Genomic DNA, 60,948 nt, shown 5'->3' on the forward strand with positions numbered 1-60,948 from the left:
TAGAATTTTCATTTTCAACCTCTACAACTTATATTTTCAACCCTTTGACTTCTATGATACTTTTTATTTGTATCTTATACTTTAAATATTTATGTTTACTCTAATTATATGTTATCATAAATATAGATAAATTTATGTGTTATTTCTACCATATTACCGGTAAAAAAAATTCATTAATATATTTCAATTGATATCAATATCTAAGCATATATTAAAGTGGTGTCAATATATTACTTTTTCTTCAATCTTTTTAAAACTGTTCGTTCCATTTAGTTCACATCGTTCCATTTATTGTATGCTTTTGAATTTGTGTAAAACATTATTTTTTTTATGTTAAAACTTTTAAATTGTTAATATTTTTTTGTTAATCTAAACATGAAAAGTTAAATTCAAAAGCATAAAATAAAATTCTTAAAATAAACAATAATATATCCAAAGACTATTTTTATATATGGTTAAAAATATAAATATAAAACCAAAACTGAAATGCCAAATTAAATAAAATATGACAAAACATATTTTTTATCCGATACAAAGAGTATTTTTATATATGGTTAAAAATATAAATTCACCCTAGTTTTGTTAAATAAAAGTTTTGCTAAATAAAAATAAAAAAAAAAAAAGTCACAAAACCCCCCATTACGAAAAATTTATCATATCTAATGCTAATACAGAACTATAGGAAGTGATTAAATATTAATAATTACCTAAGTGAGGGATTTTCCATGGGTTTATGAACAAATACGAATGGATGAGATATTTGGTACTTCTTGACATAGGTGCTTATTGTCCTCCACCTATTTCAAGAGAACCATGAAATAAGGGAGTCCTAGAGGAACATGATTTCTTCCTGATTTTTCTCCAAACCTTGGAAGAACCCTGCAACAAGGAAAAAGATATAAATAAATAAACGAATAACTCTGAAATTTAATAATTGTATTCAAAAGGTAATAAGATAAAATAACAAGAGAGTGACAATATAGCTAACCTATCACCAAGGTGGAGATTTCTTGAGCTTTTAGAGTCACAAGGTGGAAGGTTGCAAAACAAGGGAGTCTTACATTCTGGGATCTTAAAGGTTGTGAACGCGTTGATATCTGGTTCGGATTGTGGGGGAATTATTTGAAGTTGGGGAGGAGAGATAAGGATGAAGATGATAGAGAGAATTGTTTCATAGAAATAGAATGGTTTGAGTGGGGTGGCATTAATGCCAAACTTTGACGAAAGTACCCTGGAATGGTATTTTGATGTGGGATACATTTCATCTACAAAGTTAGTTGGTGTTTGGGATTGTGGTTTAAAAGTGTTTATTTACTTATTGGTTTTTTGAAAAGCTAATAAGCTAAAAAAAAGTGTTTGGCAAACTCAAAAGCACTTTTCAGAATGGTTTTTCCATAAACTTTAATAAACATTTTTTAATAAGCATGGAAAACGTGGCTTTTTGAAACTGTTTATGGCTTTTCTGCCAAAATAACTTCAAAAAACATTTTTTAAACCAAACATTTTTTAAACCAAACACTTTTTAACTTATTGATTTATTGGCTTTTTCACTATAAAAACTTATCCAAACACTTTTTAAAAAACTCTTTTTACCACTACTATAAGTAAATAAGCAATTTTGTGTTTGGGAGTGATTTTTTAACTAGAAAAGTGCTTTTAGATAAAAGTGCTTATTTGCTTATAGTGGTGGTAAAAAGAGTTTTTTAAAAAGTGTTTGGATAAGCTTTTACAGTGAAAAAGCCAATAAGTAAATAAGTTAAAAAGTGTTTGGCTTAAAAAGTGCTTTTTGAAATTATTTTGGCAGAAAAGTCATAAGCAATTTCAAAAAGCCACGTTTTCCATACTTATTAAAAAGTGCTTTTTGAAGCTTATGGAAAAGCCATTCTGAAAAGTGTTTTTGAGTTTGCCAAACACTTTTTTTGGTTTATTAGTTTTTCAAAAAACCGTTAAGCAAATAAGCACTTTTAAACCACAATCTCAAACACCCCCTAAAAACACTTTTCTAGTTAAAAAAGCACTCCCAAACACCCTCTTAATCTACAGCTGCGACTCATATGGCTCTTATTCGTTTTTGTTATTTTAGTGTGTTTTTTTTTTTAGTTTTGCCTTTTGTTACATCTACTCTATTTTAGTTTGTTTTTTCCATTTTCTTGTATACTTTTATTGGTCCAGCTTCCACTGATTCCTTTTTAATATGGTGGCAATTTGACCTTTCACCAAATGAGAGAGACAGAGGTGAACGTGAATTACGAAATGTTCTTAACTTCTTATCTTTCATTTTTTTTTTACTAAAATGGTATAGGTGTAGTTTTAAACGTATTTAGGTAGTTTCAATAATGTAGTGATAGTTTTCAAAAAAAATGTTTTTTCTTTTTATTGTTTCTAACATACTCTTTTGACTTTTTTTTGAACTTTTTGTTATTATTTTTTTTTTATTAATGTTTATCAAAAAAAAATTACAAACACAAATATAACCAACAATCTTTTAAGTACAAAAACCATAGATTCTTATAAAATATTAGTTTAAATCAAAATAAAGGAAGGCATATTAAAAAAATAGTTTGATTTATTAGTATTCCATAGATTCACCCAATATTGAAAATAAAAACTATTCCTAATCAATTAATTGTTCCATAGATTCACTCAATATTGAAAATAAAAACTAACAACACATAATAATAATAACAATAAAAATGATAGAAATTATACTAATACCGATTACGAAATGAAAACAGTAAAGCTCCTTGAAATCGTCACTTCTTGTTGCTTAAAAAAAACTTCATTCATAATCCAAGTATTAATACAAAAATCAACCTAACCTAATCTAATTATAAAAATAAATCATCACAATAATAATATCATGAAAGATATATTAAAGTTCAAAAAAAATGAAGCAGCAAAAGAAAAGAGACACCACGGGGCGCCGTCCCTTCTTTTTCTTTCCTGCTGGCGAAATTTTTTTAAAATGGAGATGCCATAGTGCTGTTTTTCTTTCTGCGCAATTCATAGCACAAGACAAATGGGCTAATAAATTGGGCTTTTGAAATATTAAGTATTGGGTTGCTATATGGGCCGGTAAATTATGCACTATTGGGCTTTTTGATGCTGACAGCTTTGTGTCCTGATGTTCACAAGGCCAAAAACTATATCAAAACTAGTTCGCATCAATTTCTTTTTGGTGAGGACGAAGATTAATGAGTTATGAAGACTCCTGTAAATTTCCAGCTCAATCGGACATCGTTTGCCCATCCGTCTAATCGCTTGAAGAAAGTCGTGCAAAGCTGTCAAAATTCAAAAAATTAATTTATATCGCTTTGTTTTTCTTTTCGCTTCTGGATTTTACTACGATACTTCAATCGTGGTTGCAAGGAATTTGATGTGCCTTTAAAGATGCTCCAAAATATCATTTTGCTCAAACAAATTTACACAAAATTAGCTTAAACGAGTAGAAATATTCAAAACAATAAATCTAATGATTTAATGCAAAAAGAATATTAAAAATGCTAAAAGTAAAAGAAAACGATTGTTAAATATATACAAATAATGTAACACCGTTAAATTTCAAACAATTTTTTATTTAATTTTAATAAAAACATTTCATTTCCAAATCATTCCAAAATCATATATCCAATAGTTTTCATCAAAAACAAAACAAATCCAAATTCCAAGGTCTCGAAACATGTCATCTACAAGTGTGTACGGATCATGTCGGCGCTTTCCCGCGATCATCACTGGTACCTGAAACACATAACACACAAATGGTAAGCATAAATGCTTTGTGAGTTCTCCAAAATACAACGTACAACACATACGCCTTTCCAGGCCATAACTCCATAGGATCTTCCGATCCAAGTGTCTTAGGGGATTTCCATCCCATAACTCTATTAACCTTCCGGCCCATACTCTGTTGACCTTCCGATCCATATCATCATACTCATATCATAACATGTGACATCCCCATTTTTCACGGCCAGAAAAGACCAATTTGTTTATGCTTGTTTTTAAAATCAGAGTAATATTTTAAAGAAAACGGTTGTGGAATTTGTTCCCAAAAAAAATATGATAAAATTTATCAAAACGTTTCTTAAAGAGAATGTATTTTCATTAAATAATAAAACCTCGGGATATCATGTTCCGATACAGACCATAAGCATAAACAATATAAAATAGACCTTACAACATTTATTTATAACTACTGATCTATAATCCAAAATCTCTCGTCAAGTCCACCAACTTATTCTCTTGTGCCATTACCTGTAATGCAAAGAAAACTGAGTGGGTCAGGCTTGGGAGCCTGGTGAGCAAATAGGGTTTTCAACCCACAATAATATAATTATTATATTCAATCATCAAACAATCAACCCAATTACCCATTCCCATTATCTTCTTTTAATTTTCCCTAAAGATATTATCCTAAGGGTCATCTCCTATATCATATTTACCGCTCATCTCCTTACATCTTATATCCTTATATGCTTGTTCCTAAGAACTTTTCCTAAGAATCATCGCCTACATTGCATAGACAATACTAATTCGGGGATCACTCCCTCAATATATGTCTAGTAAGGGTTAGGGTATCATCGCATGATTACGCAGCCACAACATCGCCTGGACTCGTAAATCATAATAAGGGTTAGACTATCATCGCATGAATACGTAGCCACAACATCACCTGGACTCGTAAATCATAATAAGGGTTAGACTATCATCGCATGAATACGTAGCCACAACATCGCCTGGACTCGTAATTCATAGTAAGGGTTAGACTATCATCGCATGAATACATAGCCACAACATCGCCTGGACTCGTGATTCATAGTAAGGGTTAGAGTATCATCGCATGAATTCGTAGCCACAACATCTCCTGGACTCGTAATTCATCACCTACAGGTTATGAGCTTGTTGGTGTTTCCACGGGGTCATCTAGAATAGTCTGTGGTCGCCATCTATACTCTGGTAGATGACTACATCGCCAAATTGCCACATCGCCGGTCAAGGTTATGGTATCTCCTCTCATCTCACATCACCTATTTATCATCACCTATCTATCATCACCTTTCTATCATCACCTACTTCTCATCACCTAATTATCATCACCTATTTCTCATCACCTAATTATCATCACCTATTTCATTTAATTCATCTACCCATGTTCTACCCAACATATTTGTAGATATAAAATACATATACATATTAACTCATTTAACACCTATATAAAACATCCATTCCACACTCATCTCAAATAAACAAAATATATAAACACATAGCACGTATTTCATAGTAAAGACTTAATATTTATGTGTTAAAAGAAAGTGATCACACACTCACACGTATAAACAACAATATATATACACATAGCACGTATTTTATAAAATACTTCATATCTATGTGTAAGATGAAAGTGACTACACACTCACTTGATTAGAAGATGATCGGACAGCACTACGGCTCTTCAAGTAGATATTCTTCGGTAAAACCGGGAGCACTTCACACACCGGGTTTCTCGCGGGCAGAGCTTCGGCTCGGAAACTCTTTTCTTCTCGGGATCTTCGGGCTTCGAGACTTGCTTCGGGTCTCGGGGTTGATACCGGGACTTCGGGGGTACTTCTTTGCACGTAAATCGATGTAATATGGGAGAGAGATGAGAGAATGAGCAACCAAACTCGGATGACCCTTCAAATCTATTTATAGGGCAAAACTGGCCCTTGCCACGTCGTGGAACCTTTTACCACATCGTGGGCTTGGTCGTCACTGCATGCATCATCCCAAGTTGCATCTGGGGGACTCCTGGAGGTGTCAGGAGACTTGCCACATCGTGGCACTGCTTGCCACGTCGTGGTCTCTAACAGTTTTGGGGTTTCGCGCCCCGAACTTCAGAAATTCATAACTTTCGCATACGAACTTCGTTTTCGACGTTCTTTATATCGATGCGAAGGTGAGATTATGATCTACAACTCTCGTTTAGACTCTATTGGCTAATTTTGACTTTATTTTTAATATATTATAAGTATATTACTTATATATTATCTTTAGTAGGCCGGGACAGGAAAACTCCGTTCGAAATGCATAACTCCTTCATCTGAACTCCGTTTTCGTCTGTCTTTTTATCGTTGGACTACTATCGAAGAAATATTTGACTCTCGTTTAGATCACTAAGGATAGATATCTATCTACCTTAAATTCACTATTTACGTCGCGTTGGGTCGCGCTGGGTCATGCCGGTTCTGTCGCGAAACTTCGACAGGTCATAACTTCTTCGTTATAACTCGGATTTTGGCGTTCTTTATATGCACGGAAACCTTGTGACATATAATACAACTTGGTTAAGATTAATCCTTCTAAATAATCTTCCATCAAAAAGTCATTTTTGATGCTTATCGTCTCTAAGTTGACTAGCTCGGATCTACGGGCGTTACATAACATATCACATATATAACATGCATCACATAAACATCATACACATAAGACCTTCTGGTCACACCTAGCTACCCCATCGGGTATGGAATAGTGAGAAGACTCACCTCGCTAATGTCGGATAATTACTCGAGCTCGATTCCCCGATGTATCGCCTCCTATAACATAAGTACATCTCTAATTAATACCTTCCTGACTTAGTTTGACTAACACTATTAAGTCAAATCTAGTCAACCCTGGTCAACGGTCAACCTTTGACCAGACTCATCGAGTCTTGCATAGACTCGTCGAGTCCATACGTAAACTCGAGTCCTTTGAATCCCTTCTGACTCACCGAGTCACTCACCCAACTCGGCGAGTCATCCACTGATCTGAATCACGGGACAACCCGCTCCAACTCGTCGAGTCTGATCATGGACTCGGCGAGTTCGTTTCATGCACAACCTCAAACAACCTTCTGAGGTCAGATCTATTCCTCTAATCCTTAGATCTAACCTTTCCAAGCTCAATAATCACGTAAAGTCTCTATCTTGATGTACATGCAACAACTATATGACCATATATGATGATTTAGCCCCAAATACCACAACCCATGGTCATAACCTCCATTGCTCTCCATAAAGCTTGATGAGTGAGGCTCTCTGGACCTCTATGGATACCGATCCAAAGCCTCATCACCATAAAGGGACTATTGGACATCAAATCAACCTAACAAAGGGCACAAGAAACCCATAATCCATATATACTTCATAAATAGAAGATGAGATGAATTTGATACCTCAAATGCGATGATCTTAGCTTCAAATCCACAGAAGAACAACCTCCTTTGCTTCTTCTTGGCTAGGACCTCCTTCTTCTTTCTAAACAACACCACAAAGGTCAAGAATGGCTTCCTTTCTCTCTCAAAACGCTCAAGCATTCTAAGGTTTCTCTCTATGGACTGGTAGCCGCAAATGAAGGCCATAAGGGCATTTAAATAGGTCTCAAACCTGAGAAATTAGGGTTTATTTCGTCAACTCTGACTTGGCGAGTCACTCCCCTGACTCGTCGAGTCCCCTCATTAACCACATCATCCAGTCGCGACCAAACTCAACGAGTCTAAGCACCAACTCGTCGAGTCACCCTACATAAATAAAGAATTGCAACATAAATCAATATAACTGGAAAACTGGGTATTACAATTCTCCCCCACTTGAATCAGACTTCGCCCTCGAAGTCTTGCTCAACAAATAACTCTGGATATTGTTCTCACATCTCTAACTCTGGCTCCCAAGTCAGCTCGGACCCCTTCCGATGTTGCCACTGGACCTGAACTAATGACACCTCCTTGTTTCTCAAAACCTTGATCCTCCTATCCCGAATCGCGATTGGCCTTTCAACATAGTTCAGGCTCGCATCCACCTGAATGTCCTCTAATGGAACCACTGCCGACTCATCGGCGATACACTTCCTCAACTGAGATACGTGGAACGTATCATGAATCTGACTCAACTCCGCAGGTAGCTCCAAACGATACGCTACCTTGCCCACCCTGGCGGTCACCCTGAAAGGACCAATATACCGAGGCCCCAACTTGCCTCTCTTCCTGAATCGAATCACACCTTTCCAAGGTAAGACTTTCATGAGAATAAAATTACCCACCTGAAACTCGAGCTATGACCGTTGTCTATCTGCATAACTCCTCTGATGGCTCTGGGCTGTCATCAACCTCTGTCTAACCTACTGAATCTGCTCAGTGTTCTATAGTACTATCTCTATGCTACCCATCACCCGCTACCCTACTTCTCCCCAACAAATGGGAGTATGATACCTCCTCCCATATAACAACTCAAAAGGAGGCATATCGATGCTCGAATGATGGCTGTTGTTATAGGAGAACTCAGCCAAAGGCAGGTACGTTTCCCAACTCCCTCCAAAATCTAATACACATGCACGAAGCATATCCTCAAGAGTCTGAATAGTCCGCTCACTCTAACCATCGGTCTAAGGGTGATAGGCAGTGTTGAAATGCAATCTCGTACCCAACTCCTCATGAAACTTCTTCCATAACCTGGAAGTAAAACGTACATCCCGATCCGACACAATCGAAATCGATACCCCATGCCGAGACACTATCTCCCTCACATACATCTCTGCCAACTTCTCTGCAGAAGATCTCTCACTGATAGAAAGAAAGTGGGCACTCTTTGTCAGTCGATCCACTATCACCCAAATCGCATCGACACCCCTTGGAGTTCTGGGTAACTTGGTGATGAAATCCATAGAGATCTGTTCCCACTTCCACTGGGGAACCTCGAGTGGCTGCAATTTAAAATGCGAACGCTGGTGCTCAGCCTTAACCTGACGACAGGTCAAGCACCTATCTACAACCCACGTTACATCCCTTTTCATGCATGGCCACCAATAATCTTTCTTCGGATCCAAGTACATCTTGGTAGCCCCCGGATGGATCGAGAACCTTGATCGATGCACCTCCTCCATCAAGATGCTACGTGCCCCACCAATAAACGGCACCCAAATACAACCCTGAAATGTCATAAGCCCTCGGCTATCAGTCACAAACTCAGATACTTGTCCAATCACCCGCTCTTTCTTACGGTTCTCTGGCCTTACAACCTCAGTTTGAGCCTCTCGGATGGCATCCAACAATGGAGTCATCACAGTCATCCTCATACACATACCTCGGATCGGGGCACTCACTTCCCTCCGACTCAAGGCATCAGCTACCACATTCGCCTTGCCCGGGTGATACAAGATCTCACAATCATAATCCTTTACCACATCCAACCATCTCCTCTGTCGCATGTTCAAGTTGGGTGGATCCATCAAATACTTCAAACTCTTGTGGTCCGTGAATACGGTACACCGAACCCCATACAGATAGTGGTGCCAAATCTAAAGGGCGAACAATATTGCCCCCAACTCCAGATCATGAGTGGGATACCTCACCTCATGAGGCTTCAGCTGCCTCGATGCATACGCTATCACATGCCCCCTCTACATAAGCACTACGCCTAACCCAGATATTGATGCGTCGCAGTAAACCACAAAATCATCAACTCCCTCTGGAAGGGATAACACCGGGGCTTCGCAAAACTTCTGGCAAAGAGTCTCAAACGAGGTCTGCTGCTCTGGACCCCATGTTGGGTCAAAATATGGTTTATACTTTACTTTTCTGGGCAATTGTATTTTTCTGTAATAATTATGAGTTTGTGGTCATGTTTACGGCTGAGTTTACGGCCATAAACTCATTTACGACCCATTTGTTTCCGGACCATGTTCCTCTAGTATAAATATAGGTATTAGGGTGTAAGGAATTGATTGATGAACCCTAAGGAGTTTACGGCCATAGAGAAGAGAGTTTACGGCCAAAGAGCATTTTGTGTGAATCTTTTGTATTGGAACTTTAATTCATATCAATTGATACGAAGATTCATATTATTCTTCTTCTCCTTCTCTACTATTTTATCTGACATCATCCGTTTGATCGGGATTCCGTACCATCAAACGGAGTTGATTGATACACATGCAAATTAGGGACTTACAATTGGTATCAGAGCGGAACCAGTGTCAAAGACGTCCTATAGTTGCGATTTTGCTCAAAACGATATTCACAGCGAAAGAAGGGTTTTATTCCAGTTGAATCTCGTGTGTTCAGAAGTTCACGGTACTAGTTTACGGCCGTAAACACCAAGTTCACGGCCGCAAGCTATTCAAGGCTCAAACACTGCAAACGTTTTTCTTCTCCAGTAAATTGAGTTCCTGATTTAAGACTTTAATAATAATATTTCACTGAAATTTAATTCTTAAAACTGAAATAAACTTTTAACAGGAAATCATTGGTCGTAAATCGATTATCTGAAAATCGATTTTAGATAAATTGCGACTTTAATTTTCAGTTTCAGAATTAAATATAAATATATATATATATATATATATATATATATATATATATATATATATATATATATATATATATATATATTCACGGACCGTAAACTCGGAGTTTACGGCCGTAAACATCTCTCGACAGTAAAAAAAAAATTAAATAGAAAATTAAGTTTTATTTAATAATTAATTAACTTTTAAAAAAAATGGAATCACAAAATAACAACCAATATCAAGAACTCGATGTTGTGATGGGTACAACCACGCGCATTCCAAGGCTTATGTCCGCTGATGGTTTCCCTGAGTGGAAATATAGAATTGAGAAGTATATAAAGATGAAAGATTTTAATATTTGGAAATGCGTCATAAAGGATCCGATCAGAATCACCACCACAGTTGGGGGCAAGTGGTTGAAAAGAAAATCGAAAATTATACCGATGAAGATTTCGAGTCCATCGAGGAACAAGAGAAGGTATTGGCTATTTTAACTATAGCTCTCTCACCGGACATTGCACAAGGTTTTAGAGAATACACTTCTGCTAAAGCATTCTGGGAGGCACTGATTGAGGTATATGAAGGAAACGAGGATATGCGAGAAAGTCGCCAAGACATGTTAAGGCAACGGTTTAACATGTTCAACTATGTGCCCGGAGAGACTCTTGAAGCCCAGCTGCAACGATTTACAAATCTCAACACAGAAATGACAGTGGCAGGGATCTTCTATACAAAGTCTGAGATTAACAAGAAGCTACTGAATGCCCTCCCAAAATCTTGGGACATGAATGTAGCAGTCATCAAAAAGAATAAGGATCTCAATCGCCTTTCTCTAGCTGAAGTGATGGCAGTCATCAAAGCATGTGATATTGATGACAAGCAACGAGAAATGAATCATGTCAACTCATACTCAGCTGCAAATCTTGGCATTTCATCTAACAACGCTCTTTCTTCCTTCTCTTATTCATCTGCAGGTTTATCCTTCACTGCTTCTCCTCAAGCTCAGATGATTTCTCATCCATCAGCTCCCTCTGCATCAGTCAAATCCCAGCCACAAAATCAATCACTCATGGCTGTTTCATCTTCAAATGTGGTTTCCTCTTCAAAGGGAAAGGAGTGTGAAGAAAACCTTGTCTTTGCTACAGGCTTAGTAAATTGCTACAATGAATTTGTAGCTGGGGAGCTTCCACCTTAATTGTCCTTTGCAGATCTTGATCAAATTCATCCTGAGGACGTTGAGGAAATGGACATCACATGGCAGATTTCCATGGCAGTATTTAGGGCAAAACAATTTGCCAAAAAGACAAGGAAGAGTAATTGGGGAATGAGCGCTGATAAGAAGGTTGGATTCAATAAGGGAAAGCTTCGGTGCTTCAATTGCCACAAGTCAGGGCACTTTGCTCGTGATTGCCCACATCCCAATAGGAGAGTTAATAATGACAGAATGATGGTTGCAGTTGGGAACAACCGAAGCAGTGGTCAAGTAAACAATGAAAAGGCTATGGTTGTGCAATCTTTCGACTGGGATGATCAAATACAAGCTCTCAACTTATCTGGACCAGAAAATGCTCATTTGGAACAGGTAAGGGATGATGCTCCAACAGGAGTTGTAGCAGCTGAAGACAATATGATGGATCTACAGTTTGCATTGATGCTATCCTCTTCCCATCAACCTACTTCGTCCAAGGTAAGTCTCCCATCATTCTCTAAGGCTTGTATAGACTATGTAAAAACTCTACATGACAAAATTGAAACATTAGGTAATGAAGTAGAAAGTCTTAGGATTCTTCGTGAACTTAATGATAAGTTAATAAGAGACGTAGAAGACCTTAGATATGAAGGGTATCAACTTCGAAAAGGACAAAAACCACTTACAGCTCAGTTGGAATCGAAAATTAAGGACTTCAGGAGACTTCAGGAAGACTATAGTAACAAATGTGAAAACTATGATTATGTAGTCAAACAAAATGCTGAGCTAGTGGCTGAAGTTGAATCTTTGAAAGGAAAGTTTGAAACCGCCAAACTTGATGTTAGAAAATATAATTTTTCAAGTGAGGTGGTTGCAAATATGATAGACCAAAGCATGCAGTTTAAAAGGAATCAATCAAAAGGTCTAGGGTATAATAATGTACCCCCTCCCTTCAATCATTCATATGTGTCCAAGCCTTTGTCCAAAGAAGAAATTGCCAATGAATCATTTATGGTTTATGGCAAGCCTCCAGTTTTATTTAGGGATGATTTATTAATGTTGAAAGTACTAACATTTCTACTTCTCTTGCAGATCAATCCTTAAATCAGTCAAAGAACGAAATTGAAGGATGTGTTTCTGATAATAAAACTGAGTCCAAACCTGAAGTTTTCATTTTAAATAAAGACAATTCTTTTTCAAATGTTTTAAGTGACAATAGTTCTTGTGGTGTTTTTGATTCTTATGATACTATTTCTGTTTCTCATGATACTGTGGTTGTTACTTCTGATACTGTCATAAATGGTTGTCAAATGTCTGATACAGATTTGAACAATTTGGTTGACAATTTGAATGTTTGTGATAAAGATGTTAAAACACCGCTAGTCTCACAATCCTCCCCATCTAACACGCCCTCTCTTTCTTCACAACCTAATAATGTTGCTTGTTGTTGTGGGAAAAGCAAGGGTGTTGGTTGGGAAACCAAATCTGATCAATGCAGTACAAGTTCCAAAAATAACAAGTAGATTTGTTTTAATTGTGGAACTAGTGGCCATATTGCTAGAAATTGTGTTAATCGAATGTTTGTGATTCATAATCTTCCAAGAGGGGAGAACGAGTTCAGAGGAAGGTCTTTAAATATAAATTCCTCTAGAAGTCGCTCTCGAAATGATGATTGGGCAGATGAACAAAATAGAAAAAGGGATATTTTTCACAGACATAAAAAGGTTTTTAATCACCATGTCCCAAGCAGTCTGCCAAAAAAGAGCATAGCCACGCCAAGGTCAAGCTCATCCCAAAGTAGTAGTGGATCTTCAACCAACTCTGGTAGAAGTCACACATGCTTTGAGCAGACTATCAAGCATAAAATGACAAAGTTAACTGAGACATTCAGAAAACCTAATTACAAATGGAGGCCCAAACCTGCTCCCAATACATCATTTGTGTCCTCAGAGAAGTTTAAGTGCAATAAATCTGGAAAGGCACCGGGATCACCCAGTAAGAGCATGACCTGGGTGCCCAAATCTAATTAAACCCGCACATTTTGCAGGGACAGTTGCGGGGAAATGTCGTCAGACCCTGGTTCGTCGATGGTGGCTGTTCCCGGCATATGACGGGAGATATCACCCAACTGCACATCATTCAATCATTTAATGGGGGTATGTCTCTTTTGCGGGTGGAGATGGAGGGAAAATCACTCAAAGAGGAACCGTTTCAAATGGAGTTCTAAGTTTTGAAAACATGAACTTCGCTCCCGAGTTGAAACACAGTTTGTTAAGCGTTTCTCTGATTTGTGACAAGGGCTATTCTACGCATTTCACTGACAAGGAATGCATGATCTTAAAGCCAGGCTTTGTCATCCCAGAAGAATGGATTCTCGTAAAATCAAAAAGGGATGGGAAGGCCTATATCATTGATATGAATAGCAATCTCCCAGAACAAGTTACTTGTTTATTCTCCAAGATCTCCGAGCAAACTGCAATGTTGTGGCACCGAAGATTAGGTCATGCTAATGCCAAGAATCTAAATCGTCTTGCGAAGAATGAGATGGTTCGTGGATTTCCTGTCAAAGACTTTATTATGTTTGAAAAATGTGTTTCGTGTGCTCAAGTAAAGCATCATCGAAAGCCGCACTTGCCAAAACAGGTTAACTCAATCAGTCAAGTTCTTCAATTACTTCACATGGATTTGTTTAGTCCAGTGAACATGCTAAGCATCAATAGAAGCTCTTACTGTTTAGTTGTGATTGATGATTTCTCTCGATTTACGTGGGTTTTCTTTCTATCCAACAAAGTTGGCGTCACTGAATTGATCAAGAAGTTCATTGTACTTGTTGAGAATCAGACCAATCATAGGGTGAAGGTGCTTCGTACCGATAATGGAACAGAGTTTAAGAATTCTGTTCTCAATCACTTCTGCGTTGAAAAGGGTATCCTGGGTCAATTTAGTTCAGCTCATACACCTCAACAAAATAGTGTTGCTGAAAGGCGGAACAGAACACTCAAAGACGCTGCAAGAACGATGCTGTGTGACTCAAAGCTACCAGTTTTCTTTTGGGCTGAGGCAATAAACATTGCCTGTTATGTTCAGAACCGGGTGGTTATCAACAAAGCTCAAATGAAAGCCGTCATTCAGTCATTTTCGAGTATTTGGCTGTCCTTGCACCCTTCTTCACCTAGATGCCAACCCGAAGTTCAATGCCAAAGTCGATGACTGTTATTTTGTAGGGTATGCTGCTCGCACCGCTTATAGAGTCTATAATAAGAAAACCAAACAGATTATGGAATCCTATGATGTGCGTTGGTTGGAAGAAAATGAGACAGATGCAAGAGTGGGTCCGGATTGGCTGTTTGATTATACGTCACTTTTCAAATCCTTAAACATGTATTCGAATGATGTATCTAGAACTGGTTCGCATTGGAAGAGCATCTCTGAAGATGAAGACGAAGAAGTTGTGTACAAGCCTGTATCTAAATCCTCTGCTTCATCAAAAGGGAAAGCTAAAGCTTCACTTGAGGGAGAGACCTCTGGTTCGCGTAAGAAAGAGCCAGCTACTTTTTAGGGGGAACTTGTTGGGTCATTTAAGAAAAGAAAGCTATAAACCAAGGGGTAGATTGTAGGGTCAAAATATGGTTTATACTTTACTTTTTTGGGCAATTGTATTTTTCTATAATAATTATGAGTTAGTGGTCATGTTTACGGCTGAGTTTACGGCCATAAACACCTTATGGCCATAAACTCATTTACGGCCCATTTGTTTCCGGCCCATGTTCCCCTAGTATAAATATAGGTATTAGGGTGTGAGGAATTGATTGATGAACCCTAAGGAGTTTACGGCCAAAGAGAAGAGAGTTTACGGCCAGAGAGCATTTTGTGTGAATCTTTTGTATCTGGAACTTTAATTCATATCAATTGATATGAAGATTCATATTCTTCTTCTTCTCCTTCTCTTCTATTTTATCTGACATCATCCGTATAATCGGGATTCCGCACCATCAAACGGATTTGATTGATACACAAGCAGATTAGGGACTTACACCCCATGAGAATGAAACACCTTTTCTGGTCAACCTAGTGAGTGGCACTGCAATCTTGGAGAAATCCTGAATGAATCTCCGATAATAACCGGCCAACCCCAGAAAACTCCTGATCTCGGTAGCGGACTTTGGCACTTCCCAACTCATCACTGCCTCAATCTTGGCTGGATCAACCAATATCCCATTCTGATTAACGAGATGCCCCAGGAACTAGACCTCCCGTAGCCAGAAATCACACTTGGAGAATTTGGCATAAAGCCTCTCCGATCTCAACACCTCAAGAACCTCTCTCAAGTGCTCCTCATGCTGCTCCTAGGATCTAGAATACACCAGAATGTCTTCAATGAACACGATCACCGATCGATCCAACATCGACCTACATACTGTGTTCATGAGATCCATGAATGTTGATGGTGCATTGGTGAGCCCGAAAAGCATCACCACGAACTCATAGTGCCCATAACACATCCTGAACACCATCTTCTGGATATCCTCATCACGCACCCTCATCTGATGATATCCGAACCTCAGATCAATCTTGGAGAACCAAGATGCCCCCTGCAGCTGATCAAATAAGTCATTAATCCTCGGCAACGGATAACGGTTCTTAACCGTTAACTTGTTCAACTCCCAGTAATCAATACACATCCGGTGTGAACCGTCCTTCTTCTTAATGAACAGGATCGGTGCTCCCCAAGACGAGTTGCTTGGATGAATAAACCCCTTCCCCAACAGCTCCTGCAGCTGTGAGGATAACTCCTGCATCTCCGGCGGTGCTAAACTATAAGGCACCTTAGCGATAGGGGCGGCCCCGAGAATCAAATCGATGCGAAACTCCACCTACCTCTCGGGAGGCACACCCAACAACTCCTCGGGAAATACGTCCGGGAACTCTCGCACTATCAGGACATCATCAAGCAAACTTGGCCTCCCAGAGGCCTCCCATGCATCCATCACATAGGCTACGAACCCCTTACAGCCCCGGTGCAAACTCTGCCTCGCCCTGGCAGTCGAACAGAATGCTAACCCACTACGAGTCCCCTCACCATAAACTGTCAGCACTCCCCTACTAGTATCTCGGATCATCACCAGTTGGTGCTCGCAGTCTATTACTGCCACAAATCGGCTCAACCAATCCATACCCACGATAACACATACGTCCCCCATTGCAATCGGGACCAGATCTATCGGAAACCCAACGCCGAAGATCTCAAGTACACACCCTCGAATCACATCTGTGGCATACAATGCTCGCTCGTTAGCCATAGAAACACGCAAAGGTCTACTCATCTCCTCTCGTTAGATATTGATGTGCTTACTGAATGCTAATGACACAAAATACCAACTCGCACCCGAGTCAAATAACACCAAGGTAGGTACAGAATTCAAAAGAAAAGTACATATGCATAACATAATATAAACACAAGATCTTATTACAGCATAAATAAATATGAACATAATACATACCAGCCACGACGTCGGGTGCTGCGCGTACCTCCTCCGCTGTCATCCGGAACGCTCTCCCTCATGCCTTTGGCGCCTCGGCCTTCACCGGCCAACCCTCAATATCTCGCGTAACAGTAGGGGCAGATCCCTGCGGTGTCCCCTGTGATGTCACCCTCAACTGTGGACACTCAGCTTGCCATTGTCCGGTCTGATTGCAATGAAAGCAAACTATGAACCCCTTGGGGCAATCCTTGGCGATATGTCCCTCCTTGCCACACTTGTAGCAAGCACCAGACCTACAAACCCCCTCATAACCCTTGCCGCACTTCTCGCAAGTGTGGCCCTTATGTCCCCCAGATCTCAAATCAGTGGGCTTTCCCCGCTTAGCCAGCGGCTGAGACTGTGCCGGTCGGCGATCCCTGCTCTGAGACTCGGCCTCCTCCCTGGCCTGAGTCTCTAGCTTAATCTCCCTCTTCTGGGCATTTTTATGGAGCTCAGTAAATGTCCGGTATGATGAGTTCACCGCAAACTCATGAATGTCTCTCCTCAGAACACTCAGATATCGCATCATGCGTGCCTGCTCGATCGACACGAGCTCAGGGGAGAACATCGCCCTCTTATGAAACATCGTGGTAATCACAGTAACTGACTCGGTACCCTGCTTGAGGGTCAAGAACTCCTGAGCCAAGCATTCCCTTTCCACCGGGGGAACGTACTCGTCTCTGAACATGGTGGTGAACCTCTCGCAGGTCACCGCTGAAATCTCCGCAGAACTAAGATGCGCAGTCACAAACTTCCACCAGTCATTCGCTCCCAAGCGAAGCTGGTTCAGCGCAAACCGAACCCTCAGATGATCTGGACACGAACAGGTGTAGAAGCATCCCTTAATGTCAAATATCCATCTCATCGCAGCAATCAGGTCCTGCGTCCCGTCAAACTCTGGTGGCTTCCTGTTGCTGAACTCCCGGTACAGCAACGAGTCACCCCCCTGTGGCTTGGCGGCAGCAACAGCTACAGTGGCCGCAGTAACAACAGCCTCAGTAAGAGCAGCGTACCGCTCATCAAAGGTCTTAATCAGTGTGGTCTTAATAGACCCGAACATATCTGGCACCTCAGCTCGGACGGCAGCAACCACCTCCTCATAAATCATCTGGCGGAGCTCCTCATCGCTCACACCTCCCTCGCTGGTCTCTGGTCTGTGGTGTGTCCCAACCATTATGTTCTGAAATACAACATAAAAATATCAGGGACTCGCTCGAGTATACTCGCACTCGATAACCCAACCCTTCTTGATTCCTAGTACCCTAAGGATTCCCACTTAGGTTGCACACTGATCCGGTGTTTCCAGTAGTACGAGCCCAATACTACCTTCCACACCACACCAGTATTCATCCCAAGTCATCCTCCAAGGATCCCAAGTCACAAGTACTCTATCTCTTTCCACACATAAACTACCCTTCGGTAGACTCTCATAGCACCTCACTGCTACTTACTCCTTCTAAAACATCCCATGGCAGCGGAAATCTTCCTAGGCTAAGGCATCACAAATCAGGCCACTCTAGTCCTAATATGAATACCTAGCCTAGTCTAGCATGCATAATACATTTCAATATATATATATATATATATATATATATATATATATATATATCATAACACATAATGTAAGGGTAATTTAGGAAATCACCGTTCGGGCGTTGGCTGATCGTACACACTGTTTCCTTGCGCATCTTCCAAATTCTTTTACTCTTTATAAAAATTGTTTTTTTTATGAAAATCTTTCTCAAATCCTCAGTTTGAGTTCAAATAAACTCAAATGTGAATCAGAATCCCTCAAACCAAGGATCTGATACCAATTTGTAACACTGTTAAATTTCAAACAAATTTTCATTTAATTTTAATAAAAACATTTCATTTCCAAATTATCCCAAAATCATATATCCAATAGTTTTCATCAAAAACAAAACAAATCCAAATTCCAAGGTCTCAAAACATGCCATCTGGAAGTGTGTACGGATCATGTCGGCGCCTTCCCGCGACCATCACTGGTACCTGAAACACGTAACACACAAACGGTAAGCATAAATGCTTAGTGAGTTCCCCAAAATACCACGTACAACACATATGCCTTTCCAGGCCATAACTCCATAGGATCTTCCGATCCAAGTGTCTCGAGGGATTTCCATCCCATAAGTCTGTTGACCTTCCGGCCCATACTCTGTTGACCTTCCGATCCATATCATCATAATCATATCATAACATATCACATATATAACATGCATCACATAAACATCATACACATAAGACCTTCCGGTCACACCTAGCTACCCCATCGGGTATGGCATAGTGAGAAGACTCACCTTGCTGATGTCGGATAATCACTCGAGCTCGATTCCCCTATGTATCGCCTCCTATAACATAAGTACATCTCTAATTAGTACCTTCCTGACTTCGTTTGACTAAAACTATTAAGTCAACTCTAGTCAACGATGGTCAACGGTTAACCTTTGACCCGACTCGTCGAGTCCATACGTGAACTCGAGTCCTTTCAATCCCTTCTAACTCACCAAGTCACTCACCCAACTCGGTGAGTCATCCACTGATCTGAATCACGGGACAACCCACTCCAACTCATCAAGTCTGCTCATGGACTCGGCGAGTTCGTTTCATGCACAAGCTCAAGGTTAATTCAAGGGGTATGAACTCACCTGCAGTGAGCGGATCGGAAGGAAGTGTTGGACAAGTGCTTGGTGTCAAGTGAAGACTTAGACACACACAATGATCCTAATTACATATAAAGACATATGTATATAAACAATTAGTGATTTTAACACTAATTACACATGTATAAACATCCTATTGCGAGGAAAACACTTTGGTCAAGTGCTAGGAGGCTATCGGGTTGCAACAAAGGAGTGCAAAGCCTCATACAGGAGTTTATGGTCCAATGACCATGTTTGTTGGAGTTTACGGCCTAGGGGAGTTTACTCCTAGTCGTAAACTCTCAATTGGTCACCAAAAGGGGCTTAAAACTCTAAGGGTTTAAGTGGTTAAGTGCTCCCAAGCTTTAAACATGTGTTTGGGTAGGTTTAAGGTCCTAAAATGACCTTGTTTGGTGTTCATGGCCCTGGGACCACTCCCCCATGAGTTTACGGCCGTAAACTCATGGTAAGGAGTACCATTTCGTGAAATGAAGTCCTTAACTCCAAGGGGTAAGGTTCTATGCTAATATCCAACGGTCACTAAAGTGTTAGTGTGTCATTTGCACCCTTAAAAGGGGTTTACGGCCCAAGAACATGCCTTGGCCGTAAACTCCTTAAATCCCTTGATTTCTTATGTTTTCTAAGCTCTAAATATGATAAACTTATTGTACAACAAGTTGGATCAAGAGTACTTACAATCTACGAGCTCGAATGGTCGGTTTTGGCTAAGAACACTAGTGTGTGTTCTTGGTGAAACTTGAAGATCTACAAAATGGAACGATTTCACGGATGAAATAATGTAAGATTACTAGTTCATGCAAGATATCAACTAGTTAAGACAATAAGCTTACAAGTTTTGAAGATCGGGGACGAAGATCAGGATGATACTTGAGAGGATTTGGGCCAAATGGAAGGAAGAAATGGCCACCTCTTCACCATGTAAGTAAGAGTTTACGGCCTACATGGAGTTTACGGCCATAAACTCCCATGTGTTGGCCTTGAACTCCTTGCATGAGTGTTTGAGGTCATATCTTTGAGCTAAAACTTCAGCCGATTAACCCCGACACTTATTCCTTAAGTGTACACGGCTCAGAATGCTTAAATAAACTTCTAATTGTGCTAAAGGATAACAACAATGAGTTTGACTTTCAAAGAAGTGTTAGACTGAACTGGATGGAAATTTCAAGTTGTCACACAATATCATTTAACAAGTTTTGTTCTGCGTGAAGTTGCTGAGTTTGGAAACAATGCAACCATTGTTGTGTGAAGATGCTCTGATTAGGGCTACGTAAATAAAGGAGGAGGGACGAAAGTCATTGGGATTCCCTTTTTATAAAGGTATTTCTTTAACAGGTTGGATGTCACCGGATGACCGGCTCCAAACCTGCTAAATGGTGTTTTTGACAAAAAGAGCCCAAATGTTCGACATTAACGCACCAAAATTCGTCGCGGGGACTAAGCTAAACAAATTTTGAAAACTTATGGACTTTTAAGTCAAAAGCCCTTATTTTCATTTTTAATAGAATAAATACACAAAAATCATAAAAACAAGTTAAGTTGTTCAAAAACCAGTTTTTATATTTTTCCCAGTTTTTATACATCAAGTAACAGTTGTACAAAATTTTTATAGTTGACACTCGTATACATGCTTTTTCTGGAATCATCTAGCAAGTGGAAAATAGTGACACATCACTTGTAGGAGCATTCTCATTTGTGTTTTTTTACATGTTTTAATTACTTTTAAAAATTTCTCAAACTTATTGTTAATTATAAAGCTTTTAATACTATGGTTGGTGTTGCATTTTATCTTCTACAATGAAACCCTTTCTACTATCGTGTCCTGTGTTTCCGCTTTTTCGGGATGTGACACGGGGCATACTCCTTGTGTACGCAGAGCATACTTCGTAGTTAACCGATGATCGAGGAGTTGACATCGTACGCGCAACGTATCCCTCGGTACGCCCAGGGTATGCGGCTGTTCACCGCCCCTCTTATTAAGTGCTTAGTTCCTTAATCATTCACGTCTAAATTTCAGATCTAAGCAACAAAAGATGTTCTTAACCATAAAGTTTCCAACTTTATGGTTTAGCATGGCTATTAAGACCTTAACTCCAAAAACCCTACTCTCTTAACCCATTAAGATAAAGTAGCACTTGCATGGAGAGAAACTAATGACCAAAAACCCAACTTTATGACTTAACACCCCTCAAAACCTTTTAAAGGACAACTCAAATGCCTTAGAGTACCTTCTACTCACAAAGACCAAGTTTGGTACAAAAAGGGGAACAAATTTTAGCTAAGACTAGATCCATAAGATTTCTACACCAAGGTTGAAGCTTTTTACCTTCACAAAGTCCACAAGGGGAGCAAGATATTGGATCCAAAGCCTTGAGTGAAACACGACCACCTTAATATGTAACACCGTAAATTTTCAAAATAATTTTCTCATTTTATAAAGAACGTATTTCATTTATTATTCATAAAAACATCATTGTTTGAAACTCATTTCAAAACATATATTAATCCAAAGATCTCATAGCAGATAAATCTCGTGTGTGTACTGATCAAGCCGGCGCCTTCCCGCGATCATCACTGGTACCTGAAACACATAACACATAACACCGTAAGCATAAATACTTAGTGAGTTCCCCAAGATACTACTTACGCACATACGCCTTTCCAGGCCCTGACCTTCCGGTCCACGTGTCTCAGGGGACTTCCGTCCCGACCCGGTAAACCTTCCGGTCCTACCCGCATCAACCTTACGGTCCACATCGCAACGCCTTCCGGCCCATATCAAGCATAGCATACATAGCACATACAAACGATTAACTTATCATATCTAATGCATACAACTCATAACATATCCGACCTTCCAGTCACACAATAAAAACCCTTCCGGGTACAGTATAGTGAGAAAACTCACCTGCCAAACACCAACCTCTAACTCTGTGTCAAATCCCACAATTAACCCAATCAAGAACTAAGTCCAAATTCTACATTACCAGGTCTAAAGATAGACCAGCTACCAGACCATTACGGTCCTAACCCTTTGGGCCCACCAAGGCCCAATAATAATTGAGTTTTCCCCAAGGCCCAACCTCATCCTACATGACAAGCCCAACATGAGGCCCAAGACATTAATTTAATTCTATGATCACAGGCTCCACTCATCAGGCCCAAGGATTCCGGCCCAACACTTAAAGCCCAAAAAAGATCACCTCGCCCAAAAGCCCACAGAGGGGTTACGCGAGGCGTACCTCTCTTGGTATGCTCAGCGTACTCAACATGCACAAATCTGATCGGGGACCTCAGCCTAGTACGCGGGGCGTACTAGGATTACGCTGGGTGTACTCTCAGTTTTGCTTAAATACATTTCTGGGTCTTAACCCGTTAAGACTTGACTTATCTCTTAGATTTGGATTTCCTAACATCTCTTACTCCATAAAGTTATCGACTTTAAGCCTTTGCATGGCTGATGAGGTCACAACACATAAAAACTCTTACTTTCTTACTCCAAAATGCTCATAACTCATGCATGGGTAGATTCACACGATCAAGATCTCATTTTTATGGTTCTTCATCATTCGATACACTTAAAAGGATAGGTTATTAAGCTTTGGAGTGCATCAACTCATAAAGTCTCAAGCTTGGGACCCAAAACCCTAAAATAGACCCTAAAATGCACAAAATAAAAAGAGAGGGAAAGTTTGGAGCTTTATACCTTCAAATGGTGATCTAACCCCAAGGAAGATCAGATCCACAACTTGCTCTTCAACTTCACACCCTTTCATGCTTCTTCTTGACTCTCCAAAGTCCACAAGAACACAACAAGCTCATCATGGCCACCACAAACTTCAAGAACGGATATTAGGGTTTGAGAGGGTCTAACAAACTGAGGAAGGTGGCCAAAAATGAGACTATCTCTATCTTTATATAGTGATACTTCGCTAAATTAGGGTTTTCTTCTGTGCCTAGTACGCCCAGCGTACTAGGTGGCTCAGCTTAAGAAAAATGTGCGTCTGTACGCTAAGCGTACACATATGTACGCCCAGCGTACTTGGTTGCCAACTTCTTGACTTTAAGGACTTAACTTGTCAACCCTCCAAACTTTCATAGCTTCAAAGATAAAACTTTACTTCCACCATCCTCATACGTATCGAAAGGTAATGAGATCCCTTACCTTCCAAGCAACTCGCCTCAATCCGAAACCTTCTCGCGCCCGACTCGTGGCCCACCAACACAAATCACGAACAATCTGAAACAGGATGTTACAATTCTCCCTCACTTGAATTAGATTTCGCCCTCGAAATCGCCCCTTAGCCATATATAAATTTATACTGCCTCGAAACGGTACCACTGAATGAATCTCATACCATACCGAAATCTTCTCCCATGGAAAACTGAACCCACACAGAACCCCCAAAAATCAAAACTAAACCAACCACTCCGACGCTGACATGCTCAAACCCAAAATCTGGAAACGCTAGTGGCCTGACCCGCTGCCAGACTGCCTACTCAAACGATCATCATGATATTCGCCCTCGAATGCCAAACCCCGATAACTCACTGATCCTCTGATCCACCATCACGATTGGTCTTTCGACACAATTTAGACTCGCATCCACTTGGATATCCTCCAGTGGAACCATTGCTGACTCATCGGCTATACACTTCCTCAGATGATACGTGGAAGGTATCATGAATCGGATCCAACTCCGCAGGTAGCTCCAACCGATATGCTACCCTGTCTACCCTCGCGATCACTCTAAATAGCCCGATATATCGGGGCCCCTAATTGCCCCTCTTCCTGAATCGAATCACTCCTTTCCAAGGAGATACCTTTAGGAGTGAAAAAACACCAACCTGGAATTCGAGCTCAGATTGTCTCCTATCCGCATAACTCTTCTGGCGACTATGAACGGTCAACAACCTTTGTCTGACCTGTTGAATCTGCTCTGTTGTCTGAAGCACTATCTCTGTACTACCCATCAACAATTACCCTACCTCTCCCCAACGAAAGGGGGGTCCGACACTTCCTTCTGCACAACAGCTCAAAGGGTGGCATACCGATGCTCGAGTGATGGCTGTTGTTGTAAGAGAACTCATTCAAGGGAAAAATCGTGTCCCAACTCCTCATTGAATCTCTTCCAAAACCTGGAAGAGAAGCGCACATCTCGATCTGAAGCAATCGGATCCGGCACTCCATGCCACGATACCACCTCTCTCTCGAACAATTCCGCCAGTCTTTCAGCAGAAAAAAAACTCTCCCTGACTTCACTCTCGTATCAGCTCTCTTTGCCCAGTGATACATAATTCACAAGGTTCTCTTTACTCCAACCGAATATTATACCCCCGATAAAATCGTCTCATGTTCCCCATGGCGTTTCCCGTATCCGCGGACCGACCCTACCCAAGTCTAAGATATCGGGTGATAGCAATAATCCTTCCTCTTAGCACGGGATTCATCTCAGAATTCTAGAATATTACTTCATGTACCCACACACCATTAATGCCAACTCAACTCAAGAGTTCGATTCGTACCAACGTTGGAACCTCATGTCCCAATGAAAACGTTTATCCCATGACTCAATCCTTCGCCCAGCGCAAATACCACCTTTCCAATTCCCTTATGATGCGACAATCACCACTCAACTCAAATATAGTGATTCCCGTCAAGGACAGAGACCCTAGTCTCACCCCTGTTTCAACCACCAGACTCCCAAAAACTCAATACTAGAGCTACTCAAGCCCAACATCCTCATGTATCGTGCTCTAATAAAATAGTATTCCCTCATAACCACCTCTTGCTGACTAGAGAATAATATGGCTCCTCGTAGAATCACAACATCCTCTGGCTAGTGAGTACCACGACCCCCCGTAGCATCACCACACCCTCCTCTAAATAATGAGTACTACGGCTCCCCGTAGCATCATAACATCCTCTGGCAAGTGAGCACCACGGCCCCCCGTAGCATCACCACACCCTCCTCTGAATAATGAGTACTACGGCTCCCTGTAGCATCATAACACCCTCTCTTCTAAATAATCCCTCTTGATGACACCACCCGAAGGCTCTCACTGGAGTCATAGATACTCGATACACCACCTGCCGTCACAACTCAAGACTTCTTAAAATTAATTCGGAAAACAAGGCATTATACTCAGATCCTTTGAACCACCATTACAGTACATTCCAAAGTCCTGCCTCAATCACTGACTTCGATTTTCAGCATCCTGCAGGTATAACAATACATTCTTTCCGAATCTCGTAAATAATCCTTCATTTTACCCAACGCGCAACCTCGGTGTATTCAAACACTCCATAAGAACACGAAGAAATCGCTAGCATTTCAGAACGCGTTGATGACCATCCGAAGTTCTTTCCTTTACTACTCAAAACCCATACAAGAGTACACATACCGACCCGGGAGTTGGCCGCCCGATTATCTCCCAAATACCTTAAAAGGGCATATAACAATCCATACACCGAACCATAAGTCCTCGGTTGCCAATACCCTCCCTACGAGCTTACCACCTTTAACATCCCTAACCACCACCAGATTCCTGACCAATGGCCACCTGCCGTGGAGACACACATCCGTACTCATAACGTACCTCATGCCTAATCTCACTCTGTACTTCGCCTTGTCCAATAATAACCCTGGTCTCATGATTCCGATCCGTAGTCCAGATTTCTAACCACCCTTGAGCAAATCTTTGGTACCCTCCATAAAGTCCGGTTCTCCCCCACTTAGGGTTCGAACCATCACCAATTGACGCACTAACAACTATCCCACAAACAGTTTCTACCAGAACATCGCACCTACTCTTGGAAGGCGCTACACGACGCCCCATGATCTCCCTACACAGGGATCAAGCAACTCCAAAATTCCATAAATCTCTGATGAAGTCCCCAAGAACTTCTCGTCACGACTGTCTCTAGTCCCTCCAAAATCTCATACCATCCACTACCGAACATCTCAATTGTCCAATAATAATCCGGACTATCAGACTAGAAATTCTGAATCATCATACTCCTCATCCTCGTATTCCCAACCAACGCGTGAATCATCACAAGAGCAGGGACTCCACTCCCATACTCAATTCCCAACATAGACATAAGGGTCACTGCCCCAATATACTCTTCTGGATCACCCATTTCTACGGTTAGCATACGTCCTACTATACTTAAGTAGGGTGCATCCTGGTCCCTGCCCATCTCAGTCCCAACTAACAACCTGCTCATGGTATATCATTTCTCGCGGCAGTCACGCTGCCAAAAACTCTGGTGGAAGATCGCCATCAATGTCAACCTGCAGGGTTTACTCCTAACCCCAAAACCGAAGTCTCATACCTCTTATGCTTCCCTACAGGAAGCAAAAATAGCACCACTCAGTTCACATAAAGTGTCCCCTTTCTCTCGGCTGATTGCTCTTCTCAAGCCGTAATCCTCCATAAAAACCATCTCTACTCATCCTTTAGTCTTGCGACTACATCTGACATCTTACCAAAAATATTTGAAATGCCCTCGGCCTCCCTCTCAAGGGATACCTCTTCTCTGGCTCAATCATGGCCCTCAGACCTTAAACCTCATCGCGCCTAATCTCCGCATATTCAACCATGTCCGGATAACCGGAGAACCACAAGCATCATTCACTACAAACAATGGTACCCAGACCATGACGTCTATTCTCAATCTGCTACGACGCATGGTATTCGAACCATGACACTACTCCTTGATCTCTCGTCCCCACTTGTCTCCCTAGTACCCTAAGGATTCTTACTTGGACTGCTCACTGATCCGGTGTCTTCGGTAGTACGGGCCCTATACTACCGCTCACACCGCATCAGTATTCACCCCAAGTCCTCCTCCTAGGATCCCAGATCGCAAGCACTTTGATCTCGCTATGCATAGTCTAATCTCCCGTAGACCTCTTGTAAGCTCCTCACTACTACCTACTCACTCTCAAGTATCTCATAGTAGTAGAAATCTCCTAGGCTAAGACATCACAAATCAGGCCACTCTAGTCCTAATATGATTACCTAGCCTACTCTATCATGCATCTTATATCATATCATAACTCATAACACATAATGTAAGAGTATTTTGGGGATTCACCGTTCGGGCGTTGGCTGATCGTACACACCTTCCACTCTGTTTGCTTCCAAAACCTCTTTTTCTTTTTTAGAAAATTTTACTTTTATTTGAAAATTTCTCAAATCCCTCGGTTTGAGTTCAAATACACCCGAAGGTGCATCCGAATCCCTCAAACCAAGGCTCTGATACCAACTTGTAACACCGTAAATTTTCAAAATAATTTTCTCATTTTATAAAGAACGTAATTCATTTATTATTCATAAAAACATCATTGTTTGAAACTCATCTCAAAACATATATCAATCCCAAGATCTCATAGCAGATAAATCCCGTGTGTGTACTGATCAAACCGGCGCCTTCCCGCGATCATCACTGGTACCTGAAACACATAACACATAACACTGTAAGCATAAATGCTTAGTGAGTTCCCCAAGATACTACTTACGCACATACGCCTTTCCAGGCCCTGACCTTCCGGTCCACGTGTCTCAGGGGACTTCCGTCCCGACCCGGTAAACCTTCCGGTCCTACTCGCGTCAACCTTACGGTCCACATCGCAACGCCTTCCGGCCCATAAAATATATGCCTTCCGGCCCATAACATAATGCCTTCCGGCCCATATCAAGCATATCATACATAGCACATACAAACGATTAACTTATCATATCTAATGCGTACAACTCATAACATATCCGACCTTCCGGTCACACAATAAAAACCCTTCCGGGTACAGTATAGTGAGAAAACTCACCTGGCACAGAATCAACCTCCAATCATGCTGCTTGCCAAACACCGACCTCTAACTCTGTGTCAAATCCCACAATTAACCACATCAGGAACTAAGTCCAAATTCTACATTATCAGGTCTAAAGATAGACCAGCTATCAGACCATTACGGTCCTAACCCTTTGGGCCCACCAAGGCCCAATAATAATTGAGTTTTCCCCAAGGCCCAACCTCATCCTACATGACAAGCCCAACATGAGGCCCAAGACATTAATTTAATTCTATGATCACAGGCTCCACTCAGCAGGCCCAAGGATTCCGGCCCAACACTTAAAGCCCAAAAAAGATCACCTCGCCCAAAAGCCCACAGAGGGGTTACGCGAGGCGTACCTCTCTTGGTATGCTCAGCGTACTCAACATGCACAAATCTGATCGGGGACCTCAGCCTAGTACGCGGGGCGTACTAGGATTACGCTGGGCGTACTCTCAGTTTTGCTTAAATACATTTCTGGGTCTTAACCCGTTAAGACTTGACTTATCTCTTAGATTTGGACTTCCTAACATCTCTTACTCCATAAAGTTATCGACTTTAAGCCTTTGCATGGCTGATGAGGTCACAACACATAAAAACTCTTACTTTCTTACTCCAAAATGCTCATAACTCATGCATGGGTAGATTCACACGATCAAGATCTCATTTTTATGGTTCTTCATCATTAGATACACTTAAAAGGACAGTTTATTAAGCTTTGGAGTGCATCAACTCATAAAGTCTCAAGCTTGGGACCCAAAACCCTAAAATGCACAAAACAGAAAGAGAGGGAAAGTTTGGAGCTTTATACCTTAAAATGGTGCTCTAGCCCCAAGGAAGCTCAGATCCATAACTTGCTCTTCGACTTCACACCCTTTCATGCTTCTTCTTGACTCTCCAAAGTCCATCGTACTAGGTGGCTCAGCTTAAGAAAAACGCCTCGTCTGTACGCTAAGCGTACGCATATGTACGCCCAGCGTACTTGGTTGCCAACTTCTTGACTTTAAGGACTTAACTTGTCAACCCTCCAAACTTTCATAGCTTCAAAGATAAAACTTTGCTTCCACCATCCTCATACATATCGAAAGGTAATGAGATCCCTTACCTTCCAAGCAACTCGCCTCAATCCGAAACCTTCTCGCGCCCGACTCGTGGCCCACCAACACAAATCACGAACAATCTGAAACAGGATGTTACATAATACTCTTCCTTCTACTCCAAAAGCTCCAAATGGCACCAAAAATGGCTCTACAAGATTCACAATGCACTAACACTCTTTAGGGTTTTGAAATAAGGAAGGTACCTGAAGATAAGAAGGTGCATGTGGCCATACATGTGTTTAAATTGGGTCGAAATCCTAAATTTTAGGGTTTGCACCCTGGCTACATACGCCCTGCATACCAGCATACACACAACTACTAATGTGAACCCGGGTACGCCCTGCGTACGAAGGTGTAAGCCTCGTGTACTCCAGCTGACTTCAAAATTACGAAATTGCCATTGGGGTTAAACTTACAAATAAAGAACAACTCAAGGGTTAAATGAATACCTAAATAATTAGATGTTATAAAACCTAACACCACTTGCTTTAACAATCTACTTTGTAGCAATATTATAAGACTTTATAAAAGTTATAAACTTTTATATAAAACTTACAAAACCATGAGAATCTCCAAGATCTTCAAAAATAACATTCATCTTCATCTTGTTACATTTCATATAAAATAAATGTAGTCTAAAACCAATCTATTACATAAAATATCAAATATGAAAAAACTAGCTACTTATTATTACATATTTTATAAATAAAAGAATATTACAACCCATTTTTAAGTCCACATAAAATAAAAACACAAATGGACCATGGCTTGTTTTCACTCTAAAATACATATAAACATAAAACAACCTTTGTTTTTCGAAGACAAATTTAAGTGAAAAAAAAATACATGTAAATGTTTGTCACGTAAAATAACTATTATAAAGTTGTCATAGAAAATATGTATGAACTCATTTTTATACAATAACAAGCTATCCATAATTTCCAAAAACTGAGATTATCCACATAATCATAAATCTAACAAAACTTGCGAGGAGGCTCTGATACTAATTATTGGGTTTTTATTCAAAAATAGTTTCAAAAACTCAAAATAATAGCAAACGGAAGACTTAGATTTTTGAAATAACATAAGCTAGTTTATAACCTACTAAAGATCATCTTGCAACAAATGGAAAGAAAACACCAACCATAGAAGAGTAAAAGAAATAACAACCTTTGTTGTCTATGAATCCTCAAGGGGAGGCTAGTAAGTTCATGGAGAATGTGGATGAACCTTTCCTCTAAAGACATCAACAATGATCCAACTTGAGATGATGCTATTCACAACTCTTAAGATTGAAAGTAAAACCCAAGTTTTACTTCAAAATAGAAAGTAACGTCTTTTAACACTTTAGAAGAGCAAAAATGAGAGTATAAAGAGCTACGATTATGCATGAACAAGAAGATTCAAGAATGAAAGCCTCATCTATTATGCATAAAGTGAAGTTCTTAACCACAAGTTCTTATCACTTTTGAGGAACCATGTCCCTAGTTCATGAACATGTCCAAGCATGCTTTCTTAGGGTGCGTTCTTTAGATTAAACTAATCAAAAGTCTTATGCCCATTGACTTATGAGAGTCTACGGTTTTTTTAGCCAAAAAGAAAGCATCCTTTTTATTATATATAAAGCTACTTTATATAAACTAATAAAAACTAACATTTGCTAAAAGACAAAAGTTCTTAAGGTCCAAAAAGTTGTACATGACATGTTAATTAATACCATAGGAAATATAATGTTACTTTCCATTGAAATATTATTTATTTCAATAAAATAAATATTTTCCAATTAATTATATAAGTGTATAAATGATAAATTTTATTAAGTTGTTGTTACTGTGACCTTTTAGGATCATATGTTAATCAACAATATCATTTTAATATGACTCTTAAGCATACAAGATCTTTTAGATCATAGATCTGGACTAGGAGTCATTAATGAGTTCTGGACTCCCATCAGATAACAAAACCGTTAAAACCATCCCAGAGACTGTGTATTAGGAGCAAGCTCCTACGATAAAGTTAGATTGGTGTGAGGAGATGGTTTCTCCTAGACGGAGAGAACCGTCTTGGTAGGAAAAGTGTATGCATACAGTGCAGGCTCATGTCTGAGAACGATAGATCCTTCTCATAGAGGAGGAGGTGTTCTATTCAGTGTGGTAAAAATCTTCACTACATCCCGATTAATCTCCGATTTATTCCTAGGCCCGACCGACTAAAAGACGTCTATATTTAGAATTGTTAACACTATATTAATTTATGATATGACTGAGTAAGAATAAACGTTGGAATTGTTATAAATCCAATTTTTTTTTCTAAATGGAAGCGAGAGTTTGTAGTAACGAATGGCCAAAAAGGTTGTGTGAGCTATAACAATTTTTTTCTCCTTAGCTACAAAGTACGAAGTGCCAACTAGTGACGTGGTTCTTTCTAAGGGAGAATCTCATATATATCTGTCTTAAACCTCAAAATATCATAAGTGTCCAACTTAATTTCTTAATATCATATTTACCCTTCACAAACCTTCAAAATATCATATTTTCCCAAATCCTTTTTTATAATGTTTTTAATATTTGATAATCATTTTTTATACCTTAGGATTATTATAATAATTAAAAATTTTAACCATATTATCCTTACGTCTATGATAACGGAATGTGAACTTCTAAATTGTTGGAATGTCGTCCTCATAATAAACAAAAAGATTCATCTTTAACCCACTCTAAAGAATGTATATTTTGCTTGTTTAGTTTTTGTTGTTGTTGATTATTATCATGTTGTAGATGAATGATATTTTAGATATTACCATTGACATTTTGTTTAAAAAGTGCATATACGATATTTTGATATTTAAGAATGACATATATGATATTTTGATGTTTAAAAATGACATATATGATATTTTGAAATTTTATGAATATTTAGAAATTTTATGAAGGGCAAATATGATATTTAGAAATTGGGTAAATGTCACTGTAGCTCTATGAAGTTTCATGATTTGGTTTAAATGGTCCTTTTTTTGGCATTTAAGGGGAACAAAACGTAGTTTTACCGGCTAAAGTAGTCCAATGACCTGTTATTACAGGTTTCTTAGCCTAGTCACACTCCAAGTCATGTAATGAGTTCATTCGGAGTCGACTCGCCCTACACGTCACCGAGTTGAGTCGAATCAGTTGCTTGGTCCCTAAGGGTCATTGTGGTCTTAATATATATAAAAGGGAAGGTTTAATAAAGCAAACCCTAATACATTATACCCATTTTCGGCCAAACAATTACCGACAAGAAGGAGACAATCCCTTTCACAAGAATCACGAGATAGCTACCCCACCACTGTCACCATATTCGACCTTGTTAAATTCTCGAGACCGGATGAAATTCAGTGACATACACACAATTTTTTCAATTTTGGGGAGAGAATGGCAGAAACATAGGTGGAGATGTATCGCATTAAGGAGGAAATGGGGCACGATTATGCGTTATCAAGGGTCAAAATGCTTGCCGTGCAGCGCCAATTAGACCGTCAGGATAAGAATGTGCAAGCTATGACAGTTGTGCTTGTGGGACTGGTGCTAGTGACGCTTGGTTTTTTGGTGGACAAAATGTACACTCTAATGTAATCGTGCTTCTGATGTTGTTTGTTGACTCGCCATTTGTCTGTGTTTTTTGTGTTAATCTGCAATATTGTTTATTAGGGTTTATGTGGATTAGTGTCTTTTTGGTGTAATCGTTTGAAGTGGAAGATGAAGTCCTGTGTTAGCAGGCACTTTGTATAAATCAATATGTAATCGTTGACTAAGCAATATATTAGTTTAACATTAAAATAAACTATGTTTATAACATCAACCCTAGAATTGTTAGTTAATGAGATAGTTGGGGGTATTTTTGTCATTCGACATTGTACTCACCAATATATACCACTCACATAGATCCGTTACCATTTACTCTTTGTTATTTCTTGGTTGGCTTTCTCTCGGTCCAAATTGAAGGTATGAAGATGGAAGGAAGCTTCAAACCAGTGGCATGTTCCTGTGGGTATGATGTTATAATACGAACGTCAACAACTTGGAGCAACCCAGGCCGAGCCTTTTACGCTTACCCCAAAAAGGTAAAAAGTGATTTTAATTTTTGTTTTACTGTTGCCCTGGATTTGAAAACTATTTGATGCGTAAATCATTTGTTTCTCACACATATCTAATCTCAGGATTCCCGAAATGGGTTTATTTGTTGGGTAGATGAAGTTCATATAACGAGCACAACTGGTGAGGCTATGATGATTGCAACTTTGCTTAGGTCAAATAAGAAGCTTCAGTCAGATGTTTGGAAGCTTAAATTTAGTTTATTTGTTAGTTTGGTTATTTTCTTTGTTATAATAGTGTACAAGTTGTAACTGGTTAAGAATGGTAATTTATTGATGATTTTTAATAATTTTGATAAATGTGGTTCTGTGAACCAAAAATAGTTGTAATGAAAACATAGTTTTTGGCCCACTTTATCTTTAATATGCATGGACATACTATATTCGCAGATTAGTTTAGTGGACCACAATTGGGACCACATAAATATACAATAATACAGAAACTTATTAACACAACCATGCACGTTCATTACATAATATAGACATGCATATCGGATCTCAGATAACATAACCACAAACATATAGGTAACAAAATCCAGATATAAAATAAAAAGGCATCAACATCCTTACGTAAATCCAAGCACATCCAACAAACATCCATAACTAAATCCAAGAACATCCAACAACTTAAACACAAAACAAACACATTATCCTTATTTAATATCTAGTGGATTAGCACTAGTATTGTCTTCTCCATTCTTTCCTTCAACCCTTTTAACTAACTTCTTTTTTATAATCCTTTCAGAATACTTCCTTTTCCTTGTAGTGTCTTTTCCTTTAGGTTGTTTTCCAATACATCCTTCACATTTGTTACCCCCTTCATTGGTTTTTGTTCCACTTCTTCCTTCACCTCCATTACTGCCTTCATTTGTTTTTGTTCCACTACCTCCTTCACCTGGATTAATGCCTTCATTTTTTTTGTTCCATTACCTCCTTCACCTCCATTACTTCCACCATTGTCTTTCTTTTTCCTTTTGACCTTAAGTTTTTTGGGCTTGTCAACTTTAGGACATGTAACCTTGTTATGTCCAACCTCTTTACACACACTGCATAAAATTATCTTTCCAACCTTTGAGATCGTGTGCCTTGTAGCCTTTTCACTTGGGTCCTTTCTTCTATTTACTTTAGGTTTGCCTGGTAATTTTCTCCTCAAAGGTGGTAGTGGTGGACTATAGTTAGTACATGGCCACATATTGCTCCTGTTCATCCCCTTTATTGGATATTTGTAAGTGTTCCTGTAAAATGCTCCAAAGTACATTGGATCCACATAACTTCCAACATCCCTGTTAAGAAAGGAAATGGTTGCAACCGAATGCACACAACCATAGCCATTCAGTTGCCACACTCTACACGAGCAGGTCTTCTTGTCTAAATCCACCACGTAAGACTCAACCAAGTTTCTTGTCTCGAACTGGTTTAAAACAGTTGGTAGAACCTGCAAGTATCTAAACACATTGGATGGAAGTTAGTTTATGTTTATAGTAATCAAACTAAAGATATTAAATATTTACCTTTGAGCTTTTTTAAGCTTATTAAGTAATGTTGTAATTGCAGGACATGGTTTAAACTCAGGCCATGCACTACCTTTTATGCTCAAATTAAACTGCCTTTCCATAACATACAATCTAATTTCCTCAAGCTTTGTGATAATTGGTTTTTTCCTTGCCTCTCTTATGACATTGTTAAAACTTTCAGATAGTCCATTTTCTACTGCATCACACATCCTACCCTCCTGAAAGAAAGCTATGCACCATGATTTAGGGTTCTTCTCCATAAGGTATTCAAAGGCTACATGGTTCAAAATATGGATTTCCTTCATTGTTGCATTAAAAAAAGGCTCAGTGGATGCCTTGCATACCCTCCAAAACATCTTCTCATAATGCACTCCTATAAATCTTTTCCTAAAGTTGGCTAAAATATGTCTTGCACACTGCCTATGTTCTGCAGTAGGCAAAATTTCTTTCATAGCTTCCAACAAACCCTGCACCAAAAAGTAAAATTATTAAAACAAACAACAACAATCAGACTAAAATTAAAGGATATGGTAGTTAACATACCTTATGTTGATCTGACATCAAAGTAACACCAAAACCATTTTCCAATCCTAGATCATCCCTTAAATTCTCCAAAAACCATTTCCATTTCTCCTTGTTTTCCACACAAACAACTGCCCATGCAATTGGAAATATGTGATTATTAGCATCCCTACCAACTGCATATATTAACTCTCCTGTATATAAGCCTTTCAAGAAACACCCATCCAAATTTATTACTCTTCTACAACTACCTCTCCATCCTTGATTTAGTCCCTTAAAACATACGTACATGTTATTGAAATAAATCTTCCCATAAGGCATACTATTGACACCAATCTTCATAGTTGATCCAGGGTTTGATCTTCTTATCTCCTCTCCATAAGACCAAAGTTCTGCATAGTGCTCAACAAGTGTTCCTTCAATAAGCTCAATGGCATGTTTCTTTGCTCTTCTACACTGTCCCATACTCACATCTATTCCAAAAGTTTGTTTTACCTCTTCTTTAAGCATCCTAACACTCATTTTTTTTCTTATTTAAGAACTCAGATGTAAAATGACTGCCTATCCAAGCATAGCTAACAATTGATCCCAGTTTAAAATTTCTTGCACAATTGTGCTCATCTATGAGTGACTTAATCTGGAAAGATTGTTCTTCACTCATTCATGAGGCCCAAAGTCTAAACTTACACTGGCCAGAACAACATTTCACTAAAAGTCTCCTACTATCATTTTTCTTGTAATACAACTGATACCCATTTGCCACAACATAATTACATAACATATGTTTTAACTGTTTTGGACTTTCAAATCTCATACCTAACACAAGTTTTTGTTTTTTCCAGTTAACATTTTCATTATAGGTTGTCACTTCCTCAACATTTGTGTAATTTCCATCCATACGAAAATATGCCTCCTCATCAGGAGGACTTGATGGGATTGGCTGCACTTTGGGGCATAGCTTGATAAAAAAAAAATCATTTATGGTCTTATTCATAAGAGTGGAATCAAGATCATCATGTACATTACCTTGCAAGTCATCAATCTCGTTCTGAAAAGGTCCCAGGCTATGCAAGTCCTCGTTATCCCCCCTACACACGACATCTTATCTTCAGGACTGCAAACTTCAGCTTCGTCATCCAATATCCATCGATGGACATTAGAACCAAGATGATCCATGTAAACTTGGATTACACATCCGTTGTCGTAGCCAACTTGAATGAACTCTTGGTAGCCTTTCTAAATGGCTATTATCCTCAATCCTTTAGGAAACTCTATATATGGCATGCAAAAATACACATTCACACATTCCTCGTTCGCGAATCTTTGAATGAACAGTAAAAATTCTTTAACATCCATTCCTGAAAAATCGACATCTTCAAAGCATTGCTCGGCTCCATGTGAGTAACTTATTGCAGGGTACCTAGTAAAAATGTCAGCAAAATGAAGATCTATCTTCATATACACGGCCATGGTATCGATTAGGAGAGAAACGGTAAAAGAAGAAAGGGGAAGAAGATAGTGATGGGTGAATGACTTATTTACAAAAGGGTTAACTAGGTCAAAACCTCATTTATTGATGTGGCAATGAATCTTTCGACGTGTCAATAATTAATATGAGGTGTCTTAAAAAAATGCTGAGTAGGATGGGGTTAACCGGCTTACCCCTTCTTTTTCTATAGAATGACTTGAAGAATCGGTAAAACTACATTTTGTTCCCTTTAAATGCCAAAAAAAACAAAATGAACCATTTAAACCAAATCATGAAGCTTCATAAGGTTACAGTGATATTTACCTTTAGAAATTAAATTGGGTAAATATGATATTTTAATGTTTAACAAAGATATATATGAAATTCTTATTTTTCTAAAATCGGAGGGCAAAATCGGAATTCAAATAGTTAAATAGCCTAACAAGAAGAGTGGTTGGTCCCATTGACGTTGTGGGGGTCCTCGATAAAAGCGACCATAATCTTGCCTTCAAATTATTATTTTCCTAAAATACGCCGCTTATTGTACAAGAATGCCTTACCGAAAGCATCGCCCAATCACATTCTGTATACAACTTGACATTGCAGGAATCACAAAAATATCCCCAAGACCCCATCACCACATACCCCTGAATCTTATTCTTTGGTTACATTCGGAATTACTTTTATGCCCTCGTGTGTTCAAGAAGTCCGATTCAAGCAAAGGGGTCAACTTTGCTTCACACACCTCATTTTATATTTATAATTTATAAGGCGCTTCATTATTATAATTGTTAAAATCACATTTTCTTTTTTGGAAAATAATTTAGATTTGATAATTATATAAAATTGTATAAAGTACATAACAATTTTGACTATTTATTGGATATGAATCATATGATATGGTCTATATAATATAATCAGATCTAATGTTTTATTTTCTTGTTTTAATAAAGTTTATAGGATTTCTACTGGATAAAAATATTGGAAAAAAACATATTAAAATATCGTATCTTTTATTAAATAACATTTTGAAGTTATGGACGTTTTCGACAAAACTAGTTGGAAGCTGGAAGTTGATAACTGATAACTAGAAGTTGAAAGCTGTATTTTAATTTTTATATAAGTATTTGGAAATAGTAACTTTAATATTTTAAAAAAATATAGAAATACATAACCGAACTTATCTAAAAGCACGCCATTGATTTTAAAAAGGGATAACTAAGTTAATATCCAAAATTATAAAATAGTTTTTTGTTAAAACGATACTTAAACCTTTTGGATTCTGTAACTTTTTGTTTTGGTTAAATGTTAGAAAGCTTTTACTTCCAAATAAAGGTTTTTATTTTTTATTTTTATAAAAGCTAAAAGTTAGAAACTTTCAAAAACTATATGCCAAACATGTCTTATTTATATAAAATCATAATATTTTGACTATTAATATTTTTATTATTTATCAACTATAAACATGTAAACCATGTAAACAGACAAAAACGAGAATTAGGTCAATATTTTGATTTGGATTTTAAAAATAACAATTTAGCTCTTATATGAAAACTTATATGAAAATGGAAAACAATCAAGGGAAAAACCGTAAATAAAAAGGTAGTGGTAGTTTCGCAAATATATAGAAAACAAGGTACAAATATGAATACTCTGAAGTAAAGCACATCACAATTCACAGGCGAGTGGAGGGTTTATCGATGGTATAAATAGTAGCGTTGTTCCACCATTGCTCATTTGCTCTCCATCTGAATCTCTTTCTGATATCCGATCGCCTTTTTCTCTCCCCTTTTTTTGATTTTCATCAAATCTAATCAAAATGGGAGAGGAGAAACCAAAGCTAATCGGTGGTGTGTGGCCGACCGTTAAGCCGTTTATCAATGGCGGAGCATCTGGTATGCTTGCTACCTGTGTCATCCAACCCATCGATATGATCAAGGTATGTGTAGATAGGATAAAATCTGTGTATTATGTGCTTAAAATGATTAGGGCTTAAATGTTCTTTAGATCTCGTTCTTTATGTAGGGTGCGGATCCTCGTAACTTTGGTTACTGGATACTTTAAATTTAGAAATTTGTAGGTATCAGATCTTATATTAGGTTTTCATATCTCGTGCCAGATGCATAGTAATTTTGATTTCTAAGCGAAGGAATTATCATTTTAGTAACCGGAACTACCGAGATTTTGCGTTTTGGACGATATGCTTAAATGCTTTTCGTCATAGATCGGATGTTTTAAGACGATTTGCTTCAACGATTTGATCGGAATCATTTTATAGTTACTGTGTAGCATGTTGACCTGATTGCTTGCCTCGCGTTGAATCAATCAAATCTTCTTATAACACATTTGTTTGATCTGAACTGTATACTATGTTTGATCTAATTTCATTGACATGATTTGCTACTTACAGGTGAGAATCCAATTGGGTCAAGGATCTGCAGGCGATGTGACAAAGACTATGCTGAAGAATGAGGGAGTCGGTGCCTTCTATAAGGTTTGTCCTCTTCTTTGTCTCTGTTGATCTGATAATTTCAAACGATCTAAATCCCAAATTGTAAGGTTTATCTTACTCTGATTCTTCATAACCCCTTCCCTAATTTTCATTTCTTTATCATACCTCAGTACTACATTCATCATTCATCATTCATCATTCTTCATCTACTGATCTGTGAAGCAAATTGTTTTCAACAGGGTCTTTCTGCTGGATTACTTAGACAAGCTACATACACAACAGCCAGACTTGGTACATTCAGGTACACCATTAATGCTTCATCAACCCCAAAAACACAGATTTATCGTTTCCGGTTGTTTATGTGACTCTTTAATCACTTAACAGGATTCTAACAAACAAGGCACTTGAAGCCAACGATGGAAAGCCACTACCTTTATATCAAAAAGCTCTCTGTGGACTGACAGCTGGCGCAATCGGAGCCTGTGTAGGAAGCCCTGCTGACCTGGCACTCATCCGTATGCAAGCTGATGCCACACTACCCTTAGCCCAACGTCGTAACTACACAAACGCATTCCATGCTCTCTACAGAATCACTGCAGATGAAGGAGTTTTAGCTCTCTGGAAAGGTGCGGGTCCCACTGTAGTTAGGGCAATGGCATTGAACATGGGCATGCTTGCATCCTATGATCAAAGTGTTGAATTCTTCAAAGACAATCTTGGCTTTGGTGAAGCTGCTACAATTGTAGGTAAGATCAAATCACAAAACCACAAAACCATAAAACCATAAAAGTATAAAAATATGAAAACAGAAGTTTATGATTTTGGGAATGATTTCAGGGGCGAGTTCTATATCAGGGTTCTTTGCTGCTGCGTGTAGTTTACCCTTTGACTTTGTGAAAACACAAATACAGAAGATGCAACCTGATGCTACAGGGAAATACCCGTATACAGGTTCTCTAGATTGTGCCATGAAAACACTCAAAGCTGGAGGACCTTTCAGATTCTACACAGGGTTTCCAGTATACTGTGTTAGGATTGCGCCACATGTCATGGTTTGTATTTGTACTCTTTTCTTTCTCATTTTTGTAACTGAAAAGTCAAAGGGTGTTTTTTTATTATGTGTGTGTGTGTGTTTCTGATTGGTGGATTTGTGGGGTGACAGATGACGTGGATTTTCTTGAACCAAATTCAGAAACTGGAGAAGAAGGCTGGATTATAATTTTTTAATTTTAGTGGGAAGATTATGAGGAAATAATACGACTTGGCTTTTTCTGTGTTGTACTGGTTGCGGATTTTTGGTTGCTTACACCTTCAAGTGAGTTTATACTTTTTTGGAATGAATGAAAGCTTAGAATTGTTGTAATGACATTTGAATTGAAGTACAATTGTTTTAGGGTAGTAGGGGATTTGATTAAATCTGGGGTTAGCAAGAATCCAGTTTCTGGGTCAAAACTCAAAAATCAAAATGTTGTTTTGAGCAAATAAAAAACATGTACTTGAGATTTTTGGATTGGGTTCGAGTTTTTTGCATGATTATTTCTCAATTTGAATCATTTATGTTGTTTTTAATTCTTGTGTCAATAAAACATGCTTAAGGTGCAAGAAACATGAGGGGATTAATTAAAAGAAGTCATGAGTGTAATGAATCTAACATCAAATGTATTTTATAGTAAGTTTTTAAATGTTTATTTATGTTAATCATCATGTTATGTTACGTTGATCATTTCACAAGTTGATTGTACACATACTTGCAACAAAAAGAATACCTTTAGTGGCTAAAACCTATTTAAAATTTTTGTGGTACCTTTTTTTTAGAACTGCAAAAAAGTTTTGGGCGTATTTATAGTTGAAACAAACTTACTATTTAATGAAATTATTTCAAATCGGGTTGCTATGGTTTTGTCATGTCAAATTACTAGGATGAACAACTCTAAAACATGGTTACAATTTAACTTCATTAACACATACTTTTTTTTTCTTCTCCATCTTCACTTGAAACCAAATCAAATTACAAAACAAAGAAGAAAACTTAAAAGAACATTTTATTAATCAAATCGAAAAGAAAAACCAAAATCCCAAATTCATACTTGGTTGGAATTATGTTTATACATGTCATAGCATGTATTAGAAAGGGAATGATACAACAATACATGAGGTAGTAGGGATGAGCATGGTCCTAGCCAACCAGTTTTAGACCAACCTTAGCATTGAAACCGAACACATATAGAGTAAGTTATGAACAAATTCTATTGCTATAAAATCAAGTGTAATTAAGTGGCTTATGCAATCATAATGTTTATGGGCATGGTCACAAAGATACACGATGTTTGTGGGCAGTTCGTATTTTGTAAGGGATATCACTAATTGCATCTCATTTTTACATATACATGACCTTTGTGTTTTCTTATTTTGCAAGTTGTTGCCTATAAATTATAAATGGTTGACATTTGGTGGCTGAAATTAACGCAACAGCATGCCAGCAACACAACAGAACCAAATGATGTTTAGTTTGAAGTATTTCTTTGAAGATTGTAGAATGTGTGAATATGGATACGTATTTATAGTGATGGTATGTGTTTAATTATGATACAGATTCCCACATTTGATTTGAAATTGAAGATCAGGAACCGAAATAGCTTTTGGAAAAAATATAATGTTTTCTTAGCCATACAAATTGGTTTGAATACATAATAAGCTTTCCACGTTATAGCAAACAAACCATGCAAATCGGTTCTAGTACCATGTCATTGTTGCACTATAATTCAATGGAACTGGTACCGGTAATAGTGAATACCGAAAGTCAAAGATTTGGAACCAGAACACATATGCTTAATCGGTATCGGTTAAGGTCCAGTTCTATTACGGGCTCGGGTATTGGTCTTTATGTGCTTATCTCCATGAGGTAGTACAAAGATTGGAACAAAATCCAAAGTACATTGCTATTTGGAGAAAGCATTGAACAAAAAAATGGGTGAAAGATACATAAGGGAGGAGGGAGTCCTTCCCTCTCAACCCACTCAATCCAACTGCCACATCAGTTTTTTTTCTATTCTCTCATTTCAATCTTTCCCAACCCACAACACATGGAAATCCTATCTTTCCCAACCCACTCAACCCACTTTCCACATCATTTAATTAAATTAAAAAAGATAAAATAAAATAAAATATAGCATTTTTTATTTAAAAATAAATATTTGCTAATTTAAAACAAAAAAAAAACAAAAATAATATTAAAAATAAAATTAATTAAAAAACCACACTACAAATAGAAAAAAAATACACGATAATTAAAAAAACACTTCAAAAAGACAAAATAATTAAGATCCTAAAACGATAATTAAAATTAACTAGTTATCCAAAATTGAAATGTAGACATGTTCAATGTGATCGGTAAGATCAGATCGAAGCTGGTGGTGGGTTTCATCATTGCGCAATTCATGTATGATTTCTGGGTCTTCGACTTCGTCATTGGGGGGGTCGGGGTGATGCACAGGAGATATCGCAGCACCTTCATCTTTCAGTATCATATTGTGCAGTATAATACAAGCATACATTATGTTTTTCGTTTTCTTCACCGTCATAGCCCGTGCCGACATCTTTAATATGTCCCAACGTCCTTTAAGGACCCCAAACACACGTTCTACGTCCTTTCTTGCTGATTCTTGTGCCGCCTTGAACCGTTTCTTTTTGTCTGTTATTGGATGTGGATATGCCTTCACGAATACAGCCCATGTTGGATATATTCTATCGGCAAGATAATAACCATGCTTGTAGTGTTCACCATTCAGATCAAATGAGCAATCAGGTCCTGTTCCATGATATTTCGCATCAAACAATGGTGATTGGTAGAGGACGTTCAAATCATTGTTCGAACCAGCTACACCATAGAATGCATGCCAAAACCATAAATCTTGTGATGTCACTGCTTCTAGTATCATTGTTGGATACTGATGGTCACCCCTCATGTATTGGCCTCTTAGTTATGTTGGACAATTCCTCCAATTCCAATGTGTGCAGTCAATGCTACCAAGCATTCCAGGGAATCCATGTCTAGCTTCATCTGCTTCATACAAATTTTGAATGTCAGTGGATGTTGGACGGCGTAAATATTCAGCCTTATACATTTGGACAATACCATAGGAAAAGTTTTCTAGAGCTTCACTAGAAGTTCTTTCAGACATATTTAGATACTCATCTAATGAGTCTGGGTTATAACCCTTCGCTAATTGACGTATTGCTGAGGTGCATTTTTGTAGCCCACTGAAACTTCTCTGATTTGTTGCATCCAATGTCGTTTGAAAATATGGATAATTCATCTCTAGATCACCAACAAGTTGCATAAACAAACCTTTGCTCATACAGAACCTTCTACGGAATAGATCATGACCATATGTTGAATCATCTGCAAAGTAATGTTGGATCAGTAGTTGTTCAGCCTCTAAACGATCTCTTTGGATTGTGTTTCTCCTTTGATTGTTACTTGAGCTAACATTATTTTGGAGAAGAAGTTGTGCAGTACAACATAATGCAGGTAACAAATTATTGTTGATAAGTTCATCCTCAGAAGATGAACTATCGTTGTTACCATCCATTACTATTTTGCGAACGTTTGGATTCATTTTGAAAGAGAGAGAAACGATAGAGAGAAAATGAAACAAACATATATAGAGAGATAATGAAACAAGCATTCATATATATAGATAGTGAAACAAGAGAATCTTAATAAAAAGAAAAAAGAAAAAGAAAAAGAAAAAGAAAAATAATCTAAAAAAGAAAAATATTCTCAGTAAAATGATGTCGACATTCTGAACTTCACGGGTTCTACAACTCTCAACCATATTTAGTTGCAATTTGTCGTTTCCTTTCAAGAACCGTGCTCAAAATAGCTCCAGTCAAATGATCATGCGGTCATAGAAAATACTCCATATCTTGGTTCTCTATCTCTCGCTCCAACAATTGAGCTTTCAATGCTTCATTAGCTTCGAAAATGCGTAATTTTTGTTCCCGGTACCGTTGTCTCTGTTCCGCCTCTGTGTTGGTTGTAGTGTTGATGCTGGCAATATGGTTGACAAGATCAAACATTTCATTTTGTGTTGACGATACTGATGCCGCTTTTTTTCCTTTTCTTTTTCTCTGAGGCGGTGAGTCTTCAACATTAAACGGTTGTTGTTGTTGGGGGAATCCGGGAGGATAATGTGCATCGGAAGATGTTGTATGGGCGTTAGATGAAGATGTTTTAGTTCGTTTTGAAGAAGGAGGCGGGGAGTCTTCACCAACTTTTGTAACCAACGCCCATTTCGCGTGGCCTTTCAACCACTCCCAAGCTTTTTGATGAGGAAAGGATTTTTGATTAATAGTACTCCGATACTCGCTTAGTGAGGCTTTTAAAACATCAGCCTCAGATCTCCCGCTAGCCACACTATTCATCCTACGGTTATAGATGCAATTGAAAGCGTTACATTTCTTTTGCAGGTCTTTCCATTTTGAGTTTACTTGGTGTCGTGTCCGATCCGAACCTCCAATCTGAACATTAAAATGCTCTAGAACTCGATCCCAAAATGCATCGAACCGTTTTTGGTTTCCACGCTGTTTATCTTGAGAACAATCGACATATCCCCTAGCCAAAGCCAACTCTTCGCGTTCCACCCATTTCTTTGACTTCTGGCGGTTTGTAAAGGTGCGTTTTTTTCAACAACAGGTCGCAACTCCTTGCTAGTTTCTTATTCATTTCTTTCGGGAACCGGATCGTCGCTAGAACTCTTAGATTCTACGTTATGAGAATCACGGAACTGGAAATGCTCGGGTTGGGGAGATTGGAATTGAGTTTCTGGAACCCTTTGAGAAAACTGATTACATGGATTATAACTCAGATTTTCCTCTGATTTTCCTCTGAAAGCGTAAATGTGTTGTAAGATTGTTGCATCGGATAATATTGTTGTGGATAGTTTTGGTTTTGTTGGTAAATTTGGTATTGTTGATAGTTTGGATTTGGGTTATGAAAGGTTGGAGGAGAAAACGAAATATTTTGACTTGAACTGTCTTGCGTGGATTTGCGTCTTTGGTTAGAACCGGTTTGTTTACCTTTGCCTCGGGAATCCATTGAAGGTTACTAGAGGAATTAAACCAACTTGTAAAATATTTCCAGACAAATCACACTACAAATAACACTACAAATAAATAAATTTTGCATTCATCGTAAACTTATGAAAAGAAAGCAAAAAAGTAGATAAATAAATAAAATAAATACTCATGGGTGGCTGGTGAATATTGTTCAAAAATACTCACATGCAATAAAAGTAAATTAAAGTTTGGCAGGAATCTTTGCATATAGTGATTGCATCACGCATGCATGAATAGTTAAAGAAAAGTTGAATGGTCAAGGAAAATGATTGCATGCATGCATGAATAGTTAAAGAAAAGTTGAATGGTCAAGGAAAATTGAATGCATTAACTCACGCGTTGGTGAACCCTATAGAAACAAACAACTCCTCCAAGCCGCTAAACCCAATTAAAAGGAAGTTGTTTGCCGGCGGTACCGGGGGTACCACCCTAACCCATTTGTAAATTTTGAAACGACTCCGTGTGGCCTAAGAACAAGATATAGCTTTTGTTTGTTGGGTTGAAACATCTTACAAGGTTTATGTGAAGTAGACAAAAGCCTTGAATACCCAAGGATGTGCACTTTATGTAGTATACAATTATATTAGTTACAATATAAAAGGCCTAAGAGGCACCACTTAGAAATTACTATCGAAACCATGTTTAATTGCATAATTTTAGTATTATGAATGTTCTAACATGTAGTTAAGTCAACGAGGAAGCTATAGCAAAAAGAATTAGGTCATTTGAACTATATATGAAAAAGTTTAGTAATATAGTTTTGGCAATGACGGACGTCGACACTAGGTGAATGAGTATGATTCAATTTAGAAAAACCGATTACCGGTTAAACTAAAGACACAACACATAGAAGGGAAATTTGCATTTAAACTAATATAAACTTGAGAAACAGAACAAAACGAAACCAATATGAAGAACCGATTGGTAACAAGTAGCTCAAGGTATTTTTATTTAGGCTTGATTACATCCTTCAAATATGGTTGATTTTTATGTCGTATAATGGATATTACTTGCTATTCACCGATTCCTAAGTTGTTTTGTTCCCGTGGTTAGATTACAAATCTTAATGAATCTAAGGACTTTTAACTCAATGGTCATGATATTAAGTATCCCTAAAATTAGTAGTTAGTTTCTATCATGCAAGTCTTGATCGCGTTATTGGTGCCAATCAATCAATGTACATAATGGTAATATAATGCAAACACACACATTAAAGTTTATTACTTTATTAACCTAACCTTATGATTTGGTTCATTCCTAGTCACAGTTTCTAATGGTCATGGTCAACTATTATCCAAGCATACACAATCAGATTGGTCCTCTAGATCAAACATATGGATCTTTGATCAAACAAACAAGATAAATTAAATAACTCAAAATATCCAAATAACAATCAACACATAAGATCAAGATTCATCTACATCTAAGAGTATATTATAAATCATGATTCCATTGGTGTATATTGATCTTTTGGTTAATTATTGATCTTCTTGTGTATCAGTAAATTTTGGAATATAAAGGTAACTAATGATTATGTAACGTCCCAAAAACCATAGTAATTTTTTTATTTTTAAAAGACATTTTCATGGAAATAATAAGTCATCAAAGCATTGTTTTACAACCATGTCAAAATATCCCACACAAAAATACACATACAATGCATGCACACTTGAGCCTACAATCTGACTAGACCACCTCGCAAGGTTTACAACACACCTGGACCTCTCTACCGAGCCTACAATTAAACTGGACCACCTCAAAAGGCCTACAATATAGTTGGACCTCTCCCTTGGGACTACAGTATAACTGGACCACCTCGTAAGACCTACAGTACACCTGGACCGCTCGGGTATCTTGGCCTACGACACAAAGCATAATTGCCTCAACCTAACCACAATATGTCGACATATGAAAACAAAAAAACAAAAAATAAGCAACAATACATGTAATCATAACAGATCTACCAATCTAACATATCACTACATTATACCAATATCCTACACACAAGGATACATATTGCAATACAAAGTATGGTGAGAAAACTCACCTTGTAGTCTAGAAGATAATCAGTATAGCTCACACGAATCCAAGAACGGGTACTATGAGTCACCTACACAAAAAACAAGGACAAATCCTCAATCTACAACCCAAAAACCCTCAAGTTGGCTAAAGGTCAACTTGGTCAAAATTTTAGTGGTTAACTAGTCAAAGTCAAAAGTCAAAAGTTCAACAATTGGCCACCACGTCGTGGCCAAGCATTTGCCACATCATGGTGGCTAACCCTCCACGTTGTGGAACCTGATCTGACCAACTTAATGCATTAAGCTCTTAATCCTTCAAGCTACCCATTAATTCTTTCTAGAGGACTTTCTTACACCCCATAAGTCATAAAAATCTTTGCTTTATAGACAAGCATGTCCAATGCATCTCTTTCCCAAGCTAGGTAACAGAAATGGAGAAAATGAAATCAAAACCTCAAGCATGGAATCAAAACTCTATATTACTTCAGATTTGGAGCAAGGAACTACAAAGGGACCTCAAGGATACATAATGTAACATCTGGAACCCTAAGGTACTAAGGGGGTGTTTGGTATAGGGAAATAAGTGCAGGGAAAAGGAATGGATTCCTTTTCTCTTGTTTGGTTAATAATGAAATTAAGGAATTGAGAAATAAATCAATTCCTTTTCCATCAAATCCATTCTCTATTTTAAAGGAGAAAAGAGAGAAATGACGTATCTAGATGTGATTGAGAATCAAAAGAAAAAAGCGGAGAAATCAAATTACCCCCCATTCGAACCTCACTACCTGCAACCGATCAAGATTTTTCAAACGTGGCTATTGAATATTCATGCAAGCGGCCCATGTAAGTGATCAAAACTGATCCTGTTTGCCATACATATGCCGATACATAGGATCAAAGCCGACATTATAGGATAGAAGTCACGACTGTTGCTCCATTCATGTATTATTCGACGATTTTGGCACTATCTTCTTCCAATTCAATGCGTGATTGCTAATCTTGATATCAATTCTTCCAATTCAAGGTTTGATTGTTAATCTTTATATCAATTCTTCCGACTAATCTTGATATCAATTCTTCCAATTTAAAGATTTTTTTTAATTGTGTTAAAATCTTGCCAAGATCAATTCTTTAAACGTGTTTGAATTTTGTTTTTGATGTTAAAATATGGTAAGATTGTTAGCAGTACAATGGAAATTGTTTTACTATTGCAATTTTTTTTTAAATTTTTTTATGAATTTTTACCCTACTTTGAACCACCATAAAAGCTTCATACAAGCTCGGAATGATGCGATTTTTTTTCAAATTGTACTCATTTGTTTTGTCTACGTTTTAGAATAAAAAAAAGATTAATTGGTTAAGTCTTGGTTGAGTTATACAGCCACAAACAGGAGTCGTTATGATTGTTGTATTATATTTCAACATTTTTTTTCTTTTTAATTTTGTCCAACTTTGAACCATCATAAAAGCTTCATATAAGCTCGGAATGATGCGATTTTTTTTTCAAAATGTACTCCTCTGTCTTGTCTACGTTTTAGAATAAAATAAAGCTTAATTGGTTAAGTCTTGGTTAAGTTATACAACCACAAACAAAGACTATTATGATTGTTGTATTATATTTCAACACTTTTTTTAAATTTTGTAAGCCTTTGAACCATCATAAAAGCTTCATACAAGCTCGGAATGATGCGATTTTTTTTCGAACTGTACTCCTCTGTCTTGTCTACGTTTTAGAATAAAAAAAGCTTAATTGGTTAAGTCTTGGTTGAGTTATACAACCACAAATAGAGGCTGTTTTGGTTGTTATATTATATTTCAACATTTTTTTTAAAATTTTGTCCAATTTTGAACCATCATAAAAGCTTTCATACAAGCTCGGAATGATGCGATTTGTTTTTCCAAACTGTACTCCCCTTTCTTGTCTACGTTTTAGAATAAAAAACAGCTTAATTTGTTATGTTTTGGTTGAGTTATACAGCTACAAACAGGAGCTGTTATGATGAATTACTAATTCAAGCATCTATTATGTAAATTTTTTGTAGACATGGTAGGGTGAAACAAACACACATGAACTACTGAAGAGGATTCAAAGTTAATTGAGGCATTGTTGGAGTTACATGTATCCGGAAAGAATGGTGGTGCCGACAACGGATTCAAACCCGATTATTTAAGGGCAATGCAACAATTACTAGATGTAAGTATTCCTAACTTGGGTTTAAAAGCAGAGCCTCATATTAAATCGACGATGAAGACATGGAAAAACCATTTCAACATCGTGCACGACAAGGTATATGGAAGAAACACAAGTGGATTCGGCTGGGATACAGATAAATGTTGTGTTACTGCCAATGCTGAAGTTTGGGATGAGTACATAAAGGTATTATAATGATTATGTTTGTAGTATTTTTAGCATCATATAGGATGGCATGAAAATAAGGAAGCATGTGATATGATACATAAAGTTATCGAATATATACAAAGCATGCCAAATATCAATGTCAAACAATGAATTAAGGCGATTGACATGTTTAGCAAAGATCAATTTTTTTGCCCGAGTGTTTCGTAAGTTGACAGAAGAAAAATTATTTGTTACATGAAAATGATTGAGGATGGCTCAATATCATGATTAGGTTATTTTAAGTTATGTTTTTTTTTTTAGTTTTTACGAATATTGAAGCTGACTCTTTGTACATTTTGTATTAGACATAATTATGTTTTTTGAATTGTTAGGAATATTGAAATATATTTTTTTGCATATATCCTATGTTGGACATAGTTTTTGAATATTATGATTTGCATATTTCTTTAAAATCTATTTGTAAGTTATTCTTTTATATTAGAAATATGTTTTCCAATACAAGGTGTATAAAAAATAATATTAGTTGATTAGAAAATAAATTATTTAGTTACAATTAATATTAAAATAAAAAAATTAAAGACATAAAAGATGTATATTTTGACTAATTAAGATGTACATCATAATGATTTTTTATAAAAAAATGTTGTTTGAAAATGAATAAACAAGGTAAAAAAACTCATTTCCATTTCATTGATTAATACAACCAAACAAGAGAAATGATTCTCAAAAACATTTCTCTAGTGGGTTCTCAGTTCTACCAAATAGGGGAGTCAATTCTCTATCTCCAGCTTAATTCTCTTTCTTTGCATTTCCATTCTCGGTAGCAATTCTGTTTCTCTGTACCAAACGCACCATAAGTTCTTTCATTTTTACATTGTGAGGGTCCTCACGACGTGAGATTTTTAGGGGTCACGTCGTGAGTAACTATTGACCCGTTGACCCGCATTTTAGAGTCTCACAACATGAGCGTGGCTTAATGACCCCAAACCCTAATCTTCAGATATTTAAGGGAATGAGAGGCTAGGGTTACCCATCCTTAACCTCTCTCACCCTCTAAGCCTCTGAAAACCCTAGTTTTTGTGTCATCTTGAGTTATTGAGTATTTTGCTTGTGGAAAGAAAGGAAAAGGAAAGAAGAAGAAGTATCTTGGGAAGGAAGTTGATTTGGATCATCATCATCATCAACCATCATCTTGTTTGGACCATTGTAAGTATCAAGACTCAAGCATTATTGCATTTCATGGTTAGATCTAGGCTTTTCGTCCATTTTCTTATGTTTTGACTTGGTTAGAGTGGAGTAAATCCACAAAGTTAGCAACTTTATGGATTCAAATGGTCCTTTGAGTCTTATATCATTTAGATCTAGGATTAAGTGGAGTATTAGAGGTTGCATGAGGACTTTAGGCCATATTTGCACTTTTGACCTAAGATGGTGAAGGGACATGCATGGTGCATGCATGACTATAAAGCAAGCATTTTTTTATGAACCATTAGGGTCCCATTTAACTTTTGGAAAAGGTGAGATTGTGGATTGAAAGGATTAAGAACTTTGGAAAGAAGGTTTTGGCTTCAGACCGTTCTCACAACGTGAGCATGAGTCACCGTCCCCACTGATTTGTCTGATTCCGGAGTGAGTCCCAAAATCGGATCGAACACATCTCACGACGTGAACAAGGATTGATCACGACGTGAGGCGTTGTTTAGGTCTTTTGGGGCTTAATGGGCAACTAGTTTTAGTGCTTGGGCCCATTTGGTACCTTGAGTGTTTTTTAGGAAATTGGGCCTTCTTGGATTAGGCCCATGATAGGTTTTGGGCCTTATTTAGAAAGATGGGCCACTATTGGGTTTTTTGGTGTTAATAGGCTAGGCCTTAGATTTAGACCAAGTAAGGAAGAGGGTAAAAGGGTCTTTTACCCTAAGCATTGGGCAAGTAACTTAAATTCTTGATTATAGATTGAGATCCAATTATTAATTGGATATATATTTGATGATGTTAGCCCAGGGATTTACCGGACCGACAGACTGAGATTTTATTTGAGTGATTCTTCAGCTTGAGGTGAGTTTCCTCACTGTGTTTAGCTGGTTGAAGGCACCAATGTTGGCCTATGGTTTATTATGTTAGGTTGCTAGATGTCTGCATGACTCTTGCATGTTTTATGTGCATGTATGCTTACCGGGCAAGGCCTAAAGCCAGTCGGGGCCTGATGACTATCATGTATGCTATTATCTTTATGATTATTGCATGTGTTTGTATGATTAAATGTTTATATGCTTATGTGTATACCGGGCAGGGCCTGGTGACTGACAGATCTGTATACCGAGCGGGGCTCGATGTTGGGCAGGGTTCGATGACGGGCGGGGCCCATTATGTGTTTATTATGTATGGTATGTGGTATTTGTTTGGAACTCAATAAGTTTTGTGCTTATTGTTTTCAGTTTATGTTTCAGGTACTTTTGTTTCGAAAGGGAAGAGCCTGGTGATGATTGTAGTGTACACACCACCTCGTTATGCATTTTATGATTACTCTAATGTTCCATGATCTATTTTATACACTTTGTTCTATCTTGGTTTTATGATGATGTTTGGATTACAGTTTTATTAATTTAAAAATGAAAAAAATTCATCTTAATTATTGGAACATTACAAGTTGGTATCAAAATCTTAGTTTGAGGGATTCAGACGTACTCTCAGGTATGTCTGTACTCAAACTAAGGGTTTGGTGTATGTCTGTACTCAAACTGAGGGTTTGGTAAAAAAATTCAAAAAGAAAATTTTATAAAAAGAGTTTCTAACAAGGGAAAAGGGTGGGTGTATGCAATCAACCGAGATCAAGTAAGTTTTCCGAAAATACCCATACATAATTTATGATATGCTTTGATTTATGAATCTGTGAATCACATGCTAGTTAGGGATAAGGATCTACTCATGATTTGCATGATAGAGTGCTAGGAGAGATGCCTTTTATGCCTACTGTATTAGCTTGTAAACTTACATGCTAGTACTGATCAGTCAGTGACAGGATGGCCTGATTAGGTTATGATTAATTTTGATTACTTGATGTTCGAATGTTGCTTGTTTTGTGCTTTTTAGGAGTTCTCACTAACTTCAGCTAACTAGTAAGCGAATATGTTACATTACATATTACGGAAACTAATAATTTTAGAAGGTTAGGTTTTAACTCTATTGCAACTCTTGTTTGAGTCCAACCATTGTAGTGTGAGACCTTTCACTCGAAGAATTATTTGGTGTCAATGATATGTAATTGTATTCGTGAGCTAGTTAGAGGGTGTTGGTAGGAGTTCCTTACGCAACTGATGGCAGAGAGTAGTGTGGTGGTTGCCCTAGTAAGAGATTTAGTGATGGGAGCCTTGTCTTGTGAAGGATTATTTGTGTGGTTAAGGAGTGACTTGTATGATTCAAAGCGATCCTTGAGGAAAGTACGGATAGATGTGGAAAGTAGTATGAGCCCGTACATTGGAAGCAGAGGATTCGTACTTGATTCAAGGAGAACTGTGATGAATATAGGGAGCTTGTAGAGTATGAGACTCCTTGATATATATAATGATGCATATTCTAATGGTTTATATGGTCTATTTTCAGTATGGTGGCTCTTCGAGGCAGAATGGTTAGTGGTTCTGATGCGGGCGAGGGCTCAGGCTTAGGTTCTGGAGCTGGGTAGTTGGATGATCAGACGTGGGAGTTCATTTCATCTGAGATTACCCGCAACATACTTAAGCAAACTCCTATGATCTTTAGTACGATCAAGGAGGGTATCATGGAGGTGTTGGAGGAGCATTTGGGCTCCTTCCGTTTTGAGATGGTGGATTTTATTAGGACATGTTCAATGTCCTTCAGGGAGTTTCGGGTATGTGGGGCTCTGAATTACTACAGGGAGAAGGACCCAATTACGAGCAGCAGTTTGTTAGCGGATGTCTCTAACGCCTTCCGTACCAGCAGTTGTTCCGATGGGGAAAAGGTCAGAGTTGCTTCCTATCTTCTGAAAGACAGAGGTCGAGACTAGTGGAAGTAGGTTAGACATTTCGTTGGTGATGAGGTTGTTGATTCGATGACATGGGATGATTTTACGACCAGATTCTGAGCTGAGTTTGAACCAATGATCATCGTGATGTTCTATGAGAGGGTACTATTTGTTCCTCAGTATTTGGTGGATGGGAGATGAAGAATGCGAGATACCATGAGATGTTGAGGAGTGACATTCCATAGTTTGTGAACCGATCCAGTTGCAGGATGCTGGAGGATATAATTACGAGAGCTAGGGAGAGGGAGATTGATCTTGAGATGGAGAGGAACAGGAATCCAGATCAGGCTCAGGTTTTAGGGGGTCGAGAAAGAGGCCCAATGTATTTGGTTCCATGTTGAGAGGCCAACAGGGCCAGAGCCACTGTAGAAAGTGCGACAAGACGCATGATGGAGTGCGCAGGCTGGGTGGTTCTGTCTACTTCAAGTGCAGTCGAACATGTCATGTTAGCATGGATTGTACTGCTACCACCACCACCACCCCAGTATCCGATATGATTTGCTTCCATTGCAATCATATGGGCCATAAGAAGGACCATTCTCCGAGTTTGGCAATAGTGGGACCAGTGGTAGCACCCGCTCCAGTGACGCTGAGGATCACCGATGGCCTTTAGGGCAAGACGGATGTGCCTGTGGTGAAGAGTAGGGTTTTTCAGCTGACGACCAAGGAGGCTTGTCCGGTACCTGAAATGGTGGCGGGTATGTATCTTCTCCTTATCTCTTTATTTATATTGAACTTCCTGCTTATATCTACATGTTTTATTTCTACTTTGGTATTGTTTGATTTGGGGGCTAATTGATCTTTTGCATCTCTTGCGCTTAGCAAGAGGTTTGCTGGAGCTCTGGGGGAGTTGGATTGTCCTTTAGATGCTGAGATTGCAGATGATCGATATGTCCGGGTGTCACAACTAGAAATTTTTGTGCCTTGTAAGTACAACACTTAAGTCAAATTATGAATCAATGACATAAGAGCATGTATGATGCATACTCTATGACAACAAAATTTCAATCAAACACACCATGCAAGCATTTCAAGTAGTCAATAAGCAATTGGAAACCCTAGAAGTTCTTGTTTAAGTCCATTTTGGACTAGGACTTCCTTATTGGGCCCAATGGACCAATAAGCTTCCAATTTGACCACCTTGGGCTTAGAACTCTTAAATGGGCTCTAATTGGACCCACTTCCATTTATTTCAATATTTTGGGCCATATTGGGCCTAGAATGATATAAATTAATTATATGAAACATTTTGGGCCATAATTAACCTAATTTAGCCCTAATAGGTCATAAGACTCACATTTATGATTATTTGGACCAAACATCACTTAACCTAACCATGAAAATGGCTTAAGCATACAAGGCCCAAATTCTTTCTCTTTCTCTCTAATTCTCGGACCAAGCCCAAAAGGAGAAGAAGAAGTTGACTTTTGCATGACACCTCATCTTTGCATGGAAGATATCTAGGTTATTACACTTCAAACATCCATTCCATCTCATGTTTTCATGCAACTCACTTCAAAAATCACTCTTCTCTCCTCTCTCTCTTGGTCTCGGCCGATTCCAAGCGCGCGTACACACACACACACATTTCTCTCACAAATCTCTCAAGGAAACTCCCTCCACTCTTCATCAAGTTCTCGAAATTTAGAAGGTTTTTCAAGAAGATATTTCCACAAATTCTTCATCTAAGGTAAGATCATGCTTGGATCTATGATCTAGGTTCTTTGTTTTTATCAAAAATCTCTTTCTAATCAATGCAAAATCATGATCACTCTCTTAGAAACCCTCTAAGTTCGAAATCATCAAAGGAAGGCTTGTTAGGGCCGAAAACAACATCAAGCTCCTTCCAGTATTCTTCAAAACCGAAACTACAACTCAAGGTGAGCTTCATACCTCCTCTCTTTCGGTTTTTATGAGTTTTTATGGGGGGAGAATACAAGCAAATGTGTAGATCTATGAGTAAGTGTATGCTTTGTGTGATTTGATGCATGTTTGTGTGTAATATCATGTGTTGTGATGAATATGTTAGCAAAAAAGTACCTAAAAACCGAGATCTATAACATGAGGGATGAAATAAACATAACTTACACCATTTTACACTAATCAAGTCAAGAAAAATAGTTCATTTGGTTAGGATGAACACATTTTGACATAAAACGACAAATTATAATTTTTGGAGGTTGAAAAGGGTCCAAACGGTTTCTAATACAATTTTTCTGAATATCAACATTTTTGAGGGGCTTAAAATGTAAATTTGAACCTAATGGGCTAAAATGGGCTTTTCGGTCCAATAAGCTCCAATTTGCGAAATTTTTAAATTTGAGGGGCTGGCAATGTAACTTTCTATAAAACAGGGCATTTCAAGTGTATTAAAACCATTTCAAAGGTCAAAAATGTTTTTCAAATTCAAAAGGGATCAAAAATGCAAAACTTTTCCATTTTGGGCCCAAACTGTACAAGTTGCGAAAATGGGGGTTCCAACCGAGAAAACTTCATTTTTGAAGGACTTAAGCTGTTTACAAAGTAAATTTGGGCTAAAAATGTCTTTTCAATAAGTTATGGTACTAAAGTGTCAAGAAAAAAAAAATGGTTTGAGGACTAAAATGGAAATTCTTTTATATAAAGAATTAAAAGTGCAAATTTTATCAAAGAAGGGTCGTGAAAAGGTAAAATCTTACTTTTAAACAAATAAACCCCTTAAGACAAAATACAAGATCCACGACTACTGGCGAAACGTAATAACAAATACACTTTCAACACCAATATCGTTACCAAACGAATTGATTCGGTCTCGAATCAATAACAAATCAAAAATCAATAAACAATAGTACATCAATAAACACGCAAAATCTACAAGGAGTCAATATTCAATCTTTGGGCTCGATAGTTTCAAATCGTGCTTGTTGGGCCTTGCTAGCCCAATAACATGATCTTTAGGCCCGAAGGGAACGCGCTTACATGTTATTGGGCCTTCTATGACCTAATTCCATGTAAAAGGACTTTCAATAGCTCTATTGTGCTGTTGGGCCCCAAGGGTCCATTGGTATTGCTAATGAAGTCGAGAAGTCAAATGCGAGTCGGGCCAAGCGCCTTTCGCATTCCCGATAGCCTTGAACAACTTATGGAAATAAAGGGGGCTTCATACCCTCCTTTCTCCTCGGTTGTGGGGCTATGAGAAGTCAGGGTGGTTGGATTAAGTGAGTAGTATGGATGACGCCTAAAGGATCGTTTGTAATTGGTAGTTATAAACTAGTCATTTTCATTAATGCGTGATTATAACAACTCACAACCCATAATTAATCCAATGTCACCTGGGTAATCAAAAACAATCGTCGTATCGGTATAACAATAAATAAGATACGTAATTTTATGTATTGGGAAAACATCAGGTTTTCCCGGGGAGTTCAAAACTTTTACTTATGTGATGTATACAAAGTTCAACAATTATACATGTTTAGAAAAATTGACAAGCATACTTACGGATCTTCACACTTTTTTTTATAAACAATACTCTTTTAAGAAAATATCGGATTTTCTGGGGTTTTCAAACTTCACAGAAATCATTTTTCACAACATTACTTATGAACTCACCAACATTTCATATGTTGACGTTTTTCCAAAATACTCGTATTCTCAGGCAACAGGTAAACCGAAGAATAAGTACCAAGTGATGTCATGGTGTTTTGCTTAAATTTATTATCGAACGGTTTATGTTATGGATTTGTAATGTTTAAAACAATGTACCGAATGCAAACAATATCAGTTGTAATATTTCAATGCATGGTGATGAATGATGTTATGATTCATGTATAATCATTGTGATGGTATTCAATTAAGTCACAATAGCCCTCGGACGTTTCCGCCGTCTGGTTCGAGGGTGTGACACCGGGTATCGAGAGTTCACCGGGGTTGTGTTCTTCAGATGTTCAGTAAGCAGTATCCGGTTGATTTGGTTCCCATCCCTTTATGCGAGAACAAGGTTGTTATAGGGATGGTCAGGTTGAGTCCTAATGGGGCAATGATCGATTATGAGCATCAGTTGGTGCGTATCTGGACGCATTGTGGGGGAGAGTTGGTGGTTCAAAGAGAGCGAGCTCAGCATGGGCCGATTTTATGTTCAACAGCTAGGGTTAGACATTATCTTCATCGTGGTTTTCCTAGATTTTTTACCTATATTATGGATACTTGGGTTCAGGGTAAGGCCGCCGTGGGTGATATGCCGATTGTATGGGAGTACCCGGATGTGTTTCCAAAGGATTTGCATGGGGTGCCTCCGGAGAGGCATGTGAAGTTTAGGATTGAACTAGTTCCTGGTGCGGCTCCGATAGCCAAGGCACCATATCAGTTAGCTCTTCTAGAGATGAAGAAGTTGTCTACACAGCTGCAGGGGTTGTTAGACAAGGGGTTCATTCGACCGAGTAGTTCGTCATGGGGAGCACTAATCCTTTTTATGAAGAAGAAGGATGGCTCTCATCAGATGTATATTGATTATCGGGAGCTGAATAAGCTAACGGTGAAGAACCGTTATCCACTTCAGAGGATTGATTTTTTTTATTTGACCAGCTTCATGGTACATCTTGGTTTTCCAAGATTGATTTGCATTTGGGTTACCATCAGATGAGTGTCAGATAGGAGGATGTGTAGAATACAACCTTCCAGACTCTTTATAGTCATTACAAGTTTGTGGTGATGCCCTTCAGGCTCACCAATACTCCAATCGCATTCATGGACCTCATAAACTGTGTATGCAGGCCGATGCTAGATCGGTATGTGATTGTATTAACTGACGATATCCTAGTCTATTCTAAGACCTAGGAGATGCATGAGGAGCACTTGAGAGAGGTTTTAGAGACTTTAAGGAGGGCGAGAATTTTTGCAAAGTTATCGAAGTGTGAGTTCTTGTTGCGCAAGGTGTAGTTTATGGGGTACCTTGCCAACCAAAACGACAGGTCAAGGTCATGATGAGGTGGGAGGTTCCAAGGTCTCCATCTGAGATTCAGAGTTTTCTTGGGTTAGTAGGTTATTATCGGAGATTCATCTAGGATTTCTCTAAGATAAAGGTTCCTTTGACTCGATTGACGAAGAAGATCGTCACTTTTCGTTGGGGGCCTGAGCACTAGGTAACTTTTGAGACCCTGAGGAAGAGATTGTGTGAGGCATCAATTTTGACCCTGACAGAGGGTGTTGAGGACTTCGTGGATTATTACTATGCTTCGATCAAGGGTTTAGGGGCAGTTATGATGCAGATAGGTCATGTGATCTCTTACGCTTTGAGGCAACTGAAGCCTCATGAGGTGAACTATCCGACGCATGATTTAGAGATGGGGGATGTAGTTTTCACCCTCAAGATTTGACATCATTACCTCTATGGGGTCCGATGTGCTATTTACATGGATCACAAGAGCCTGGGGTATCTGATGGATTAGCCGAATCTAAATATGATGCAGCGCCGGTGGTTGGATGTGGTGAAGGAATATGATTTTGAGATCCTTTACTATCTGGGGAATGCCAATGTGGTGGACGATGCTCTCAGCCACAAGGCGGTCGCCAATTTGATCAACGATATTTGTTTAAGGATGACCTTAATTACTTCGTTTTTGGAGCGGATTTGTGAGGCTCAGTTCGAGTCTATGAAGGAAGAGCATCGAAAGAGTGAGCGTATTATGGGTCAGGTGGCTTCCTTTGATTATGATAGCCGAGTTTTATTGACTCTTTATCGGAGGGTATAGGTTCCGTATTGGGGTAGTGTGCGTCAGGTTCTGATGGAGGAGCTGCACAAGTCAAGGTTCTCCATTCATCCTGGGGCGACGAAGATGTATAGAGATCTTGGTCCTGATTATTGGTGGTCCTGCATGAAGCGGGATGTGGCTTGGTGTGTGGAGAGCTGCTTGACTTGCAAGAAAGTCAAGACCGAGCATTAGCGACCTCACAGAAAAATCCAGTCGTTGGCTATTCCTGTTTGGAAATGGGAGGAGATTACAATGGATTTCATTACTAAATTTCCTCAGATCGCGTGCGGAGTGGATTCAATTTGAGTCATCGTGGATCAATTGACCAAGAGTGCGCATTTTATCTCGATTCAGGAGAGTATCTCGATTCAGAGTAGACTCCAGACAACTCAGAGTGAGTAGAAGAGCTATGTCGACAAGAGCTGATCAGATTTAGAATTCCAGGTTGGGGACATGGTTCTCTTAAAGGTGTCGCCTTGGAAGGGTGTCATCCGATTCAGGAAGAGGAGCAAATTAGGCCCCGTGTACATTAAACTTTTCAGGGTTTTGGCCAAGGTGGGTTGGGTTGCTTATCACTTTGATCTTCCCGAGGAGCTTAGTTAGATCCATAGCACATTTTGTGTATCTCAATTGCGAAAATGTTTGGTGGATGATTCCATGGTGGTTCCATTGGAGGATATTCAGATGGATGATCTCATGATTTATAAAGAGAGACCGGTGATGATTCTTGATTGAAAAATGAAAATCTTGAGGAACACGGTGGTTGAGTTGGTAAAAGTTCAGTAGTGGCACCTCACGGGCTCGAAGTGGACGTGAAATCTGAAAGATGAGATGAGGGATGACTAACTAGAGTTATTTGGGACAGGGGAGTTCAAGGACGAATTCTGATTCAAGTGGGGGAGAATTGTAACATCCGGATCTATAAGGTACTAAGTTCTTTCATTTTTGCATTGTGAGGGTCCTTATGACG

General features: G+C 38.4%; 2 protein-coding genes and 1 long non-coding RNA gene across 3 annotated transcripts in view; 1 reads left to right on the forward strand and 2 right to left on the reverse strand.

The window, feature by feature from the left end:
- LOC145001442 (uncharacterized) overlaps positions 1-1,223 on the reverse strand; it is a 1,811-nt gene extending 588 nt beyond the window's left edge. The window contains exons 1-2 of the long non-coding RNA XR_013661591.1: positions 989-1,223; positions 708-879 (exon numbers count right to left, since the gene is read on the reverse strand). This is a non-coding gene — a long non-coding RNA (uncharacterized LOC145001442). The remainder of the gene's footprint in view (positions 1-707; positions 880-988) is intronic.
- Positions 1,224-34,484: 33,261 nt separating this feature from the next.
- On the reverse strand, positions 34,485-36,312 carry LOC145002637 (uncharacterized). Its single transcript, XM_078961867.1, has 3 exons — positions 35,812-36,312; positions 35,266-35,735; positions 34,485-35,199 (listed from the first exon to the last, which is right to left on the reverse strand). The coding sequence occupies exons 1-3, from the start codon at positions 36,310-36,312 to the stop codon at positions 34,485-34,487; spliced, it is 1,686 nt and encodes a 561-aa protein (XP_078817993.1).
- Positions 36,313-38,959: 2,647 nt separating this feature from the next.
- On the forward strand, positions 38,960-41,126 carry LOC145000752 (mitochondrial dicarboxylate/tricarboxylate transporter DTC-like). Its single transcript, XM_078960022.1, has 6 exons — positions 38,960-39,197; positions 39,669-39,752; positions 39,950-40,011; positions 40,095-40,456; positions 40,548-40,762; positions 40,873-41,126. Exons 1-6 carry the CDS (start codon positions 39,078-39,080, stop codon positions 40,927-40,929), a joined length of 900 nt encoding a protein of 299 aa, XP_078816148.1. The 5' UTR covers positions 38,960-39,077; the 3' UTR covers positions 40,930-41,126.
- The last annotated feature ends 19,822 nt before the right edge of the window (positions 41,127-60,948 follow it).

Source organism: Lactuca saligna, chromosome 6, assembly GCF_052625555.1.
Source record: "Lactuca saligna cultivar CGN05327 chromosome 6, ASM5262555v1, whole genome shotgun sequence".
In the NCBI taxonomy this organism is placed as follows: Eukaryota; Viridiplantae; Streptophyta; class Magnoliopsida; order Asterales; family Asteraceae; genus Lactuca; species Lactuca saligna.

Coding starts and splice junctions, on each gene's coding strand:
- LOC145002637 (XM_078961867.1), bottom strand. CDS start 36,312: ATGAGTGTTAGGATGCTTAAAGAAGAGGTAAAACAAACTTTTGGAATA. Junction 35,736..35,811: donor TGATGTCAGATCAACATAAG/GTATGTTAACTA, acceptor TTTTTGGTGCAG/GGTTTGTTGGAAGCTATGAA. Junction 35,200..35,265: donor AAGCTTAAAAAAGCTCAAAG/GTAAATATTTAA, acceptor CAATGTGTTTAG/ATACTTGCAGGTTCTACCAA.
- LOC145000752 (XM_078960022.1), top strand. CDS start 39,078: ATGGGAGAGGAGAAACCAAAGCTAATCGGTGGTGTGTGGCCGACCGTT. Junction 39,198..39,668: donor AACCCATCGATATGATCAAG/GTATGTGTAGAT, acceptor TGCTACTTACAG/GTGAGAATCCAATTGGGTCA. Junction 39,753..39,949: donor GAGTCGGTGCCTTCTATAAG/GTTTGTCCTCTT, acceptor TGTTTTCAACAG/GGTCTTTCTGCTGGATTACT.